Here is a 70727-nt window from a genome sequence, read left to right on the forward strand (position 1 = left end):
AGCCTAACCACACAACATAGATTAGTGGTCATGGATATGTGTCTTATTACACTAAATTGTAAGAAATAGGAGATTATTTGCCCTAGGAATAGGTGGTGGAGCTTAAAAGGAAAAAACTTTAAATCATTTATAATAATTTGGAAACATAAGGAAGGTGGAACTTTGATAGAGACACTAATATGATGTGGAACAAGATGACTGCTTGTTTTAAGAAGGTTGTTAAAGACATCATAGGAGAAACAAAAGGAAAACGGGGGATGATGAGGTTCAAATAGCCATTAAGGCTAAGAAAGCTACTTTTAAGACATGGCAAGTGACTAAGGATGTAAAAGATTTAAACAGGTATAAATTTGCCAAAAATGAAGCTAAGAAGATTGTGGGAAAAGCAAGGACGAAGAATTATGAGAATCTTTATAACAATTTGAGCACAAAGGAAGAGAAAAGAGCTATCTATAAGATAGCTAAAATGAGGGAAAGGAAGAGTAGAGATTTCAACATGTTAGAATTATTAAAAGTGAATATGATAAAGTACTAATAAAGGATAAGGAAATTTAGGAGAGACGGAAAATTTATTTCTACAACCAACTAAGTGAAGAAAATTCAAGTAATAGTGTCCTGGAAGACTGTATTACCCATTAAGACATCACATGTCGTACATATATATATGAAAAATTAGGTTGCCTAAAGTAAAAGAAGCTTTAAAGATGATGAAAATAGGCAAGACACCAGGTCTAGATTGGGTCCAATACAAGTGCAAAAGAGCTTAGGAATTTGTAGTTTATCTTGGCATAACCAAGATGTTTAATAAGATTGTGAGCACAAGGAAAATGCCAGATGAATGGAGACGCATTGTGGTTCTGATTTATAAAAATAAAAGTGATATTCAGAACTGCAATAACTATAGAGGCATAAAACTGATGAATCGTACTATATAAATATGGGAGAGAGTAATTGAAACTTACCTGATACAAGAATCTATTATTACGGAGATCCAATTGGTTTTATGCTTGGAATATCCACGACAGAAGCTATTTACTTAGGCGACTCATGGAAGCATTAAGAGAATGCAAGAAGGATCTCTATATGGTCTTTATTGACCTAGAAAAAGCTTATGAGCTAATTTGGCAAGTACAAGAGAAGTGTTTCGGGTAAATATGTGGACATAGTTAAGATATGTATACTGGTGTGGTGACTAGTGTAAGATCTATGGGGATCAAGGTAGTGAATTCCCAATTATAATAGGATTACATCAAGAATCAGCTTTAAGCCGTTATTTGTTTGCGCTTATTGTAGATGATTTAACCAAAGACATTCAAGATCAAGTCCCTCGATGTATGCTTTTTGCTAATGATATTGTTTTAATGGATGAAACAAAAGCAAGGATTAACGCCAAGTTAGAATTATGGAGATCAACTTCGGAATCAAAAGGTTTTAAAATAAGTAAAATGAAAACAGATTAGTATGCAACTTTAGTTACACTAGGATAGATAATGAGGTGGTGAAAATTGATAAAAATGAGATTCCGCAAAGTGATTATTTTATATATCTGGCTGGGCTCAATCGTAAATAAAGAAGGAGAAACAGGGGATGATGTTACATTGTGAATTAAAATAGGATGGATGAAGTGGAGAGGTGCATCAAGTGTTCTGTGATTGACATTTTCCTTTAAAAATTGAAAGAAAATTTTTAGTCAGCAAGCATAGAACAGAGACTTCTCTTCATTACCACATTAATTCAGCCACAAGTAGAACAACCTCCCATCATCCCAAACTACGTAAATTCACCCCCAATACAAAATATCCCCAAACGAAAGGAAACGAAAAGAGGAAAGAGAGATTTCTACATTCGGTCACTCCAAAAATAGTTGTTCTTCTCTGTCCCAAAATTGGGGTCCCTAGTCTCTACCCGACCCGTATCAAAAGTATGGAAGGGTATATCAGCATATCTACAACTAAAACAAACGAAAACACCAAAAAAGAGAAAGCAACTCAAATATAATCTTACCAGTAACAATGGCAGTGAGACCAGTTCCATCTATTCCTTTTGTAACTTCCTCTGCTGTTGAACAAGCAGAAAACCCAGACGGTCCCTTTCTACTAAACAACCACATTATCTCTTCTTCCCTATCAGAAACGATTTAAGAAACCCAGAAGGCAATAATCTTAATCCCCCCCCTCCCCCCTCTTAAGATCAACAAAGCAACACGAAAGCCTTCATTGTATTAAGGCCTGCCATTTAATGGCCATCCGAAAGTATGATTCAGCACACTCAGATAAGCCAAGAATCATACCCAATGTGGACTCGGGCTTCACAGAGGACCCACACAGATATCTATTTTGCAAGTATGTGGATGGTACATGGGAATTTGGGATGGTTTCGCCGTTTCGGTTCGTGGATGGTAATTGGGAATTTGTGGCTGTGCCCAATGGGGAGGGTGGGAGAGGGAGGGATGGGAAGGGGATAATTTCAATACGGGGTGGGTGGGATAGAGAGGATTCGGCTTCTCTGCAGCGTGGCACGGTGTGCAGCGCACATCCAACGGCTGGCGCATCTGCAACCCAACAGGGACTCAATCCCTTTTATCCTTTTTTATGGGAAAATGTATTCTATTTCATCAAAGACTAGTGATCTGAAACAATACACATCATTAAGAAGCATAAATGAGTAAGGACTTTGAAGGGGGGCTGAAAGCAGCCCCATAAAATCCCTAATGTTGCGCATAAAATCCTTAATGTTGCGCATCAGATCATGGGGCATCAGGCAGACAAGGGTGTTGCATCGGAGGAAATCATGTACATGTTGCCATTAGTTCATGCCCTGCAACAATTGTTTTTTTCTCTTTTTGACTCTCTCTCTCTCTCCTCCCTAATCGTTTAAATCTTTCTTTATGCGAATCATGAGCAGTTTGGCTCGCCTTCAGCTGTGGCGTGAGCTTGAGGATTCAACCCAACAAAACAAGGGGGTTTCGGTCATTTCAAAGGTAGGACCCAAGTGAGTACCCTGTTTTTGCTGGACTGCACCCTCCAGCTCCCGCCATGGTTGGAGGAGAGCTAGATCCAATGATGTGGCATTCCTTGTTGTGTGTCCATTGGCTTAACATGGGAGATGCCAATAAACATCGAGGGCATGTAGATTCTCTCTTTTTATGAAAATAAGATTTATTAATAATTGAATAGCACAAAGCTTATGAGACACATGGCTCATGCAACCTAAGAGCCAAAACCTCATACCCTGTTTTTTTACCTCTTCCCCGCTTTCCCCTTTACCTCTATAACAATACCTATCTCAGTGGTCTAGACGCCCTTGTTAACAAAATACATGCCTCTATTTCCTGTTAAAACTCAACCACTGAAATGGGTGTAAGAAAATAGGATTTTGTGACAAAAAGTGGTGTAATGAAGCATATTTGGGAGAATTTTTTGCAATTTTTTAGCTGAATTTTGAGGCTTCAAGCCACTAAAGGCGTACCCAGTGCACGAGGCTCCCGCCACTGCGGGGTCTAAGGAGGGTCATAATATATACAGCCTTACCCTTGCTTTCGCCACTGCTTTCAAACCACTTTTGTTATATAATAGATTAAAAAGCTTTAACTGTGAATCACATGGTCTCACCTGCATGTGGTAAGTTGTGAATAGTTAATATTCACTATGCATGATAAATGTTAGGATACATTCACTATGCATGATAAATGTTTGGATAAAACACCATCAAAAAAATAAACTCTACTAATAAATAAAAATTAAAAAGGACTTAGTTTCCTACACAACCCACATAAAAGGCCTGATCGTAATATCTTGCATTGGGAGATTAGGTGGGCTACAATTCTTTGTACAGTCGAACCTAACGCCCTAATTATAGTGTTGGGATTTAATGTTTTGTATTATGCACTGATGCATATAGTTGTTATTGGGCTTGTATATGTTTTGGTCGACTTTTTGATTCATTAAATGCTTATAGGTAAATTTGTAATTGTATGAGCCTTAGTTTTTTCTTAGGATTCCCTATATATTGTCTCTATGAGAAACACCGTAAACACAAGCAGCGAGATTACATAGAGAGGTGGAAAAGTGGTGTAGACTGATACTTGGTGAAAAATTCTCTGATTTTCTCGATTGAATGTAAGAATTCCTTTTGAACTATATTAAATTTATGGTATTGTGTGTGCTCAGTTTGTTTGCTTTCTTCCTCATGTTTGCATATTCGGTCCCAACAAGTGGTATTAAAGCAGAGTTCGGTAAAATCATTACAAATAACACGTGGAGATTTAGGGAATTGATGGTGCACAAAGAGAACGAATTGAGAAGACGATTGTTTTTTAAGAAACAGTTATATAAACTTTGATTGCCAGAGGGAACGAAATTCAAAGTGCACTTAGACGAGTTTAAGAGGATGTTGACGGAATTGTCAGCTCCAGATGTTAAGATTGAAGAGGAGGATAAAACATTTCTCTTTTTGGATTCGCTAGCTCCTTCATTTAACCACATTGTTGTTCAGAGAGAATACCCTCAAACTTAACGAGATTATTGTTGCTTTGTTGATGAATGAGATACGATGGAAAAATATTGATGAGGGAAGTCAGATGAGGTTTTGTGTATGATATCATGTTTATTTTACATTTTGTATAATAATTATTGCCTTATAGGGTATGTGATTCTAAACCCTAGCTTTGATTTTCATGTATTTTATTTATTTATTTTATTGGCATCTTGTATTTATATTAGGTTTTGCTCAAGCAATAGCAACACCGGTGTACCAAGGATGACCAGGATATCTAACTACTTGGGCCATAACATGACTCATTGACTTGTACCTAATTGATGGTTTGACTAGTTCTTATTGGAACCGTCATAGAGTCAATAGTTTGTTTTGTGTATCTAGACCTTAATCAAGGTGGTGACTCCCTATTTGTTCCCTCTCTCTTCCCAAAGAGGTGAGGTGGAGAACACAACATTAAATCTTTTCTTGCATCATTGCAGGGTAGGACGTGAGGTTCACTGTTCTCATAGGGACCTTGGAGTGTTTCTGTTCACAAAATTTCAGCCCGATCTAACCTACTACATGTCTGACATAGGTGCCAATTGAGGACGGAGTTCCTTATTGTCAGTGTAGGAAAATCAGGTCCTATTGATCAATCAAGAGACCAAATTTTATTCCAAGTATATCAAATGAAGTCTGCTATAATTGAACTTTACATCAGTAAAGTCTCCTTTTCATCTTTATTCAGATTATGAGTTGGTCTAAGATCAGCTCTTTCTTTTAGAACGAAGAATGTAATCCAGTCTAATACCTTTGATGCAACCAAATAAATTGATTGCAAATTTGCATTCAAACAATGCACGCATATATCTTCTTCTTCTGGTTGGAAAATGTAACACATGAAGCATGGATTCACAAGAAAGGTCAGATTTGGCAGTCTCTCTTGATGTCTCAATTTTGTTGGAATCATTCCATTTATAGCCTTCCAAAGGAAAGGTTTGAATTTCGACCAAGTGAGCTTCCATATCACAGTCCATAAGGTCATATGGTTCTGATCAGTTTCTTGTGTTCAGAGGTATCTTGTTGTGTTTGTCTTTGATATGATGAAATTGCATAAGAAAGAGGTTGATATTCCAGTAATCTAGATGCACCCTATCACCAATGAACCTCAAAGATTGGGCGCTGGCTTTGCCAAGTTCAACCTGAACAGCCAAAGATGTAGACTAAATACATGGATTTCCCTCTGCTTTATGATTCATTTTTTCTAAAAAAGATGCCTCTTGGAAAAATTCATTATTAGTCTAACAATTTTGAAAGACTCATCTAAGTATTTCTGATGTTTTAAACTTTATTTTCTATTTTCCCTACTACCAAATCTAATGTCAACTTATTATGCATTATCATGGGAATTCAAAAGTCCATCAGATTGTTCAAATAGAGTAGAACCCCTGTAGGAAGATTAATTAAAATCACCTATCAATAAAGCAAAATCTGGCCTGCCAAGGTAGAGTAGGTAAGTGTTAGGTTGGGAAGAGCAAAATGCTTTTGCCAAACCATAGCCTGCCATTGTTTCCTCCCGCAGATTCAAGTCGATGGTATTTGTGTGCAAACCTGCTCAATTGCTTGTGGTCACCCACTTCTGCCAGAGAGCTACCATGGTGACCCTGCTACCAAGCACTTAAAAGCTTGTGTTGTGTTAATGACAACTACCTCACAACTCTATCATGCATTCGAGTGCTGAAAGCAAACAGTAAGTTAGGGAAGCACTCATAATTCTCTTCCAACTTCTAATAAATTTTCAAAGTGGGGATTATTCCAAAGAGAACAAAGAAGATTCTCCATATAACAAAGTAGAGCTTAAACAAACCCATGTGTTCAATACTCTCATAACAATGAAAGACAGGAAAGAACAGCTTTTCAATTTTACAAAGTACTTACAAACCTTCTAATTTGAAGTGCCATCCACATTTACCCTAAAGTATATGATCTTCTTTAATTTAACCAAAGGTAGAGAAAATATCAACAAGATATAGGTCTATCAATTTGTTAAAGTCATGCTGAAATTCCATAATTTCTTTGCCAACTCCATGTCTATAGCATGTGAGGACGGTTCGGCTAGGTTACTGTCTACAAAGTACTTGCCACCCACCCCCTTGACTTGTGGATGTAATGCCACGTAGCAGATGGGTGCTGCCCCCTACAAACCAGCCCATTGAAATTTTGAAATTAATAAAAAACTAATGAAGCTAGAAGGCCATATGATGATAGAGAATCAAAAGAGCAGCATAGATATATCTAGATGAACAAAATGGCATCACAATGGTTGCATGTGTTGACAAATGCTAGATATATGGAAGTAGTGTTAAATAGGTTCAATTCAGATAACAACATGTACCTGCTTAATATTCTTAACTAAATATTTGATGGTCAAATTTACAATGCCTGTGCAAAACAAACAGAAGAGCAAAAACATCAGTGGACAGAAGTCTTGACCAAGCTGGCATTGATTTAATGAAATGAGAAAAAATGAACCTATGAATTATGTGAAGTTTCAAGGGAAAAATATATCCTGGAAAAATCAACCTTTTAGTTATAGAAATATTTTCTATTTCTCTGTCATTTGGTCCTCTCTTTCTTCATTGGAAGTACGGAGGAAGTATCTTTAGGCAATGGGAGGTTGAGGAAAAAAAATCCAGCTATATCATGGGGGGTTGGTGTCCTCCATAAGAGGCAATGGTACGTTGATCAAGATACAACCATATTTTAAAAAACAACATCCAAAATTTTCAATCGGAAGTTGATTTCCAAATTTTTATATTAAATAAAAGAATTCATTTCATTCCTACACAATTTCCTCTTTCTTTTGAGACAATGTAAATATTTTTTGTTGAAACACATGGAGCCTAAGGATTACCACTACTTAAAACCACAGTGAAGCTGAGATATTAGTGTTTCATAAACAAGAAAATCTTTTCCCTTCAATGATATAACATTATAAAGTCCAAGAAAGAATTACCCATATAAAAGCATATATATCAATAAGGTTCTATCCTGAAAATATATCAATAATGGACAAACACAGGATTGAAACAAAAGATATAACTCCTCTGAAACAAACCAGTGATCTACCATTCAAAAAGCCATGGTAACGAAGAATATTGGTTGCAATGGCGCCTGGATGAACTGAATTTGCAGTTATAGCAACCCCCTCTTCCTGTTTTTTTTTTTTTTTTTTAAGGAAGACAATGATAAGAATCAGTCCAGATTGTGTCTGACATAATAAAATGCTAATACAAAACAAAAGGGGTAACATTCTAAGTAGTACATATCATACAGAATTAGATTAAATGATGACAATGAGGTGGCTTGTTATCCACTTTCTGATATTGACAACAATCACACCATCATGGACTGCCATTCTGTATGCAGATACTACCTTTTTATGAACTTTCATGATGATTTCTTATGTTTCAACATTTAATGAGCATTTTTTCTGGTCCTAACATCTATACTTCAAATACTCAAGGTAGTGAGATACGTACAATTGTAAATGTCAGTAATATAGGCGGCACAAATCACAGTACCAAATTTTTAGGTTTATAGTTCATCATATGGATTTAAAACCAAAAACAAAAACAAAAAACAAAAAACTGAATTATGTTCTGTTTACACAAATATGTACTAAGTGAAGCTAAACCAAATTGAGAAGTTAACCCATAACAAGATTTTAAAGGAAAAGGAAAAAACTATAAAAGTACTCAAGAGACCTAATTGTTATAAAACTCTTTGCTATAATATATAGTAATTCATCATGATAAGTTCAGTATGTTTCTATTAGAAGCAGATGCCATTTTTACAAAGGAGACATGTTGCTGTAGACCTATGGACGGGCCACGGTGAACTGCAAAACAGTTTTCCTTCGTTGTCTGTTGAAATTAGCACTATATATATATATATGAGATCATCCATACAATATGATTTGTTCCAATTAATTTCCTACGCATTGCCCATCTGAAATTGTCTTTGAATCCTCTTGAGATGAGACATTGAGACGAGTTATAAAGAGCCCACCCATTCGAATGGACCAGTAGCCTCTAACTTAAGAACTGCCTTTTATCTGTAAACAAGAAGAGAACTGGACATCCAAAATTTTGGATTTGTTTGGTCTCAACTTTGAGTAAAACAAACATGAAAAATATTATCATAAATTCTTTTAAAAAATCTATTTAACTAATATCATTAACCATGTGCCTAGAAATCATGAATTGACTGGATACCTTTAGACGCCTATTAAGTTCAGTAGCATGCAATATGTTTGCAAGTTTTGATTGGCCATATGCAAGTATACTGTTATACCTGCAAATCAGTAAGTATAATGACAATCTGAAAGAAAAAATAAACTTCTCTAATTGATAATCCTCGCTGAAACGAACACTTTATATCATAGAACAAAAAGTACAGCAAGCAAACAGGCAAATCAAATGTCGATATTCCCAACATTGTCCTCCATAAAAGGAGTAATGCCACAAAGAATTATTACCCTGATTTGTCATTGATTCTATCAAAACGAATTCCTCCACTATAAGGAACCAAATGAGCATTTGATGAAACATTAACAATCCTTCCCTCAATCTTACTTTCATGTACTGTACTCTTCATAGTTTCCAACAAAAGATTTGTCAAAAGAAAATGACCTGCAAGACAATTACAAAATCATTTTATATTCCTTTCAACTCTATGATGAAAGTATCTGGAGAAACAGTGGCATTAGAAGAGCCTGTTCTAAATAATTCCAGATAACACAAAATCAGCTAATATAAAGTTAAAACTTTTATTACAGAACTATATTCCATTGGAAGCATATAGGAGCTCATTTTGCTGGAAATGCCTTTGCACCATGACATTTGCAGGAAAACTACCATAAAGATCTAGTATTGCTAGATTCCTTGAATGAGACAAGTATGCAAATCATAATGGAAACTTCATTGTGTTATAACTATACAAATTCATCCTAGATACCCAAAGGGGTCATTTGCAAACCAAAGTTTGACCTGGTATTGGGACAGCATGAATGGAGTTGTCAAGTATACAAAAATATCTTGTGCTGGAATTGTGCAAGTTCAATACAACGTACCTACGTGGTTCGTTGCAAACTGCAGTTCTATATTATCCTGGGAAAGCATGAATGGAGTTGCCATAACCCCTGCATTGTTACTTCAAACAAAGAAAATAAAAAATTACACTCCAGTTGAGTCAGTGAACTTAAGCAAGCCAACGACATGCTCCACAAAGAGAGACAAACAAAAAAATCCTTATGAGAGTACATATACCAGCCAAAATAGCCAATCATAACTTAAATAAAAGAAGTTGACAGGGAAACAACATAATGCCAGCTATTTTGCAACTTATTACACAAGTATGTTCAGTGGAAGACTCATGGAAGTGAAATCTGATGCAAATTTCCTAATTGATGCCATTGAGCAGAGATCTAACTCCATGACATCCACTTTAGCAGTAGGGAGATCCTCAACGAATGTTCCTTTGACATTATTCCCGGAGGCAGTATTCCTAACTGCCATAATAACATGTACTCCACGCAACGCAAGAACACGTGCAGTCTCAGCTCCAATACCACTTGACGCTCCTGTTATTACAACCAATATTAGCTTCTAACTGTGAAAAAAATACTACGTATCAAATGCATAATTAAGTCATGAAGTATAAATATAGAATTATCTAGAAAGTTCTTATAAATATCAGAGGAAATAATAATATTGGTCACCTCCTCCTGTGACGATACCACTGCTACCAGTTGATTTTTAGTATTCATCATAAGTGGAAGAGTTTTCATCTGGTGTCAGTTATCAATCCCAAACACAAAGTGAAAACTAAAAAACTAAAAACAAGAAGATGCAACCCAGATAAACCTGTCAACGATTAGAACTTATAACCTTTTATCCAAAAGAAACAAGGCAACACCTTTATGAATCAAAGAATAAGCTTCACCTACAATTTGAAACTGCCTGATCCATACTACAATTATTCTCAGACTCCTTGGGTGGTTGCTCCATCCATCCAGGAAATTCTTCAATAACATATCAGTAAGTCTATCATGCAACACAAAAATTGTTGCTAAAGGGAGCACTTTGATCGAATAGAACCTTTTTCTGCTGGGAATGGTCTGAAGGGGCCAAACTAAAATTACCCTACCTTAAAGATAAGGATGTTCCAGCCCTCCAACTAATTATTCAAAGCATCCAACTATTTGGGGTTGCTCCTATATGTAAATAAGGATTCTTCAACAGAAAAGAAGAAATATAAACAGGGCTCTGATAAATAAATAAAAATATATAAATTCAATCAAACTTGATTAGAAATATTAGAGCATATAATACCACATTGTTAAGGAAAGGACAATTTCTCATAAAGAATATCAAAAACCAATAAAGTACCAAAAAGATTCTTATATAGTTCTTCACTTCTTCCTACATATTAAATTTTAAATTCTTGTAAATTCACCTGCTAAACTATTGGAGAGCACAACAGGCATTCTAAAAAGGTATCCTTATCACCATTATTTGTAGTAGGATATGCTCCAATATTAGGTTGGCAGTGGGCATTTAAAAAGAATGGGCCAACCTTACTAGGGGGTATGGAGCAGGCTTGAGAGGTAAAGGGACGAGGCAGGTTTACATATCTTAACCTATGACATGCTAGGGTTGGAGTTGGGTTCTGTAGATACCAACAACGTTTTAAACTCATGATGCTTCTTTCACTGTTTTCAAACAGAATGCAATGGTGAAACAGGATCCCAGTGCTAATCCCATTTAGTTGGGAAAAGGCTTAGTTGGGTTGAGTTTCCACATGAGATTTTTCTAGATTTTCTAAAAAGGCTGTGTTTGATTGTCCAGGAGGGGAAGCAAAGTGAATGAGTTTATTATTATTTATTCTTTTTGTTGGGTTTGGGTGGCGGGGGGCATTGTTGGGAGACGTGAAGTGAAGGAGGATCACTTTACTTTTCCCTGGCTTGTTTAGATGGTCATAGAAAGTGAAGGAAAGTAGGATCCATGTGTCTCATGCCCATTAGTTTATCTAATTTCCCTAAGGAACTGTGAAGAGATTCCGTAACAGTCAAAGAAGGGGAAGAGGAGGGCAAGAACAGCATGGGTTTCAAAAAATCCCTCCCCTGGCCTTCCAAACATGCTTTTCCCAACTGTCTCTGGGGAATTTTTTACAACTTTTCTTGTACTGCAGCCTCCTTTCCCTCACAACCTGTCCATCCAAACACAGTTAAAGTGAACTAGTTAGAATTCTTTTGGAATTGTGGAATTCAACGATAATTAGAAAGCCTAGGTTCTTGACAACATTATCTCTTTTCTTCCTTGCCTGGTCTTAGTTTGAATTCTGAAAATCCATATCACACAACTTTTACAAGATATTGAACCCCAATTCAGAACTACAGATGTAACAGTAAAACATCGATGTAGAATTTATTCATCATTTCCCTTCAGTAAGTCAGTAACACTATTCCATAATAGTTCATCATGTGAAAGAAGGAGAAATACTTCGTTTACAAAAATCATTAACAACTATTTCTTGTTGCTATCCTCAAGCCACATGAATAGAAGTGTCCAGCAGAGATCGATAACCAGTAACCCACCCTAAAATTAATTAGTAGGTATAAATCATGAAACCCAGAATTCCCTTCATCATCACATTAATTCAACCATAACTGGAACAACTCCCCGTCAAATAAAACCAAACAAAAATGGGAAAGAATAAAAATCAAATCAAACCCTGTTCGAAGGGAATAAAAAGGAAACACAAGAAAGAGACTTTGCCTCCCATCGCTCAAAAGGCAGTTGTTTTCGCCATGCTTAAGACAAACAAACCCAACAACCATAGAATGGAATCCCCAACAAAACCATCGAATACGAAAGTAATCAATGCCAAAAGCGAAGTAAGAACATGAGGGGAAGGAAGAGGAGCAGCCAAGATTTTCAACAAACCAACAAGCGATTCAAAAGCCATTTAATCAACAGTTTAAGTATTACCCAGATGAACAAATTGAACTGAAAATCAAATTAGAACAGAAGAAACTAAGAAAACAGAGCAAGAAATGAAAACCCAAATCAAATCTTACCAGTAACAATGGCAGTGAGACCAGTTCCATCTATTCCTTGGGTAACCTCATCTGCTGTTGAAGTAGCTGAGAACCCAGAGGGTCCTTTCCTGCTAAACAGCCACATCGATTCTTGCCTACAGAGTGAAGTTCAGAAAACCAAAGAAGGCAATAGTAGCATTGCACTACTACTAGTGACTACAATTGTGTCGGACCTCTCGGTTATCAAATCCTTCACTCCAAAGAGTCAAACACAAAAGGGTCGGATTTGCTGAGAAAAATTGGCAACCATGATGTAATTCCACGCAAGCAATGACATTTGGTTTTTCTCTTTTATTTGGGGAGAAGTTGCGGTTGAGAAGTTGATTTCGGCGTGAAGGACGAAAATGCCCCTCTTTGATCAATTAATAAAGACTTCTCAAAAACTTACTTTTTTTGTCTGAAATGCTTGTGAGGTGTTTAAATGAAAGAGAGAGGGGTCTCTATTTATGAATTTTTATGGTATGCGGTTCCGTAGTGCCTCTCACAAGAGGAGTGTGGACCCCACCCGGGCAGAGTGTTCGATCAAGGAACCCATAAACTCCAAGGAGGTTGGAGACTTGGAGGCACCCAGGTCTCTACTTTGAGTCTTGGGGGGATCTCTCTCTCTCTCTCTCTCTCTCTCTCTCTCTCTCTCTCTCTCTCTCTCTCTCTCTGTGATAATGTAGAAAAATGAATCACCATATGAGAGATTATAAGATCAATGTAGTTGTACTATAATCCGTGTATAGGAGAGTGTACTAACTTCCTAAACTTGGTTTCTGTAAAACAACAACAAAAAATGAAAATGTGGGTTGAATTGTGCCAAATGGGCCACTTAGGGACACCAAGAGTTGCGGTCAACCGATAAAACAACGGTGAAAGTGATATGGTAATACAGAAAGATCATCAATCCGGCCCAATGCATAAGTGTGAAAAGAAACCTCGGACCCCCTGAAACCAAGGGAGGAGAGAGATACTTTTCTTCAAGGAATCCTACCCTTGTAGTTCCCATATAAGCATATAAGCAAGTTCCAACTCTTTCCTATTTCCAATGTGGGACTATAGAGTAATTTCTTATTTTTCTATGTGAAGGCCAACCGGAGAAGTCTTGGGTTCAAATCTTTGAGGCAATCAAACTAAAACAAAAGGGAATTCTTGAAACTTTAATACAATAACCCCATAAGTTTCAAAATACAAAAAAAAAACAAAAACAAAAACAAAAAAACAAAATGTAGTACACATAAGATATAATAGGAGATGTCGTTGTAGATGTCTTTTGGATTTGAATCTACAGTAGGTTTGATGGGCTACGGTAGAGAGTATAAGTAAAATCATGCTTCTTGAATCTTTCCTCATCAATATAGTCGACTAGCCCACCAACCACATCCTATCAATCGTCCCTTGCGATATCCTTTTTAATGATGTTTTCACCAACCTTATCCCCATCTCAGACTCGTGGATGTTTAGAAAGTTCACCCTTTAAACTTTCACTGAAAGTAGCCTTACCTCCTACATTCACAAAGGTTAGCCCACAGTGTGCACCATAATTAACACACCCCACATTTCATGAGATGCGACTGTTATTAAGAGTCTATTGCTCATTCTCATTTAAATATGGTGAGTACTTTACCATCTGACCAAAATGAGCAAAACCAAAGTATTACTAAACAAATCATCCTGTAACATTGTTTTAACCCTTTGAACTTGATTACATGGATCTCCTCTTAACTGGTAGTAGCATAAAGACTCTCGCGTATTCAATTCAATGCATACATTGTATGTGCGGTCACACTTGTATCTTGAAATCATCCTTCCTAAGAACACATAATGTGACGACCATATGAATAGGATGTCTAGTGTATCCCTAGTCGAGAGCTATTTTAGGTGAAAACCTAACAACAATCAGTGCTTGTTAATAATCATGCATATTAAATAAAATTCGGATTTTATGGACATGTTTCCAACATTTACGAGAGTAACAACTACTCAAATAAGTCTACAGTATTAAGAATTGTTGGAAATACTCCAAAATATAGACAGAGGGGATGCAAAACTAATCTGAACCATAGACAAACCACAATTGACATTGGCAAGCATAAGCATTGTACACAACATCATGAACCTAAAAATATAAGAACCTTAAGGAAATGATGAGGTTGAGTCGTGCCACCAGTAATTCTTCTTAAGACCAAGGATCAAAAACTCGGGTTTCGACCAGGTTTCGACCTGGCTGAAACTGAGATTTGGTCGAAATCAACCGAAACCAGGTTGAAACCTGGTACTTTTTCCCATTCATGGGGAAACCTTGGTTGGAGGGTTTCTGTCGAAACTACCGAGTTAGAGGGGTTTCGATCGAAACCAAGTCAAGTGAGGTATTATATAGACCTGGTTCAAGGTGGTTCAACCATGTTTCGACCGAAAAATGGTCAAAATTTTTGCAACTATCGATACCGAGTCGAAACTATGTAGTTTTTAAAATACCCCTCCATCTCGTCTCAGAAACCTACAAAACTGAAATATCTCGATGGTTTCAATAGGTTTCAATCGAGTTTTCTTTCCATGCTTAAGACTATAGACGAACCCTATGGTGCCGAACCAAGTTCTTACGAATCAACATTCAAGATAAAACAATCTCGTAGGCCCTTCCAATAGTCTTTACACTCACTTACTGAGCCACGTTAGGACACTTCAAAGTTGTGATCAATCGGACACAAAAAATGAATAGAAAAAGGCCAAGAGAAAATAGATATTGGGATTGCCTCCAAAATTGATAGTGAAATGGACTTAACATCATCTTTATATATATAGGAGAAGATAAGACACCACCAAAAATTGTCTCCAAAAGACATACCCAACCATCATTTTTCCACTAGACATGTTTCTTGACCATTCAAATGTCTTCAGAGAGTCACATATATTGGTCACTTAAGTGCGTATTTGAAAAGACAAAACCCTTAAACAAACATTTTACAAATAAAACCAATTCCAACCCTCAGTTTTAAATCATTTAAAAATTCCAACAGCACTGTTTGGCAGTCTACCAAGACGTGGAAAGAAAAGAGAAATATGATGGCCGAGTCTTCCATTGGTTGTCTTTAGGTGCATTTGTTTTTAGTGGATTGATTTTCTCATGTCCATGTTTATAGGACTTGTTGAGCTCAATTCTCAAAAGTACAAATGATGTGTCATGAACTTCTCCTTAAATGCTCATCTTAAGGGACTTCTTTCCAACAAAGATCCACAAAGTTACCAGAGAACCCGTCTCTGGAGTTGGACGATACAAATTGTTGATGAATCCGCTCTCTGAGAATGAAGGCTTTTTATCCTATATAATAGATAACTTGTTTAAGTAAGAAAAACTGGGAGAACCCTGAAACCCAAATCAAGAATGATCCACCATTATACTATTCTCTCCGATTTGGGTGCACTCATATCACTGGCAGGTCCAACAATCATCTTTGAAGAAGACGACCATTGGCTACACAAAGAACACAAAGAACAGCAAAAGAGAAAATGGAGTCTCCTATAATTTCATGGAAATTATCAGTAGTGCAAACAATGCTTTCAAGTGGACTACAAGATCTGAAGCCTTTACTGGCAGATTCCTAACCTGTTTAGAGCTGAAGCTTTACCTGTCAGATGAGCATAAGGGTCCTCTATTAGATGTTTCAGATTTGCTGCTATCACAACCCATGATGCATTCAAGCTGTCAATTAATAGGTCTTTTAGAATCCAAAATTTGAAGTTATACTCTTTATATTTTCTTCTTGGTTTACAAGAAACTCCAAGACTTCCTTCACCAAGAAATTTATCTTCGTAGCTCTTAATCTCTCCCACATCACTTGTTAAAAAGAAAATTCTCCCAGATGTTTGTGCATATGCGTTCTTACAGAACCACGCATGCATGGATATTTGGTAGTAAAAGAATGGCAGGACGAGACTAAATTATCAATCAAGTGAGGAACAAATCAGCATCAGCACAGGCCTCCACTGATAAATTATAGCAGGAACTAGGAAGGCATCATAGAAAATCAGATCACTCAGGCCTCAACTCAGAAACAAATGGATAGGAGGCAAAACTGGCTTCTTTCCATTTTCCTTTATTTCATCCCATGCAAAATTGGATAAGATATCCTACATACATAGTCAAAACCATCGTGAGATCCTCCAACCCACCCCATTTTAAATATATATAAGGGGGGAAAATTCCTCGATAATGACCAATTATACTACTATACAGAATACATATATAAAAAAGAACAGAAGCAGATCTGATGATTAAATCTTCTTAATTGTTGTAGGATCATCTTCTGAATCCATTCTCAATCTTCCTTGACTTCCGACATTGTCCAAACCACAACAAGTTTCTGCCCTTTCGTGACCGAACTGGGGTTCCTACCTTAACCTATTTAGACGCACAGCCAAGTCAGTCACATTCTATTTGACACCCCAACAAAAGTCAACTTCATAGTGGAACGAGAAGAAATAACCCAAATAGCCTACCTTTTCTTTGTTGATATGTTTGGAGGTTTTCCAGCAAAGAAGCCCATTGCAACCACCAGGTCCTGAGCCTGATTCATATCCCCTACAAAGACACACCATAAATGAGTACCAAGTAACAGACAAGGTCTGAATCTCAAGCTAAGTTAGTCGCATATTCATCAAAATCTTCAGATTCGGATTACAATAGGAACAAATCTAATCAGAATGCTAAATTTCAACTTGTGCACAGGCAACACAAGGTAGAAATTCCACTTTCACAGTGATACCAATTCCCCTGGTTGGATTTTGACCCACTGTTAAGTTGAATCCTTGCAGCAGCATTGCCTAACAAATAAATCCTTCACATTACACATTTGAACTTAATAATCCAACATAGGAAGAAATTAGTGCTTATATGCTACCTAAACAAATAAATCCTTGTCATTACAAATCCCAACATATAAAACAAGCTACTAATTTTGTAACCAGAACAGCTAGCTCCGTTAATTTATGTTAGGTGAACCACACGATTCATAGAAAGGGGGAAAAGGTTTAAAAAAAAATCTTCTATGCAATCAGATTTAAAAGGGAGAATCTAAAATGTGATTTACAGTCATGGTTCATCAAATAGTGCTCATTTGGACAGTTTAGACTTTAGATCATTATAAAGCTCTACCAATCATTACGTAGAGAGGTGAGGGCCCATTACTCAAACGGAGTTTCCTTCCATGATATATCTTATCCTTCAACCAAATCACATTTTTAGGTTTTAAGCTTCAACCCAACATATTCCAGGTCAACACTTAGAGCAAAGCTAAACCCAATAAATTCTCTGGGTTTGATTATCACAGTTTTTGTCCAATTTTAATGGGAGAAAATGGAAGCAATAATATGTCATGTACACTCGGAAAATTAAATACTCACAGGTTCTCTTGGTTGAAATTGCCCGGGAAGCTGCTATCATGTAAAAGGCTCGGAGACATGGCGGAGTGATCAATTCTTCTGCCATTCGGGTTTTTCAGGTTGCTCCTGTTATCATTTATCTTCGAAGCTTTGATTTCATGATTCAGTTCATCATCTCCACGCTGGGAGGATAAGCTCAACATCATGGATGTCATCTGATTCTGACGATAAACACTATCTTGTGGAAGGACTTGATTCCTCTCAGGTTTCAACCGACTTACTGACCCAGGAGTGCCCTTCTCTTCAGCCTGTAACCATGCAGTCTCTAATAGCTGCTCATCACTGATGGGTTGTATTCTTGGCATTGGAATTTCCTGCTTCTCTAAGATACAGTTTCCAGCACCCTCATTATTGGCAAAGGCAGGTAAGCCACTAGTGGCCAGGAAGCTTCTATCTGTTAATGACTCTGAGAGATCACATCGATCTAATTTCCCACCTTGCTGAGTATCTTTAGAACTGTTAAAGGTTTCCCTGCGTACCTTTTGTAGTTCCTGGTATGGATCCAGATCAGCATGACCATTTATTAAGTTACCACAATCAGATTTGCTTTCCCTTTCTGATGTTTCCACATGCTTTGGGCGGGTCAAAGAATCTGTCAACTGGAATGGCTGCAGTCTTTCAACAGAATTTTCCCAATCTTGAAGGAGTCCTATTCTAACCTCAACATTATGTCTCAGAACAACTCTTACTGAATTTGTGATACTTCCCAGGAATCTCTCAGCTCTGGATTTGATATCCCCGTCAACAAATGCTATGGAAACAATCAAAACACCTGCAACATATGTTAAGACTTTGGCTCACACAAGCAACTTTTGTAGAGACTTTCGAAAAACTCTAACTCAGAAAACCCCTCTTTGGTTTCTAATAATACAGAAAGCTGAACTGATTGAAAAATCACAGATGCCATACAAGTCACCTTTTAACAATTTTTAAGTCAGAAAACTTCTTAGACCTTTAGACAAAGTGACTAAAGCAAGAAACAGAGTTGGCTGAACCCAGTTGCGGTTGCATATTGATCAAAATAACTATGTAACTTTGCACTAGGGTTAGAACAGAATACAACACTGACTTTTAGAATGATCATTGGAAGAAACAACAGTGAACATGGTAGGACATAGACATCATATAGCACATGCACTTGAAAATGAGTATGTTGTTGAGAGTTATGTACATACTCATACAGCTTGCTCCATATGAAAGACTTAATGATAAATCACTTTGAAGCTTAAAGTTGGAAACATGCTCGATCCTTCTGAAAGGCTTTTTGGAGTGGGCAGATAAAATGAATATGTTAATCTTCTTAGGCTTTTGGAGGAAATGTAATCTGAGGGAGGTATCAGGCATGACTTGAGAATTTGAAAGAAAAGAAACAAGTGATTTGTCCATTATAAAGTCAAACAAATCTAATGACAACTAGTGAGAATTCATCAGTCTTCCCAAACTGTTACATTATACATCCAACGATTAGGAAAATGTTAACCACCTATCGGTATGTTGTAGGATGGCACAGGATGTAAGGTTCTACATCTTTAATATCTTTAGGGTGTGTTGGGTTCGCAATAGGTATCTATTATTTGGTTGTGGTTTCATTTGTGGGTTTGTTGGGGTACAGGAAGGGAAGAAAGAAAAGAGTTTTTGAAGAGGAGTGCTGGCTCCCATCAAGATTATGTAGGGATGCAATCTTTATTTCAGTGGATTGGGAAAGGGTTCTTAAGGAGATTAACTCTCCGTGGTCTTCTTTTGATGGCATCTTTGTCCATCTTCTGCAAACATGATGGTAACCTGTGATTAATTTGTTTATGGTGTGAATTGGAGTAGTATAGAGTATCAAATAACCACAAAAGTGTTTGCAAAAGAATGCTTAGTTTGGTTGCATCTCTGCAACACAATTAAACACGAGTGAATATTTCCTCCATGACATGTCAAAGGAAGCTTGCAGACAGCCCTAATATGTATCATGTGGCAGCTTAGTTGGTAAGCAAATCTTGTGGGCATATTGGCATGCATCAGCCCAAACACATAATGGGACACGGCTATATATGGCTTAAAAAATTGGTGGAAAAAAAAAAAACTCAGCACTGGATAGATTTGTTTAATAGCTAAAAGGACAGAAGAAAATGCATTACATGGTAGCAGATTTAGCTGAAACGGGGCAAGAAACTTCACTGGTGGCCAATCGAGAGGACAACCAACCCATCCATGGATCATATTCGGCAGATTAGCCTTCACATGGCCTAAATTGGTTGACCTTACAGGCAAGAGCATGGGTATACACATTACTAAATATGGTAATGTCAGCCCAAATGCATTTTGCCACATGGCTATATATATCTTTAAGAAACTATGAAAAGTATGGAAAAATTGATTCATTGGCTGAGTTGAAGTTCAATAAATGGTTGAGATGGAGGAGCATACAGTTGAGAGAGAACATCACAGCTAAGACAGATAGATGCAAATGCTGATAATGATGTATTCACTGTGATATGACTCCATTTTCCAAAACCCAGTGAATGGACACAGATTCTATTATCCAGTCTAAAAACATACCTCCGACTTTACTTTTCTCATCTAAGCTATAATTTATCTCGTAGTGTTTATATCAATCAAATTTAATGAGACATCTAATATATAAAATGCTGTTTGCTGCAGGGTTTGTTAGAATGTCCCTTTTATATATTTTTGCCGACAGAAAAAAAAAAAGAAATACGACTGATAGTACAGTTTAAAAGAGAAATTGTTCCTGAAAAGAACCCATGCAAAACCTATCAAGAGAGAATGAAGAAGAATCCATGCAGTATTCTGGAAGAATTGATGAAATGAAGAAAACTACTTGCCCTTAAATTTCTTCTTTTTTCCAATTTCACTAACTGAAGCAAGCATAGTTATAGGCTAATAGAAAGCATATATTTAGTATGCCCTAGCTCAGGATTGGGATTTACCTTCAACTTCAGAGATTGCTACAAGCTTTCCATGAACTCTTAGCAACTGCTTCAATTTCTTCGAAGGGCATTTATCAATACACCTCACCCAAATAGCATCCAACTTGTCCGGGCTTAAGCACCTGAAGACCCTACTCCCAGCTGCGGTCTCTTCATTAGAAGTGCCTGATGCACACGCTTCCATAAATCGGCTGTGCATGGCCCTAGATTCTAAACTAGAATGATCCGCCAATAGCTCCTCATGTGAACTAGAACATTCATTAACTGCTCGAGGAATTGAAGCAGAAGAAGAAGTTGACTTCCACGCCAAACGCAAAGCATCAGGCTGCTTCTTGTGGGTGGAAGCTTCACCAGAAGGGCCTGATGGATCTTCCCCTGTTGTTTTGGAGCTCTGCCTCCTGCTACTGCTTGAATGTGAAGGATCTGAAGAAGCAGCAGAACCAAGTTGTAGAAGAGCAGCTGTGAACCATGTTGAGCGTTCACTTGAAAGCCTTAGTTGCTTCTCAGCTTCAGAGAGAAGCTTCAAAGCTTGTTTTAATCGCTCCAATTCTGCTTCAGTCACTGGAGAGCGAATGGCAGGCACACAAACACCCGCAGCCAAAATCAAATAATCAACCAAAAAAGATGGATGGGTGAATTAAAGAAAAACAAGAATCATCATTATTGAGAAAGAATGTTAACACATAATTATCCCAATGTTTAAAAACCTGTCAAGTCAACTCATTACTCAGCTGAGTCAACTCGGATACATGGCATTTCAAGATGAATCAACTACCGGGATCGAGTTAAATCAGTACCCTGCCGGCGTGTTGACTTGTGGGTCAATATGCAACCCATTCGATTCTTAGAAAATATCTTGTATTGCCTTCATTGATAATAGCTAAAAATGTTGTTCTTATTTTTTATTTCAAATCCCCGCGTGGTACAAAGATTTTAAAGCGTGGGATAGAGAAATTCATGTTAAATGCACTTGTAACGGTGTGCAATTATCAGAAAGAGAATTTCCAAAAAAACTGGTTAATAGAAAAAATTCAGGTAAAGATTCTCTTTCCTTTCTGTTTGAAACCTTGGATAGATCTAAGCTACGATCACACCATAGAGATCCAATGAAAAAGAAAGGGGAAAACAAAAAAAAGCTAATTTTTGTTTTTAAACAGAACTTGCTTTTGGTTCTCACTGAAAACAACCATCTTTTTATAAACTTATTTTAAAAGAACTTCAAAAAACTTCAAAAAGTGAAAAAGAAATTTTTTAGTTCTAAAAGTTTTAAAAGAAAAAATAAATAAAAGATGGATTACTAAAATAGTTCTATTTATAAAAAGAATAATGAAAGATGATATACATCTTCATTTCATTTTAAGTATTATCATAGTAGTCAAGGCATCCAGGTGCGTTAGTCGTCTTGTAGGTGTCACCTTGCGTCTAGACCCCCTCCAACGCCTTGGGCCTCCTAGACACCATGACAATTATGAGCATTATACAAGGCCAGATTCTCAAACGTCTCTTTATATTTCTCTAATATATGGTTAGAATTTCAACTAAACCAGTGCAATTTGTGGTCTAATTCCAAAATTAAAAGTCTAATGGTTAAACAAGTTTGACTTACCTAATAGTCCCAAACTACTACCAAAGAAAATATTTAGCTATCCAAGTTGTCAACCACTCAATCTAAATGTAAGGGCCAGAAGAGCATGTTGTACACAAAGGAGCAGCAGACCCAAAGGGAAGGGTAGAGGGGAGGAAAGAAGAGGAAGTGGATGAATTCAACAACTTCAACCACGAAGAATCAATATTATAAAGCCCCTTTTCAACTACATTTTTAATTAATTGGAGAAAAAAAAAAGGTGTGTACATTTGCCCCTCCCAGACCCTGCAGTAGTGGGAGCCTCGTGCACTGGGAGTCTGGGACGCTCTTTTTTCTATTTTAGATTCAAGTGATATTACAAGTTCTTATGGTAAAATTAAGTATTCAGAATATCATATTTATATGCTTGATATTTTTCATATTAAACATGTTTTTGTATATGCTTATGATTTATCAACTATATTTATAATTTATTATTTTAATGATTCATCGAATCAACTTACGAGTTATCAAGGTAACTCCACTTTATGCAACTTAGAGTCACGTCCAAGATTTGAGTTTTATAAAGCTCCCTTTCCCCCACCCATGGTACTAAATCTCGTTTCGTTTCGGTGTTTCGGTCTGACCGAAATTTCCTAGATACCGAAATTTCGTCGAAATCTCGGTCGAAATATGGTATTTTTTCTGTGGGTGTAAAATGCCAAAAATGTCCAAGATTTCCGAAATTTCCGAGACGAAATTTCCTAAATATTTGAAATATTGCATTTTTTCATTTCGGACTTGCGTTTCGTTTCGGACAGGTCGAGATACTCGAAATATTCGATATCTCGACCGAAATTTCGCGAGTTTTAGTACTATGCCCCCACCCACCCACCCCCCAAAAAATTTGTTTAGACATTAGATGTAAAGCTTGAAGTGCCTGCAAGCCTACTAGGTGCAAGAGTTCAGGAAACCTGCTTCAAATCTCCACTCCAGACTGAAAACCTTATCCATGCATACCCTGCCCTTTCCCTTTTATTTTATTTTCTTCCCCCACCCGCCCACCCCCACCAAAAAAAAATTAGGACTTCATTATTTTTCTCTCAAATAGGCTAAAAACTTACCTGTGGTTCATGAAATGCTCAGATCCTCTTTGAGTATATATAAACCATAGACACTTGATAAATAATTTAGCCTTGATAACAGGAATGATAAATTAGAATTGATAATAGGCATGAGCCAGATCACCTACGGTTGCCTGGATCTTGATTACAATAAGCCACTATTTAAGCTTTTAAGCAGCACCCAATCACATGTCACAGAGATGTAAAGCTCAAATTAGTAAACACAATCTGGTGGCCATCTAAAATAAAAGAAATTTCTCAAAGATGGGGTTTTACTTGCATTGAGACATTGAGAGAGATAAAGTGAATAATGAATTCAAAAACAAATTTTTCTATCATTTGAGATGTGCGTAGTTCTTAGCAAAATGAATGCTAGGCATTGGCACTACCTGTGCTGGTAATTTAATTTCAAGTTTCTTTTAAGAAGATTAAGAAAAGAATGTATTCCCTTATGTTGATAATGTTTAGAGAATAGAAATGTGAGAGGTTTTGGGAGGGAAAAAAGCATTTGCCATTAATACTTTCTAATAAAAATTGACCTATATCAAGTGTTCGAGTAGAGGTAAAATTGTCTAAAGACAAACAAACCTTTTAACGCGCTAGTTAAATCACCATCTAATCCAAATCTTAACACAATGCTATATCAATCCCTTCAGCTGTTATTGGTACAACTGTCCAATTACCCCCAGGCAATCACATGTCCCTTACAAAGTAATGTCAAGAACTGTGCAATTAAGAGGACAAAGGAAGAAATGAAGTACAGGCCTTCAATCTCTAGGGGAGAAAAGAAGGAAACATACTGATGATTCAACAGCCATCATGCTGCTGGTAGTGTCCATTAGTTGGTTTAAGTCTTAATCATGATTGACTCATCTTTGGAGTAGATTAGAGCCAGTATCATTGTCACACCCCCAGGGCATTTAATTGGACCAATAGCAAAGGGATGAAAATAAAATGATCATGCTGGCTCAGTTTTGATCTGATTAATTGGCCCAAAGAGATACGATACCCAAAGTGAAAGAAAGAAGAAGAGAATGGACTATGGAGAGTATAGAAGAAATGGATGAGGGGAAAGAATTTCTAGGTATGGCTGATCTGATTGTGAGATCTAAACCAACCATAGCTAATGATGAACTTTAAGAAAAGAAATGCTATAGGTTTTGCAAGAAAACATTTTCAATTGATCATACACAGTGAGAACAATTAACCCCTTATGTGCAGTCCAAACAGAGTACAATCCTCCAAAGGCAGAAATAAAATCTCTTACCCAAACTCTACTTAAAATCCCATCTAATCCTGACTAAACCTGTTGATCTGTTCTTGGCACAACCATCCTACTAAATTAATTTGACAAGTTTGGTGTTAGTAAGATTTAGTTTTACACCGGATTGGCAGATTTCTCCACAGTAATAAACTAATGTAAAGCAACAAGAACAAATAAGTGCAGGAAAGAAACCGGACTGCATACACTTTTAATAATCACCATTCAAATGCATAAAATAAACTAAATACAAGACATGTGAGTTGTACTTACAACTCCGCCCACTGAAGTATGAACCACTGCTTTTTGAATCAACTAAGTGGTATGTTCCGGCAATAATATCCATAATAAGGCCAGCTAATTGAGACATCAAGGCCACTGGATCAACCCCAGAATCCATCAATTCCCTGGCTCTCTTTACTGTTTCTGCCGTGTCCGATGACATGGCCAGCTCCAAAAGATCAAGCAATTTCTCATCTGAAACAACACCCACCTATGGAGGAGAAAGTAAAAAATTATGTGAGCTTTGATAGTTTGATTAGTTCACAAATAATGATGGAGAAAGCTAGCTGATAGAGCATAATTGATTGATAATCAAATTAATCATAAGATGTTGTAATGAAACACACTGGACCAAACGGGAACCAAATAATGTAACTAAATAATCTGAATATAATGCGGCATTCTGCTGTCCTTCTCGAGTTTTTTCTACAAGTTGACCATTGAAGAGGGCAAGTCAAGCAAAATTAGAAAAGATCAGGTTTTCCAACTAATGTCCAATGTGAACATTGATTGGTCGAACAGATTAGACAAAGCGTTGTGTTAAAAAAAAAGAACTAACAAAGTGAAGCAAATAATACTGGGATTCAAAGGGTGCATGAGGAGAACACTTACAAGTTCATTTACAAGAGACGTATTAATTCTTTTTCCTAGCAAACTCAATTGGTCTAACATAGTTTCAGCATCTCGAAGTGAACCCTCTGCATTCAAAGCAATCAGCTCCAGTGCATCTGATTCAACGTCCAAATTCTCATCTGCAGAAAGCTTTTTTAATCTGGTTACTATATCAGCCTCTTTAATTTTGTTGAAGATGTATTTCTGGCACCGTGATAGTACAGTACGAGGAATGCTATCCAGATCTGCAGTAATGAATATGAAGACAACACGCAGTGGAGGTTCTTCAAGAAACTTCATAAACGCTGACCATGTCTTGGAAGGTAACAAATGGCATTCATCAAGCACACAGACCTTGAAACGTGATGCAGGGTTTTTGCACAGATCTTTCAACCAGGACCGGACTTTATCTATTTCTTTCCTATTTGTAGCATTAACTTCCCTGAGATCTCTGCTCTTGCAAGAGATGATATCAGTGCATTCCCTACAGAACCCACATGGCTTAGGATCTTCCCGACAATTCAAGGCAGCAGCAAATATCCTGGCTGTTGATGTTTTTCCAGTCCCATGGGGCCCTTGGAAAAGATAGAAAGGAGCAATCCTTCCCCTTGAAATGGCATTAATAAGAGATCGAACCACAATATTCTGCCCAATTATTTCATCAAAGGACCTTGGCCTATATTTCTGGCTCAAGCTTCTAATATGATCAGGCGTCCCTTCTTCAGCTCCTCCTGTTAAAGCTACTAGTTCTAACCCCTCTTGACTTCTGCAGCTTGATGACCATCTCCGTCCATCCAACCGGCTCAATGCCTCCAAGTCAAGCTCGCCAAAATTGGTAGAAAGTTCATCATCACTCTGTCCAGTTTCAATGGATGAACCAGCTGAGCATCCTCTACCATCACCACTGTTGGTCAACAGTGCCAAACCTTCAGATGGTCTTGAAACAAGTTTGTGCTTGCTAGACCTAGATGTTCGATGCCTATGATACAGTGTCTGGCTTCCACAGAGGATGCTACTTCCTTTTCTCCTTAATGTATCAGAAAGTGAAGGAGAGTAACAACCTCCACACCCCCTATGCTTTGGTGCCCTCTTTGACCAATAGCAAGGAATTCCACATCCTTGGCGTCTCGGCAGATCGAACTGATCCAATTCATCTCCATTGAAGGAAGCTGTAGTGCCATCCCAAGACCCAACGGTACTTGGGTTTCGTTTCCCATCTCTTTTGTAAGAACTGGTTGATGCTGGGGTATAGGAATACGAAGAATCATCCCTTCGGATGCTTTTCAAAAGCTTGGATGAATGAGACCAGTTCCCACATCTGGGAAGCCATGGAGAAGCTGATCTTGGAGTATATCCTAATTTCTGAGTTAAAATCTGTAAGTCCTCAGAGTTGCAGTATTCCGTGTCATCTGATTGCTCAACCGAGTTAAGTGTTTCACCAATTGAGATAGTTGGAATATCCAGTCGTCTCGAATTTTTGGAGTTTCTGCTGATAGGTTGCCGTGAGGAAGTACAATTTTTCTTCAACCTCCTAACAGTTCTTCTAGCTGGTATCACTGTGCTTGCCTCTTTGGCTCGGAAGACCATGATAGGGTCCCCGAGAAATGTATCACTCATAGAATCCTCCTTTTGTGTATCACTCAAGCTATCTTCAGGACTTCTATGAACTGATCCTCCTTGCCCAAACTTATCCTCACCTAACTTTGCCCCACTATCACTTGATCTTCCAGATTGATGCCTCCAATTGTAGAGAAAGACCTTTTTCTGATTGTTTACACCTCTAATGGCCAAGTGAGTCCCATTTTCAGAGTAGCCGCTGATGTGATTTGATCCTATGCCGTTTCCTGTGGTTCCATCTAAATAGTTCCAACTGGAAGTTGCAGCCACTGATCTCGAACTCAAAGGAGACCTCCATGAAGAACTAGTTTCAGGGTCACGTAACAACCGAGCAGCCTTACGAAGCACATTAAGGTCCTTTTTCCAATGAAGCTCACTTGGATCAATACGGATATCTGACATTTTTTCCCCTGGTTTAGAAGATCCAGTCACAAAGCTCTATTCACAAGGAAAGCTTACTGAAATGTAACATTGACTTGACACCCCCATTCAAATAGATAATTCCATATACACTCTAACAACCATAGAAAATCCTTTGAGCTATATTAGAATTTCTTTTTCTTCAACCCTGAAATGAAACTCCAAATTCCACAAATCAGTAAAGCCTTAAAAGTGAATATATTTCTGAAATATTCTTCATATATATAAAGAATGACTTTTCAAATTATCCGACAGACACAATTCTATACTGGTTGGAAAAGCGTATCTCCAAAGTCCGTCCTATATTATGCAATTGGAAAGATATAAATACCATCTCCGGGTTGACCAGAAAAATAATGTATTCGTGTTTTTCTAGTCATGAATCCAGAACATGAATAAGCCTGATAATCTCTTGGCTTGAATGGGAACAATTTATTTCAGTTTTTCTGCTCATGTTTCAAATTTTGTGTACATCCCCCCTTCATTAAAATCAAATCTCCCCACCTGACAAACAGTATCAAAATTTGTTAATTGTCGATTTCTTTGCACTGAAAACAACAACCACGAGAGATTTCTATAAACAAAGCAAAGTAACCATTCTGGCACTCAGTAAAGACAATGATTTTTAGACATTTAATGCCCTTAAAAGTTAAAACTGACCAGCATTTGTGGTTTCTATAATATGGAAGATCCAACTAGAATCTCATAATGTAGAGACATGCATACGTACGTAAACAAGCATAAATCACCCATTTCCGTTCAGAACCATTACAAAGAGAAAATGGACAAAGTGCAATATAAATGACTAAGTCAGACCAGATCTTGCAATGGGAACAACATTTCCAACTGCGTAGTTCAGAAAAATGTAAAATTGTAGTAATGGTCTGAAGAATTGCTACAACAATTTAATTTTAGCATGTGGTTAGTTTTAAGATGTCCATGTTTGGCACTCATAAATCATAATCATGTAGGATGGAGAAACACTTCATTCGTGTCAGGAACAAAGAAATCACATAAGCAGAAGCACAAGTGCACACAGAAATGCCTATTCAAACCCATTGAATTCTGCATGGTCTTGAGGTGGAGGAAAGGCACTTCTTACTAATCTAGAAACTATATGGTCACCCTTAATTCCATAAGTTCCGGTGTTGGTAATTTGTCAGAGTGTCTATTGCTTGAATTTTGCAATGATAAGAACCTTCGAATACAGAGAATCCATTTTGGACAACCTATTGACATCTCTATTTTCTAGGAGAGGGAAGCTTTGGGGTGTCAATAGGAAAGGTTGCAAGCTTTTCTCCTTTCTAATTGGATTTTTGGCTACACGGAAGGAAAAGAAAATCAACATTTTCTTTTCAATCAAAGAATAATAAAGTTTCAGTGACTTGGATGAATGACTATATGAGCAGATAAGCAGCCTAAGAACTTCTCTTTTCTTATTTAGAAAATAAAATAACTCACCTTGTGAATATCAAGCCAAGGTAAAGAATGACCAAACATTTTGAAGATTCAAATCGGCATGGGATAGCCACATCTGCAGCATTTTGCCTCAAGAAAATTAGGTAAGGTTAATTTCATTGTTAATTAATAAAAATTCGCACCTCTTTGGTACTCCACTCAAAACTGAATCACTATTCGTTGATTAAGATTCTAGTGAAACTAATCCAATTTGCTCTAAGACATTGCTAATCATGTTTACCTTATCAATTTCAATTAAGAAGAGGAAAGAAAATAGAAGGTCAACCGTTTAATAGATAGTGATTCACTCTAGAGTGAAGCCCATGAAAACAACAGCAAGAGCCTGGATTTTAAAACTACATTGGAAGAACGCTAAAGAGTGCAACAACCATGGGTTCCAATCAATATGCATTAGAAAACTGAAAACATGACAAGAGCTTCGAGGGAGAACATATTACCAACCCCACCGTTACAACTACAATATCTAAGAGGCGAAAGGACCGAGAAACAAGACCAGCCAAATGGAGAGATGGATCCCTGGAGTATTGGAACTTTTCCATATAAATGAATTTATAAAGTAGATCGTACTTATTCAAAAATAAAAAAACAGTTGGCACATGAAATTATTGGGGGGTACCCCAGGGGACGGGAGGAAACGAAAATGACGATCTTTAATCCATTTTGGGTTGGGCAACAATGCATCAAATTAATCAAAATCTTCATGAAGTTAGCCAACAACAAATAGTAGAACATTTTATAGCTCCAAATGAACATTGAGATTAACGGTTAAAGCATTTGCAAGAGAGTAGAGTTGAGTTGAGATTAGCTATTAAAGACCCAAATGCAAGAGAGTTTACGTTACCGTTTAAAATCCTCAAACTGAGTTTAGACCTTCTGAGCTTCATATATTCCATGCATTACCCCCATCTCCAGATAACATCCTGAGAGAGCAAAGATGATAAATACTGAAAAATGAAGTAGGCCAAACTATGCCCAAAACTTTGAAAGTGAAAAGGAGTGCTCTAAGACCACAGATTACCAAATCCTGAGAAAAAAAAAGGTTGCAATTATGTAGCAGGATGTCCATTCACAAACATAATATGCAAATGTCCACTACTCCCACCAATAATGAATGCATTTAAGAAATTTTATGTTTCATGAAAGGAAATAGAATGTTCACCTGCTAATGCTACTGTTAACATATTGCAGCCATTAGAAGAATAAGAAGAAAAAGAAATGGTAATGGAAGCAGATGAGGTGAACGTATTTACAGTGTGAGCAGTATCCCGCAGAATCTGGTGCGGGTAACGACTACTAAGGACTGAGGAGATCTACAGATCTGACTAATTTTATAACAGAGAACCGAAATTTCTAGGGTTTTAGTTGGCGCTTCTTGCATTACAATAAAATCAAAACTTCCTCCAAACGCGCCGAGATTCCCTACAGTTTTATTATGTTCAGATCTTTACTTTCAATTGCCCTTTGCTGTCTAACGCGTAAATAAAGTTTTTTTCCTTTTTCGTCAATAAAAATTCAATCACGTTAGAATTTGGGGAATATTTTATGCATTAATAATTAGTAGATCTCAAAAAAATTCTCAGAATCAGTCTCATTAAAACTATTCCTTGAGACGCTCTCAAACAGTGGAAACACTCTTTTATGGAACTTTAGCTTTAGTTAATCGTGATTCGTGACCAATTTTTGATTCAGTAATGATTCCCTCTTAGAATCGTTTTCTTCTTTTAGGAATGAATTAATTGATCTTTTTCATATAAACCCAATTTTTTTGAATTTTTATTTTGAGCCCTCCAAAAAAGCGTTTCCATTAATCCATGTTTGGACTTTGTATGTGAATCCATTTGATCATGATTTCCTATAATAGATAAATTTTAAGATGCCAAGTGTCATCATGTGGGTTTGAGGCATATCATTCCTAAGGCTGTGTTTTGTATGCATTTCTGGAATGCATTCTATGTCGATTTCATATTCTTAGACGATAAAAATAATTATTTTTTATCATCCAAGAATGCAAAATAGACTAGAATGCACTCCAAAAATACATACAAAACGCTACCTAGATACTTTTTCTTTTTGGTAACCCATTCATAATATATATTGGATTAAGTTTTTCTTCACCTAATGGTTTTAATAATTGTGCAAACCACGCCCAATAAATTTATGAAAATAGCAAAAGAACTCAATACAATTATATAAAAACATTATCAGGTGTAATTAATTAGGACAGTAATTCTTAAATGATCCACTTAGGGAGCCTGTCCTAAATGGATAAAAATCCTCTACAATACCGGCGGGCCGGCAGTGCACATCTGACGGTACAACAGAGGCCATGTGTGCCACATGGCCTCTGTTCTGCCGTCGGATGTGCACTGCCACCCCGCTGGGATTGTAGAGGATCCTGGTCCTACGTTAATGGCCCCAAAAAAATCTATCACATGGTAGATAATATGGTGTCTAAATTATGTAGATTACATCAAAATTTCAGTCCAATCAAAGTATGACACGTGATAAAATATAGCTTCACCAAATTTAATAATATGAGAGAATACAAATTAGTGGTTGAAGTATTATAAACTTGCATGAACATACATGAAGATGTATACCAAAGCACGGAAGGGTATTTGATTGAATTAAGTTTTAAAATTTATTATGTAACTAATCCAAGCCATGCCCTCTCTATCCAATGGTATGAATTATTGCATCATCCATACACATGGTTCAAAATGGTGGATTGTTTAGGGAACCCTTCCAAACATGGCCATTTAAAGGTAATTTTTAAATTAATAAAGACAATTGAGTTTTGATCAACCAACTATTGGATTAGTTGTACAACTTCTGCATTAACCATTATAAATTACATGAATCATCTGACTAAGATGCCACTAGAAATTTTATAGTGGTTGATATTTCGATAGACCCACTACCCAATAGTGGTTAAATTTGACCAAATAATCCTTTTATATGACTTAAAACGGTAGATCATGGAAACAAGCTTTACCTTCAAGAGGCAATGCAATGGACATTTTTGGTATAAGTAATGAAAATGTTCCTATTTTATATGGCCTTTATGGTTTAGATTAAGGGGTGTCAATCGGTTGATTTGGTTGGATTGAACGGGTTTCGAGTTAATAATGAGCTAAATCAAAGCTAAACCATTAAGCCAAAGTTCAGTTTCAGTCCAATTAATTAAGTCTTTTATCGAGGGGCTTATCGGCCTGTTATGGGGATGTCTCAATTGGTTCAATCGGTCTACTCTCATTTTTGACAGCCCTAGCAACCTGCCTTTAATATCCCATTTGGGCTGTTTCAATTGGACCAGTACACGATTAGGGATACGAAAGATATACTATCCAACTACTTTATATTACTTTTCCATGTTTTTTTTTTTAATTTTTCTAATTGTAAAGTATGCCGGAGTTTTTCCATTTTTATCTAAGTAAAGCGATACTTTTTTAAATGTATACTATGATATTAAAGGGGTAATCTAGGTATTCTAAAGTATTAAAGGAGTAAGAGGTTTAAATTTGCTTACCTAGGGAATAAAAATAAATAAATTCTTGTATTGGAGTTTGAATAATTATATGACAAATTTAGGAGAATTAGAATTTTGTCCTTGTAAAATCCAACGCTTTTATTATTATTTAAAAAAAAAAAATTAAAGATCAGTAGTAGCATAAGGAGTATATTTGACGTGCCAATCTAATCACAGTACTTTAAACACCTTCAAGGCATGGGGAGTAAAAGGGTGAATTTTGGCATTTATGACCATACAAGGATACTGCATTTCATTTGGTTTATCAAAAGAAATGGAAACATGAAATAATTGACAGGGAGGGAAATTTGACATGGCACCATTCAAAAAGATAATGCAGTTCATTTGATTTAGGGGGAGGTTTTCCTTTGGTGTACGCGGTGAATAGTCAGCCACCATCCTAGGGTTATTAATGTCTAATCTCTCCTATATAGGACAAAGTCAATTATGCCCCCCACCCTTTGCATGATTCCATCTCAACACCATCTGCACCATCGGTCAAGGGAGAATCCCTTGCCCATGGTCCATGGGTGTGGGAAAACTCGATCCTTTGATTATATGAAAGAGAAGAAAGTGTGAGAATTGGGTTGGGAGGGCCTAACAATGCATGACTAAGAGATAGGAAAAATAGTTTTTTAGTCTAAATTGAACCGTAAAGGATAAAAATGTAACATAAAAAATAATGGTCGTCCTATTATTATTAAATTTTTGTAGTACCTATTGTCCACATCATCAAAGCTTAATAAGTTTCAACCAAATACAAATGTGGAGAGACAAGACTTAAAAAATGAACTGAAAATTTAATTCAACATTTGAAGGCGAAGGATAAAGGTCCTAAAATGGTGAGTCATATGGTGAAGATGATTTTAAAAACATAATATATCCCATGATCAGACATAGAGGGGTTAAATGATGGATTTGGCTCCTGTCTTGTAGTGGCGGGAGCTGGAGCGTCCAGCCCAACAAAACCCCCCAAAAACAGGGGGTGGGGTGGTCATTTCACATGTGGGGCCCAAGTGGGACCCACCTGTGAAATGACCACCCTACCCTTGTTTTTGATGTGGTTTTGCTGGGCTGGACGCTCCAGCTCCCGCCACTGCAGGACAGGAGCCTTTTCGGTGAAATGACCACCCCACCTCTCATGAAAGATAGAAATCTCATCCCCATAATATATTACACACTCTTATTAATCTGTGCATAGAAGTCATGTTCCTCATAGAGAATGCTGACTCATAAATTTAATTCCACAGCCTTCAAATGCTTAGAAGGTTTTTTTTCTTTTTTTCTTTTTTTTTTTGGGGGTGGGGGGTGGGGTGGGGGAGTGAATCACTCATAAGGACCTAGCAGCCTAGGGGCAAGAAATGCCCCGTATATGGCCCCTATTGATAAGCATCAGATTATTAGCTTATTATCTTTAATAGCACATCATTTGAAATCACATGGGTGACTGATCAATGTCAAATTAACTATACCATACTCCTTAGAGTAGCCATGTGTCAAATCCTAGATCCAATTTATTCCATTTGGTTTACAAGGTTTAACATAGATGGTGATCATAATAATAAGAGGGAAAGAAAATGCTACTTGGTCGCGTGGGGCATGTGGCCCTTGTGTTCAAACACAAGGTCGTGCAAACTGACCACTATGTTTTCATGGAAAGGTCTATATATGTCTGACTGCATACGCAATTAGGTAACATTATTTCTCTCATAATAATAATAGGGTGAATGTTCTGTATTTGGGAGAGCATCTGGGTGTAGACTACGCCCTGACAGATGAAACGGAACAAAGGTGGGATTTAAGTCATTGGGAGAGGGTGGGCTGATTATTTCGCCCATCCCATAAATGTAGAGAACTTTATCCCATAATTAATTAATTAACTAACCATCTCTTATTATTTATTTATTATTATTATTTTATTTTTTTATTAGAAAATCATTTCTCTCTCATATAACACACAAAAAAAGGAGGACAAATTAACTGTTGCTTATGGAAATTGGTGCCATGTCGTGTTATTGAAAGCATGTGCCGAAGCTTTGCCTGCCTTGTGACTTGTGAGCCAACAACGTCGACCACTCTCCCTCTACGTATGATACAAATATTCTCTGTTAAATTATTAAAAATAAAAATCACTTGGAGATAATTTATTCAACCACAATTGATTTGGTAATCCCAATGTCTTCTTTGAATGGATTTTTAAATGGGTAAAAGTCTTTGTTTTGACAGAGAAGAAGCAACAGAGATTCTTTTCTTTCACATGCAATTGTTCCTTTGGAAGATTTGGAAAATGAGAAATTTTAGATGTTTTAGAGTCATGTAGAGGAAGCTCTCTCTTTGATCTCTGGTTCATCTCTTACTCAGAGCATTACTACACCATCTCCTTCTTTCTTTGTTGATCCTTTGGAGACCTCTTGTTTATGATTTTTTTCTTTTAATTATTTATGTTGATACTGATGTTTTTGTCGGATCGAAAACAATGGAGTTGGGGTGCATTATTCTACATGAAAGGGTATGCATACAGATGAAAGGATATATTGAATTTTAGTCTAAAATTTGACATGTGATCAATTCGCATAGTTTCCTAACATCTAATAATCAGGATTTCCAAATCACCTTTCCAAAGATTTGGATACTTAAATAGAAGAGAAATATAATAATAAGCTAAACATTGCTATAACTTTCCATCAGACCCGAAAGTATATTTTGAGCCTTGTAACGTTCTTTGGAGCCATGTCCAAAGAACTTTTATCACCAGCGGTTCCCCTACTTGGTACGGTTCCCTAATACCTCTAATAAAAAGGGGTGGACTCCATCCGGGCAGTGTGTTCGCTCAGGAGATAGAATGATCATTTCAACCCCTTATGAGAGGAACTGCACAACCATACCGATCAGTGAACCTCAGGGGATAAAGACCCCATGTCCTAAGCCACACTACAACCAAATAAAGTGAGTCTAGAGTTTTGTGTAGAGACAGACCCTAAGATCTCCTGCTCAATGTCAAGTTTCAGCGTAAGTAATATTTTGGCCAAATGGCAAAATAACATTATTGAAAAATTCAGGACGATAGAGAAGGTGCACAAACTCCTAAGAGGGTTTAAGGTTTAAAATTTTGCTTGTAACCAAACCAGATCATTTAGAATCATTTCCTAGACATTTAATGGTTATATTTGTCATGTAATCCTTCCATGCAACACAACTAGATGTGTCTTCCTTCTTGTCCATTGAGAACTTGCAGAAAGAACCACTAGAAGAAGATAAGGCATCATCATCATGAGGAGTGAGTGCCAAATTTAACATGGGTGAAATGGGTGATAATGCAACTGAGGATACTGTGTCAGTACTCCATTAAATTTACCATTGACATGCAGCCATAGAGTCTCCCCCATGGAAACGGATCGTGATCTTCTATGGTGCCCTGCCCGTAGCGGCCTGTGGGGCCCAGACAGAGCATCGCGTGCAATGTCCACCTTACCCCTGCCCGAGCGCCTTGCCCGAGCAGGGGTAAGGCGGACATTGCACGCAGCGCTTTGTCTGAGCCACACAGGCCGCTATGGGCAGGGCACCGTAGAAGATCTGTATTGCACGGAAACTTATTGCCAGGGATAATAGCTACAAGCAACAACAAACACTGGGCAATACATGGGTCAGTAAGCAAACAAGATAATTAAGGAAATCTTTTATAAGGCAGCAACAAACTAACTATTCATTATGGAAAAGCAAGGGGCACAAGGGATATACACATCTATAACATAAGAATGGTAAAGGATGTCAAGATAGTTCAGGGACAATACCACAAGAGATGGAAATAAAAAGGAATCATGCACCAAAGCTTGTTAAGTAACATAATAAGCGCAAAGCAAGTGATAGTTTACTAAGATGTTCTGGTATCATAGGGATCTGAGAGAAAGTTCAGTACGAAGTAAAAATCTCTGAAAGGAAAAGGGGAATCACCCCAATAATGCAAGTTATAGAAAATTATGTCTGAAAAATCAACTTTCTACTCTAGATCAAAAACTGAGTGCTTTTACTTGCAGATGTGAAGCATGGTCTCTCTCAAAAAGCCGAGAATGCTTTAGCTCAGATCCAGTTAATTTCAATAAACTTGATACTTGTATCTGAGCAATTTGAGGCCTGAAAACAACATACTTTTCCCTTTCACATTTTGGATGGATAAGAAGGATTTTTATTGCAAAAAAAAGAAGACTACCAGAGAGGGCATATTATACAACAGCAGCAGATTGAATATAATATATATATATATATATATAACAGCAGCAGCGAAAAAAGATTATAAAATACAAGAAGCAGCAGAGGCCTACAACAAAAGTAACAGATGTATCGGTTAATCTACGCAGCTCATTTTGTTCTAATTTACAACTGAAAGAATAGACCAAAACAACACAGAAATATAAAGAAAAAATATCTATTGAACGCTGTTTTCTCCATTTCTCAAATCACTAAGGCAGTCCATCAAGATCACCTGTTCCAATTGCATGAATCTACGATACATAATGACATAGGAGTCTAAAGTACATTTCCTTAAAAATAACACCTACAGATTACATTTAAAAAAAGGGGAAAGAGGGCGGGGGTTGGGGGGTTGGGGAGGGAAAGCAATGAGGATATATCTGATACATGAACTGGATTAGCTGAAACACTGCTCAATCAGATTAACAGGTAACACAGTTGTTCACTTGTATGCAAATTCTCTATAAATTTTGACCCAGAAACATGACATCATCTCCAAAACAAGACGAATTGGAGATGTGCCAAATGAAGTTCATACGAATGCGAACTTGGGTCAGCGGTAAGTCAGTGATGGACCATCAAAGGAGTATCGAGATGAGACTGATGCAGATGCAAGGTCTCTGCCCCCCAGATGGTGATGTTTCTCATTATAATCCGACAAACCATTAAAGGCATATCGTGAATATGATCCTCCCACATCATCAGCAAGACTTCTTGAGAAATCAGTAGAGCCCCTTTCTTGATAATCAGATTTAGTGGGAAAAGTGTCTCTCCTTGCCTCTCCCCTAGGAACCAAAGGATATGCATCTGAGGATGTAGAACCATAATGATGAGGATAATATGGATCTTTTGCATAGGTGTCGACTCTGGAAGCATTATAGGCTACAGCAGCATGAGGGATAAATGAAGGTAATTTTTGCCCAAGACCATAAGCTCGATAATCTTTCTCACTCAGAAAAAGGGGATCACGATGAACTTGGCCTGCTTCTCTAGAGGCTGTTTCTCTATGCTGAGGATCCACATGCCTCGGAAGCTTCTCCCTTTCATGATCCTTCTGGTACAGGTCTACTTTTGGAACATTACGATTCATAGAAGCAGTCGGGCTCAAGGTATGCCATTCTCTTGAAAGACCATAAGTTCGATATTCTTTCTCCGTCATAAACCGTGGATTAGTAGCTACCTCCCTGTGGGTCAAAACAGGTTCTCTAGAAAGCTGCTCACTTTCATTATTAGATGGCAATAAGTACCTCTTGCTGCCATCAAGGAAGTAACGATCAGTAGAGAATGTTTCCCTGCTTGCATGGTGCTTAGGTTCACTTCTACCCTCAGAAACTTTCCCTGCTGGTAAAGTTGGCATTGGTGGGGCTCGAAGTTGTGGCTGTAGAGGAGGCTGAATACAATGTGCAGTTGCCTGGACATGAGGTGAAGTCTGAAACAGACTGTTAAGTTTCTGCACCTGTGAGGGCACAATTGTCATTGTCAAAAATATATTATGCGCAAACATTAAATTCTGATATCATAGAAGAATAGTGTCTCACTTGCAGGACAGTAAGCTGAGTCTTGAACTTGTTCGTCTTTTCATCATAATTATCCTTGATTGCTCCCTTAAAAACACTCTCAGGTAGTGGGAAACAATCCTTGTGAACCTTGAACCGGACCTGAAGAAAACCAAGGGTTAACTGTTTATTATGATTATCCATAAACTGAAAACAGAGAGACACATGCATGTGGAAGTAATATTAATGAAAGTAACCTGAACAGGGAAGGCCCCACCAAAAGCAGCAGGCTCCAGCTTCATACCACCAGCAGAAGATGCCTTGTAGATCCCATACATAAGCTTGAGATCAAAATCATAGAGGAAGAGCTTTAGACCAGGTTTTATTCCCATAACAAGCTCTTTCTGGCCCAATGAGACTCCCATGATCCCATACTGGAAACAATCTGGTTTGGTCTTTCCATTGCACATGAAAATCAACCCACCCAGCTCTTCCTTGTCCTTACGATCCCCAAGGCTATTTTCATTGATGATACTCTTCCCTTTGTTCATTTCCTGTGGATTTTTCTTGTTGTCATCTTTCGTTTGATTGATAACATTCTTTTCTTTTATACTCTTCTGTGTGTCGTTCATTTCCTGTGGATTTTTCTTCTTGTCATCTTTCGTTTGATTGATAACATTCTTTTCTTTTATACTCTTCTGTGTGTTCTCATGATTTGGTTTCCCCTGTATCTGTGCAGCAGTAGAACCTTTTGTCCTTGAAGAGTTCTGATCTGAAGATTTTTTCACAATTTTACGTTTAGGCTTCAATGTCTTTGGGCTTGAAGAGTTCTGATCTGAAGATTTTTTCACAATTTTACGTTTAGGCTTCAATAACTTTGGGTCTCCTGTTTTGGATTCTAATGGTCTTGAGGATGCTTCAGCAGCAGGCCCAACTTTCTTCTTGTTTCCCTTGAGGGTCATGATCTACCCCTGCCAATGAAAGGCATCAAAACACATGCATAATTATGAAATAAGCAAGCTTGTGGCTGATGCTTATTTGTTTGGTCTTTTCCCATCTCATTTTCCATTAAAAGAAAGAAACCAGCAAGGCAATTCACAAATTATACACATGCATGTGGGTGTTTGAGTATACATGCAAAAAGGTCTGCTAGACTGGTAGTTGAGCAGCACTTGATGGGCAGCTATTAATGCCACATGAAGGGCTGATATGGTCTTCTAGAGAGTAGGATGGATAGGACAACCCTTTGGCTTGCTCATATTCAAATTTCATGGCCCCCCATCTATTACATTTTTCACCTTGTATTACTAGCCATAAACAATATTTTCTGCCTATTCAACTTTTTGTAGCTTTTATTCAGGCACCAGCTGGAATGTTTAGGGCCACAACACTTGGAACATGAGGGTAATGTGGGCAATATGAGTGCAAAATATTGTGCCAACTCAACAGCCATGTGTCAGATATGGGCATCCATAATTCCATTCAGAAAAACTCCAAGGGGAAAAAAAGAAGGAATTATCTCTCATTTAGACAGACCAACCCTTCATGGCTTCACTAGTTCTCAAACAAATTAACAAATTAAACCTTTCTTCTGGCAGATGGTGAGCATTTCAGCCAAGGGCCAACAGATCCTAGTAGAATAGGTCAAATAATACAAGACATCAGCAAAACTTCTTCCATTTTTTAGGGGCTGGATGCCCAGAAGAAAGAACACTATCTTTCTTATCCCATTCTAGGAAACTAGTCTTTCAATAATGACAATCTCTTACAAAGCCAATGATCATCACAGTCCCAAAAGTCCTTTCTTGAGACAAGATCATAACCTGTGTCCAAAATTATTGATGAACACAGCAAAGAATACAACGTACCTACATATAGGCCCTGTCTGGTTGCAAGTATAGGGAAGGGAATGGAAGTGAAATATTTGGTAATCATACTTTTCAGATGTAATATTTATTTTAACTTTTCAAATCAAGGGACTTGATTGCAAAGTAAAATTTAATAACCATATTTGGAATACTTTGGAGTTAGTAACACAATCATGTGAGATAATGATGACAAAAGTTTCCACTTTAGTATTGATTTAATTTCACTTTCCTTCCCTTCATTCCCTTGCAACCAAATGGAGGCATAGTTAGAAAGAGCCAAAACAAAGTGCAGTTATTGTTATAGAGTAAAGAGTACTATCAACCCAAGGCAAAAAAACAGTTCCATTGAGTTAGGGAGGACAACTGCATGGCTCTTTTCCTCCCTCCCCATGCACCCTAAAATAACTTTGTTTTACTGTCAGTGGCTCGGGCTACAGATTTTTCCTTTCCTTATAAATACTAGAATCATGATTGAAACCAGAGCGCTTTTTAACTTGGTCAAAACTTGAACTGGATTCATTTAAGTGAAATGATTCAGTCCTTTAGAACTTGGTGATGCGAAAGCATCCAAGCTCTCAACGATGTCAAGCATGATACGGATTATTTCCATCAGCTATTTCTGGGGCAACATTCGGAACATCAAAACTTGTCTGCATAGTTGTCAAGGCTCCTAGGCAATCCAAGGTGGTGGAGGGGCGCCTAGGCTCCCTAAGCATGTATTATGTATATTTTGTGTATATATAATTATATATATTATACTAGTATCAACATAGAAATTATATCAATGCAATATGATATAATTATGCTAACAATGATGAATATGAGAAAATCAACATATAATAAACAAATCATAGGATATGATATAAGCATATTCATCAAAATAAACAAAGCAATAAATATAAATCAACATGAACCGTCAAAAAACTCATGCAATATAAGCACCTATAACCTATATACTCAAGAATGGTATATGATGCAGTAACTGTTTATCTAAAAAGACACAAAACTGCATCATAATCCTGTACACAAAACAATAATAAGGGTTAGACGCGTAATTTATTTCATATAATATAAAAAAAATTAAAATTAAAAAAAAAAAAAAAAACAAACAAATTATAAAACATGGCACCCGCCGAAGACCTTTATGGAGAAGATCAAGAGCATTGTTGATTGGCCCATACCGAAGACCTTTACTGAAGTCTGTAGCTTTAACGGACTTGCTTCTTTTTACCGGCGATTTATTCAGAATTTCAGCGCAATCATGGCGCCCATTACCGAATGCACTAAGCAAAGTAAAGGAAAGTTTGAGTGGACAGCTGCTGCCACTAAAGCCTACAATCTTATCAAGATGAAGATGAGCTCCGGTGTTAAGGCTGGCAGATTTTGACCGCATATTTGAAGTTGCCACTGATGTTTCACATGTGGGTTTAGGAGGTGTTTTGATGCAAGGAAGGCACCCTATTGCCTTCTACAGTGAGAAGCTCAACAATGCAAAGAAGAAGTACTCTACATATGACTTGGAGTTGTACGCAGTTGTTCAAGTGTTGAAACACTGGAGGCACTACCCTATTGGAAAGGAATTTATATTATACACTGACCATTAAGCACTGTTGCACTAAAGCATCTACATTCCCAAAAGTCAATCAGCAACCGTCATGCCAAGTGGGTTGCCTACTTACAGGAGTTCATGTTCGCTTTGAAATATAAGTTAGGAAAGGAAAACACAATGGCTGAAGCATTGAGTAGGAAAGTATTGACTTTGAATACTTTTTCAGCACATGCACTTAGCATAGAGCAGATTCGTGAAGAATATGCAAGTGACAAGGACTTTAGTGTCCTATATGCTGAATTACAGCCGGGTGGGCAGCACCCTAAGTATGCTCTACACAATGGGTACTTGTTCTTGGGGATGAGATTGTACATACCTGCTTCCTCTCTACGCCATCACATCATCAGGGAGTCACATGGAGGAGGCCTAGGAGGACATTTTGGGAAGGACAACACCATCTTACAAGTGGCTGACCGTTACTATTGGCCCCACATTGCCAAGGACGTGGAGCATGTCATCAAGAGGTGCCGAGTTTGTCAGTTGGCCAAGGGAGATAAACAAAATTCAGGCCTTTATTCACCGTTGCTGGTTCCTCATGCACCTTGGATGGATGTTAGCATGGACTTTGTTTTGGGGCTGCCATCTACACGAGAAAGGTATGACTCTATCATGGTTGTGGTTGACCGATTTACAAAGATGGCTCACTTTATTCCATGTAGCAAAACATTGGATGCTTATCGCATGGCCAACCTATTCTTTAAAGAAATAGTGCACATACATGGGCTGCCAAGCACTATTGTCTCTGACAGGGATGTAATATTCATGAGTTACCTTTGGAAGACCCTATGGCTGAAGACTAACACTCAGCTGTTGTTCTCTACTGCTTTCCATCCCCAAACTGACGGGCAGACCGAAGTTTTGAATAGAAGCTTGGGTAATTTATTGTGATGCTTGGTCCGAGATTATGAGAAGACATGGCCATCAATTCTGGACATTGCTGAATTTGCTTATAACAGTTCTGTGAACAGAACAACAGGGCGCACTCCTTTAGAAATTCTACTAGGAATTCAGCCAAGGCGATCCATTGATCTTATTCCACTGACCCCTCAGGCTAGGGTAAGTGTTGGGGCTGATGAGTTTTTGCGCCATATCACTGAAGTGCATGCTGATGTTACAAGAAAAATTGCACTCAGCAATGGGGTTTACAAGCCTAATGCTGATCGTCATCGCCGGTATATAAAATTCAAGCCTGGAGATATGGTCATGGTCAGAGTTAACCCAAAGAGACACCAGCCAGGTGTCAACAGCAAGCTTCACCCAAAGAAAATGGGTCCAAACAAGGTGCTGAAACATATTGGACCCAATCCTTATGTCCTAGAGTTGCCTGCTGATATGGGCATAAGCAACGTCTTCAATGTGGCTGATTTATATCTTTATATGGGGCATCACTCCGATGATGGTGACTCCGAACACATGCTAAAGTTGCCCCAACTCAAGCCGCCCACTGAAGACATCATTGAAGAGGTACTCAACAACATGCACAAGACCACTCGTCGTGGTAGCGGCTACCATGTTTTCCTTGTCAAGTGGAGAGGTCGTCCCCGCCAAGACAACACATGGATTCATGCCAATGACTTCAAGAAGCTCAACCCAACGTTATATGATCGTTATATGGCCTTCATCCATTTGTCAGAGACGAATGTTTTCAAGCCAGGGAGAGCTGATGCAAAGCTACAGCCCTACATCCGCAAGAGAAAGAAGAATAAGCTGCTGTCCAAGTGATATAGTCAGTAGTGTTAGGTGGATCCATAGTTTTTTTTTTTCTTAAAGCGTTTTTTTATGTTTTAAATTGAACCGGTCCAACCTGGCTCAATCTTTGGTCCAGTTTAAGTGACTTAAGTCACCTTTTCTTTAATGATGTAAATTTCTTTTTTTTTTGGGTCCACACCACACTCCTACGATTTAGAGAGGAGTGTGGATTAGATAGGTCGGCCAGGGGTATTTTAGACTCCTAGACTGAATATGTTTTAGGCTGTTAAGCCCTATTTAAGTTAATGAAATTGTGGAGCTTCCTCGTCTCCCCTTTTATGAAATTAAATCTGTTATTAGCAATTTGCTGCTTCTCTCCTTGTGAGTTTGCTTTGTGTTTGATCAAAGCAAGGTGGGATTGGTCCAATCGACACCTTGTGGTGCGAAGCCCGGGTGATTCGAACAAGCTCTCTCTCAATCATTCTACTGCAAGGTTCGATTCTTCTTCAAGTTACTGCTGCTGCTTACATTCCTCTGCATCTTCAAGTAAGTCCAAGGTCACCCCACCCCAATCCTCTACTTCTAAACCCTCTACAACCCAGCCCTAACCTTCCCCTTTATTTTTCTTAAATTTTCCTAAACCTAATTCACTCACATCCCAATTCCACCATCAAAATTTATCCAAATTTTAACCACAGTACCCTCACAGCCGCCCTACCACTCGACCTTAACTTCAGCTCCATCCCCTCATCCAAACCCTAATTCCCCTCATCCCTATTAATTACCCAAAACCCTAAAATCTTACCCAGCCACATCCAGCCATCACTATGCCCCCAAACCTTGGTCGAGTGACTTTCCCAACCCCTGGAGAACTCTACCTTAACCCCCTGCCCTAAATCCATCTCTAAACCCTAGATCCCCTCACTCTCATCTTTTCAAAAACCCAAAACCCTAATTTGCTGCAACTTGAATTAATACATTTCCACTCATTATTTTAACACTAGACCTTCACTGTTAGCTTCCCCTACCCCTGCCTATCAAAACCAACCATCCACATCTTAACCTAACCCTAACCCTAACCCTAACCCTAATTTGGACTAAAATCCCAATTTCTGCCCAAGCGGACTGCCTGTTCATAGCAGATCCTGTTGCTTGGCTCCTAGCTGGTCTCCTTGCCACCTAGGACTACATTAAACAATCGATTCAATACTTTAAACAATAAATCGCATCATCAAACCCTATTGAACCCAGCAAGATTTTGCCTCAATCATCCACTGGCAATTGAGATATCAATGCTGAAATCATGAACTGGCGACAAAACACGGGCAGTAGTGATTACGGGTTTCAATCTGCTAACAGGGGATAGTATTGAAAATGAAATTCCAGGAGCTGGGTCGCCTGAATGAATTGAAGTTAAGCCCCAGGTTTGGAGCGGAGATGAACAAACAACGAGGGATCGACCTACCTCTGCTGGACTGCAACTATCACCAAACCCAGAGCAGGGAGATTCGGAGCAGCTACCAGAAAAGGAAGAAGGTTAGAAGAGTAGCTATCGACGGAAAACAGAAAGAGAATAGACTAAGAATCCAGGGACAGAGAGAGAGAGAGCCAAGGGGGAGGGGGGAGAGCACATGCTCACCAATTCTTGGCAACAACCAACGAATTCAATTTTTATTCACTCAAATCTGCTTCCATTCGTTGGGTTACATCTCTATTTATAAAACCCAGAAAATAAAGACTCCTAATTGCTTACTAAAACAGAAAATTAAATTCCTAAATCAACTCTACTATTAATTAACCTATTAAAACTAAAGTATGGAAAGGACTCTACGACTAAGTAGTCTATTTAAAATAACAGATTACAAGATTTAATCCCACCTAATAAAAAACTCTAAGAAATTAAATATCCTACTGGACCTATAAACCCATGGACCCGGTTCATCTTTACATGGATACCCAAATGGGTTTGGGTCGGTCCAAGACAGTGCACCTGCATCAACTCCCTCGATGTTAGAAAAAACTCGTCCACGAGTTTTAAAATGTCGAAGGATCAACATCGGATGATTTGCATCGTCGAAAAAACCATAATCATCTCGCACAAAATCTACGAACCGAAGCTCTTTGTCAAAGTAACCGTCGGGAAGCATAAAATCAATCGGCTCATGGAAGAGATCCATCATCATGATCTTCGACAAACGGTCTCTCTTGGAAAGGAATTTGTTTTGGGAACTGCACGCCTTCAATTGGATCATCCTCGACTCGATTGGCAACGATCAGTGCGGCCACCTTGTCCTTGCTCAATGTTGGTTCATCATCCTGCTTGATTTCTTCCTTAGACAACCCATGAATACGATATTTACGGGACGTGTAAGGAGACATAATACTACATAAATTCTCCTCACAGTAAATCCTTCCTCTGTGGTCTTCCAACCATCGTCTACCCGCCTTGATGATGTGCTTTGAAGGAAATGCTTGACACCAAGCACCATCATAAAAACTAAGAGGAAGATGAAAGGCAATGAGGTACACGCCATCACCTCTATCAAGGAACTCGTCAGTTTCAGCATACTAATCCACCACCGCTTGGGATACGATGCATTCCTTTATTTCATCATCGATATATAGCATAGCCACGCTTCTGTTAGGTAGTTGAACATGAATCGAATGAGGTAAGAAGGCATTTTGCCAAAGGTAGGATATTCGGCTCTGATACCAATTAATGCAGATCCGGGGTTCAAAAGACCCAAATCAGATTGCTTGTAGGCCCAATCGAATAATTGATAACTTGATCTAAGAGGCAGTGGAACAATTCTGATTAACCAGAATTTTCAACCGTTGTTTAGAGAAGTGGTTGAAGGGTAGGACACAAAGGTTTTTACATTTTTTATACGGGGACAGACTTGGAAACAATAATAAGGGATGGACTGGCTTTGAATTAACAGGAGACACAAGGGTATTTTGGAAAAGAGAGGTTATGGTGACATTTTACAACCCATCATCACCATGGTCTTCTTCAACCTTGCGACAGAGAGAGGAAATCTAACTAAAAAAAAATCACTTCGAAAGGGAAATCTCTCCCTAATGAAATCCAATCGATTCAATACTTTAAACAATAAATCGCATCATCAAACCCTATTGAACCCAGCAAGATTTTGCCTCAATCATCCACTGGCAATTGAGATATCAATGCTGAAATCACGAACTGGTGGTAAAACACAAGCAGCAGTGATTACGGGTTTCAATCTGCTAACAGGGGATAGTATTGGAAATGAAATTCCAGGAGCTGGGTCGCCTGAATGAATCGAAGTTAAGCCCCAGGTTTGGAGAGGAGATGAACAAACAAAGAGGGATCGACCTACCTCCGCTGGACTGCAACTATCACCAAACCCAGAACAGGGAGATTCGGAGCAAATACCAGAAAAGGAAGAAGGTTAGAAGAGTAGCTATCAATGGAAAACAAAAGGAGAATAGATCAGAATCCAGGGACAGAGAGAGAGAGGGGGGGGGGGGGGGAGGAGCACATGCTCACCAATTCTTGGCAACAACCAACGAATTCAATTTTCATTCACTCAAATCTACTTCCATTCGTTGGGTTACATCTCTATTTATAAAACCCAGAAAATAAAGACTCCTAATTGCTTACAAATCAACAAAAAGCATACACCAAGGAACCTCATCTTGAATGTCTGTAATTAAATCATCCATGATAAGCGCAAACAAATAAGGGGTTAAAGCTGATCCTTGATGTAACCCACTTGTAATTGGAAATTCACTACCTTTTTTTTTGGATGAATAAATATGTTATGTTACCCCCAAAAGGGGGCAGGAAGAAAAGGGGGAAGGAGAATATACAAAGGGAGAGGGGGGGGGGAGACAAGAGGGCCAGCCCAGCCTACGCAGAGGAGTGGGGCCTCAAAAGAGACAAATCAAGACCCCAGGAGACAACAATATGCCTGTTCCTTGAGGAGTCCAAAATACGGCAAAGGCGGCCGCAGTTGATTTTAGAAGAGGCGTCAAAGGAGATGGCCTTCCAAATCAGATCAAAAGATCGGGAGTTGGAAGTCCATCTCCTAAGGTTCCGCTCCATCCAAATATGATAGATAGCAACACAGAAGACCAGCTTACCTATAGTGTCACAGAAAGAGTTTCCTGAGAAAGCTTTGTCCAACCAACGCCATTCCCGATCAAAGTCCAAAGGTCTTCTACTTTTGGGCCAAATGAAGGAAAGGGCTTTTTTCCAGATGGTGGAGGAAAAGGCGCAGGCAAAAAAAAGGTGGGCTATGTCCTCATGACCACTCCAACAGAGGGCGCAAGAAGGGGAACCAGGGATGTTACGGTGCAACAAGAAGGCTTGGGTAGGAAGGCAAAGTCTAAGGGATCTCCAGGCAATAAAGCTATGGAGAGGGATGTGGCCCTTGAACCAGGTTAATTCCAGGGGACAGTGGGGCTGGGTTCTCGAACAAAATTCCAGGCTGATCTGGAGGAGAAGGAGCCACTGGGGGGGAAGGAAGCCAAATGATCTTATCTACAAGGGTGGGAGAAGGGGAGGGGGAATGGGGGGGGGAGGGACTGCCAGAACAAGGATATGGTAGAGGGGTTAAGGGAAGGAGGGGGAACCTAGGACCCAGAGGCAATGAGGCTGGAAAGGGGAGAAGCTTTAGGGAGACCTGAAGAATAGATTGCCCTGGAACCAAGGTGGTTATAGAGAATTCCAAGCGGGTGCCAAGGATCAAGCCAGAGAGAGATGGTGGAGCCATCAGCAATGGAGGCAGAGGTGCCACGGAGGGCAAGAGGCCTGAGGAGGAGGATTTTGCGCCAAATCCAAGAACAATCCGAGGGAATCTTGACAGTCCAAATAGAATCAGATTTGAGAAGATGGGAATAGACCCAATTGACCCAAATGGAATCCGGGCAGGAAGAGATTTTCCAAATCAGCTTGAGGATACCCGCAGTGTTGGAGTCACAGATGCTACGGATACCCAGACCTCTTTCGGATTTGGGGAGGCATATGGACTTCCAGCTAGAGGGATGGAGGAATTTGTAGGAATCGGACCCTTTCCAGAGAAAAGCGCAAAAGAGTCGCTCCATAGCCTTGATTGTGGCTTTGGGGATTTCGAAAATGCCAGTCCAATAGATGTAAGAGGCTTGGAGGACAGACTTGACACATTTCAATCTTGCCGCCCCCCTCCCAACAGTTTTTACACTTGTCACAGCACCATCATACATATCTTTAATTATGTCCACATATTTACTAGAAACACTTCTCCTCTAGTACTTGACAAATTAACACTTTAGGGACTCTGTCATAAGCTTGTTTAAGTTGATAAAGACCAAATGGAGATCCTTCTTACTATCTCTAAATCTTTCCATGAGTCTCTTAAGTAAGTAAATAGCTTCTATCGTGGATCTTCCCGGTATAAAATCAAATTGGTTCTCCGTGATAGTAGTTTCTTGCCTTAAGTGGGCTTCAATAACTCTCTCCCATAATTTCATAGTATAGCTCATTAGTTTTATGCCTCTATTAATTATTATAGCTCTGAATATCACCTTTATTTTTGTAAATCGGAACCAAGATGCTTCTCCTCCATTCATCTGGCATTTTTCTTGTGCTCATAATCTTATTAAACTTGGTTCGCCAAGATAAACCACAGATTCCTAAGCTCTTCCACACTTTTGTTAGGACCTCCATCAGGACCTTGTGCTTTGCCTACTTTCATTCTATTTAAAATTTATTTGACTTCAGACACCTAATTTATCGTACAGATTTACGACATTTGGTGTCTTGATGGGTAATGCAGTCTTCCGGAATACTATTATTCGAAGTGTCTTTATTTAGTAGGCGGCAAAAATAACCTTTCGGGAAAATTTCACAGACACCCCCTATAAGTATACAATATATCACACACTCCAAACTTTGGAAAAATGTCACAGACACCCCCTACTTTATGATTTTATTTCAACTTAGTCCACTCCGTTAGGTCTGTGCAATTAAGTTACGGTTAAATCTTTTATAATGGCGAAATTACCCTTATAAAAGGATGAACTTACCATAATACCCTTAAGGGTAAAACCCCAAATTAACCCAAAAACAAACACCAAACCGTTTTTGCTAGGCACACCACTCTCTCTTCCAACGTTTTCGCTGGGCTGAAGGAGGAAGACGCAAGAACAGGGAACTTCTCCACACAATCCACTGGCGCCAGTTCACAAGCAGTATGGTGACTGAAGAAGTATAGTGTCTTCAAATTCTACGAGGGAAAGTTTTCTTCTGTCTTGAAGCTTTTTTTTTTCACTCCCAAGATGGATACTCAACGGGCGCCAATTCACATGCAGAGTCACGAAGAAGACCCACAGAACATAGGTCTTCATACTGGTGAGAAACCACCATGTTTAAAAGGTTAGTAATTGTAGATATGTTTGTAGAGTACTTGTTCATCAATTCTTTCTTAATCCGTTAACGGTTATTCACGAAGAAGACGGACATGATAAGTCGATTTTAAAGAAGGTGGAGGCCAAGGCAAAGAAGTTTAAGGACGCCATCGGTAATAAGATGCACGGCCATCATGGCCACGATCATGAACACGACGAGGAAGAGGAGGAAGATGGAGAAGAAATGGAACAAGATCTGGAAGTTCATGGAGCACCGAGTATGTACTCTTCTACCCCTATATTTAAGGCAATACCCCTCTATATCCTCTGATTCGCACTGATTGAGAAGAAATACACGGTAATACTAGCTTTCAGAGTATGAGTCATCGGCGGCTCGGGGCATCCTGGCACCACATGAAGATAAGTCAGGGCAATCGAGGGATGGTTTGGGGCCGCCCTTAGAGAAAGATCCACAGGCACCAAACGACCAACTTGAGCCATCTGATCCTGGAAATTATCAAACCAAAGTAACTGATCCTACTGGCCTAGGTAATATGGTGGAATATTCTCAGTCAATCTAACGATATATCTCTGCTAATAATGTGAAATTCAGGTGGGAAAGAAGCAAGGGTTACCCCATTGATCAGTTCGTTCGAAAAGATGGAAGTTTCAGAGGAACCAGGTGAAAATAAACCGTGGTCATCGTCCACTGGAAGCCACGATCAATTCTCCCCAGATTTACCTCCCACTGAAACCAAAACTATCGGAGATAATACTCAAGCAGTCCCGAAGAGTTTCAACGAGAACAAACCAAACAATCAGTCGTAGGCCACTAAAGTCCAGGAACAACTAGGGGTGTCAATGGGTCGGGTTGGGCCAGGCCTGCCCTAAACCCTAACCCAACCCTAGGGGCCTTAACCTAAACCCTAACCCAACCCAACCCTGGCAGGGCCAAGAAACCCTCAACCCAATCCCGACCTTGCCAGGGTTTTTCCTATCCCGACCCGACCCTAATTGACCCTGATAGGGTCGGGTTGGCCCTGATACCATCATCATCATTGCCATAATTAATCTACTTCAACAGGAATGGAGGAAGCTGCCATGCTAACCTAAAATGTTCTAGGACCATACATAATCTACTTCAACAGGAATGAATAACAAGAGGAGATATCCACTCTAACTAAGCATAAGCAGAATCTCAATATATCTAGCAGTGACAGCAGCAATGGTTCAAAACAAAGCTTCTTTGGTAAGTATTTGGATATATGGCATAGATTGTAACTTAATAGCATTACAGTGCTAAAAGCACATTCAGTAGCCCCATTGATGTAGTCCCTTCACACAAAATTCCAACCATATCTGATGAGAGCAGCTGATTAGGGAGAAGCATATGAATATGGCAACACATCATTGAAGAGGGAAAAGAAATTAAGAAACACAAAATGAGAACACATTTTTTCCATTGATCTTCTCCATAAAGAATAGATATCTAACACTAATGTGTACAAATATGAATATGAACTAATTAATAAGGTCAAGCACACCACATAACAATGCAGGATGTGAAAATACCGTAAATGGTAAACCATAATTATGGCAATGATGATGATGGTATTTGATATTTTGTCCTCAAAACTCTTCCACTTTAATGGCCCCACGATTCGGTGCACAACAATAGACAAAGGAAATATAGAAAACAAAATAAATCAATGGAGCTTCAACGATCTGACTTCCAGTTCCGACTTCCGCACAAGAAATTCAATTTGAAGATGAAACCCTAGAAACCTTGGAAGGGTAACAATTGATTGTGGAAAATCTGAAGCAGAGAAGAAAAGAGTGATTGGTTCAGATTCCGAACCTTTTGCAAATATCCATTCTTCAGGGAAGGAGACTGAGGGAAGGAGGAAGACAGTTAACGGCGCCCTTACTCCCTTATAGTGATTAGGATGAAAAAACTGAGAAGGGTGAAAGGGATTTAGGGTTTAGTCGTATGTGCCCTTAGGGCTTTTTATGTCTTTTGCTTTTTAATTTTTTTCATTAGGCTATATATATATATATACTTATAATTAATACAGGGTCGGGTTGGGCCGGGCCGGGTCGGGTTGGGCCGGGCCGGGTTGGGCCGGGCTAAGCCCGGGATCTAAACCCTGACCAGACCCGACCCTACCCTACCAGGGCCAGACTATAACTAAACCCTAACCCGCCCTCAGGGTTGAAAAATCAGGGACTGGTCCGGGCCAGGCTCAAGGCGGGTTCGGGTCAGCCGGGCTTTATTGACACCCCCAGGAACAACCAAACCAGATCAGGTATATCTACGGGGAAACAATTCATAGCTAATGATTGAATTAGAATAGATACTTTTTTGTTTCCTACTTATCAATCTCTAACTATGATATTATGTAACAGGGCAGAAGGTAGAGAAGCGAATAAATCAGCTACATTGGATGAACATGACCGTAAGGTCACTGCGACGGTGAGGGAGAAGTTAGCCCCTGTGTACGAGAAAGTTGCAGGAGCTAGAAGTGTGGTAGTGTCAAAGGTGCAGGGAACAGGGACAGGGAAGGAGAGAGAAGGAGAGGGTGTTGGAGGAGCTGGTAAAGGGGTTTCAGTGAAGAAATACGTAGCGGAGAAGTTAAGGCCAAGTGAGGAAGATAAAGCGCTCTCTAAGGTAATACCGGATGCATTGCATAAGCGAAAGGGGAAGGAGTAGTAGGTGAAGGGGAAGGTAACGGAGTCGCCGGAGGTGGATAGGCGATTGGGATCCGATCAAAAGGATGATGTGCCCAACGGTAAGAATAGGGAAGATGATGGAATAAGAGTTTTTATTGAAATTACTAAGGGGTAAAATGGACATTTCAACCAGCTGTGCTAACTGTGCTTAACGTCAGGGAGAAGGTTGATATTGTTCCAAAGTTTGAGGTGTTAATGATATATTGTATACTGACAGGGGGTGTCCGTGAAATTTTCCCTAACCTTTCCCATCTCTTCTTAAATTCCCCATCCCTTATCAGTACTTTACCATCTCAATTCTCAACTTTTAATTCATCTAACATGGTCAAGATCTCTACTATTCCTTTCCCTTACTTTAGCTATCTTATAGATAACTTTTTCCCTTTCCTTTGTGCTCAAATTGTTATAATGATCTTCATATTTCTTCGCCCTTGCTTTTCCCACCATCTTCGTAGCTTCATTTCTAACAAATTTATACCTTTGTAGATCCTCTACATCCCTATTCCTTTGCCATGTCTAAAAACTAACTTTCTTAGTCTTAATGGTTGTTTGAACCTCATCATCCCACCACCAAGTCTCTCTAGAAGAATGCGACATCTTTAGCAACCTTCTTAGTCATCTCATTCCACATCGTATTGGTGAAACCCTAAAAGTCCCACCTTCCTTGTTTGACTACTTCATCAGTAAGTGATTTCAAATTATCTCCTTCTAAATTCCACCGCCTTATCCTAGGGCAAATAAGCTCACTTTTCTTACAGTTCTATGTAACGAGGCACATATCCATGACCACTAACTATGTTGTATGGTTAGTAGTCTATTTATTTATTTGGATTTATCTTTTAATCTTTCGTTTTATTTTGAATATGATATAGGCAATGATAGAGTTTCATTATATTTCAGTTTTAAAGTTAGAATAGGAATGCTTTGATTTCTTTTATTTATACGATGTAATCGTGCAATTAGAACTCAGCTTTGAATAATGGAATAGTTAACTATTTGTGAGTGCCTGTGTGGCCAAAGTGATTGTGTGGCCTCCTCCCCCCCCCCCCTTCCCCTCTTCTTATGCGATTTTCCCTCTCCCCAGCAACTCTGATATTTCCTTCTTCCCTTCAGCCTCCTATCAATTTGGTATCAGAACCAAACGATCCATATTCTCCCATCCTATTGCTGATCATCCAATACCAGCAAAATAAATAAACAAATAAATAAACCACTGTGCATCACCCTCCATCTCCCACCCCTCTCCTTCGACCCCAACGAAAAACCCCAACCCACAGCAACCCCACCATTCCCTTTCCCTTTCCCTTCTTCCTCACTGTAACAGCGACACAAAAAAACCATCCCCTGCATTACACCCTCCCTTCGATTCCCACACACATACACACACACCAAAAAAAAAAAAAAACATCGTTCTTTTTCCAGCAATTTCGTGACCCACCCCTTGTTTTAGGGTTGCACCATAACAAAAATAAAAAAAAGGGCGAGAAGAGAATAGAGAGAGAGCCAGCGAACCAAAAAAAAAAAAACCTAGTTTGAAGCTTCCCACCGTGAGTCGTCCTCCTCATTCGAAGTCGCGAAGTCGACTTTGTAATGTAGTCCTAGGTAGGAGTAATCCCACTAGGAGCCAGGGTAATGGGGTCACACACAAGGGCTGGCCGATTGGGTTAGGGTTTACTAATTTAGGGCAAAACTAGGGTTAGGGTTGGATATTGAGAAAGGGGTTTATAGGGTATTAATGGGCAGCTCTAGGGGATTAATATGGAATAAAGAAGTTAGGGTTTGGATGAGTTTCGAAATTCTGCAATATTGGGCAGAATTGATTTTAGGGTTTTGGGTTTCATGGGAGATGAGGAGGATTAGGGTTTGAGTGGTTTGATTAGACTGAAAGTAGGATCGAGTATAAGGGGGGAGTGTGGGGGATGTATGCTGGAAGTTTAGTTTGAAACTAATGGTCAGATTTGAAGTTATGGAAGAATCCTAGTTAGGGTAGGAATGAGAAGAAGAAGGTTTAAACAAAGTTCAGATTCAAACTTACTGGATTTGAAAAGATCTTCAATGGCAGCAGCTTTGAAGATGAACAATGGTGTCTCCCGATCTTCACGATGGAAGGAGATAAGTAGCAGCCCTCCCAATCTTTACGATGCAAGGAGTCAATTGGAGATCCACCAATCCCTTCCACCTTGATATTACTCACAAGGCACACTCACGATGGAGTAAAGGCAGCAACAAAGGCAGCAAGCATAAAGCTGAGTTTTTATTAATCAAAATTCGTATTCAATGCTGGCCTCCCTTACAAACTTATATAAAAGACTCAAAAATAGACTTAGGCACTAAAAAAACCTATTAGCTAGCTTAAACTGACTAGGAAACTGAAATAGACTCAAAATAGAGTCCTAATCCAGCCCAACTAAACAACTAAACGAAAAAGTAATAAAATCACTTAAATTGAACCATTGGTTGAACCGGTTTAATTTAAAACACCAAATAAAAAGCTAAGTATGGAAATAAAACTAAGTATGGGACCTAATCCCGTATGCAACCTATTTACCCATATTTTAGGCCTATAAAAGTGGCCTATTACATTAGAAACCCATGGGATCAAAGGCCCAACATGTATGTAATCCAACCCTAGACTTATTCCTAATAAAAGATGCCCAGTTTAGCGATAAATCTGCACCATTTTGTTTCCCCCCCCCCCCCCAATCACTCCATCCTCGCAGCAGCGTCATGGAATCAAACTCCACCACTGCGAGTTCTCCGCTAGTTGTCTATGAGTAGAAGACAACCCAAAAGTCGAAGAATCCTCCTATCCTATGATAAGTACCCTTTACCCCCCCCCCCCCCTTCGTGTATATTGTTTTAATCAACAACTTTTTATTTTTTTATTTATTTTACCGATTTTACCCCTCCCTATCCTTCTTATTCTGCTTTATCTTTTTTTTTTAGTTCCAAGTTGGTCCCTCCCTCCTTCCTTACATCTTAGTTACCTTGTGTTTTTATTTTTTCCAACTTTATCCCTTTTTTCCCCTTATTCTAATATATCCTATTTTACCCTTATTTTCAGAATAACCCCTTCCCCCATTCTTAATAAAATTCTGTTCCAAGAGTACACCTCCCCCTTATACGTGTTATTCCATTGAATTTGTTTTCTTTGCTTTCCATTATTTACAATTGTGCCATTCTCTCCCAAATTTCAATTATGTACTGTTTTGCCACTAACTCCATGATTTGAGTATCCTCTTATTTGTGTGGACCCATACTGATTCCAAATACAGCCCTGGCCATGGATTCCTTTGTGTTCAAATTTAGAGTGCGTTTTCCCACCGGAAAAGTTGCTATATTGTTTATTGATGAAGGCAAAGCTACAATTTCGTCTCACGATCTGTTGTGGATATGTTATCGAAGACCGACCAGATCTTTATTGAGTCTTAAGGATTATGTATTCGTTGAATTCTCTGTTTCTCAGTATTTTGACGGTGCATACTGTGAATTGTTTGCTTCTCCTCAGCGCATTAATAAATTGGCTCGAGAACGGTTAGAAGAATGACAAGGCACCATTGATTGTGACAAAAACTTGTGCACCCCACATCATTTTTACAAGCGTTAGACGTTCATTCTTCATGGGTTAATTGATGACGTTTGTTCCAAGTCAACAGAAGCAATACCAGTAATGCAGCTTCAACCAAAACAGCAAATAGTGGCAGCGGAAGACAAGAAGATCGTGGAACAGGTACCGACAAAAGCCAGTTGTGAAAACCATTCCCCATCATGAATTCATCCTTCCCCATGATTTTCCAGACTTTGATGCAACCCCAAAGCTTCATATTTTGGATTTTCTTCAAGTTGCAGACAAGGAGCTGGTAGCCCCCACTCGTGAGCTATTAATGCTTTTGTTCTATAAAACTCGAGGTTGAGTTTTTCTCAACACTGGGGGCATTGATGCAGGTAAACTAACTTGGACCGACCCAAACCCATTTGGTTATCCAGATAAAGATTAGCTGGGTCCAGTTTGAATCTTGGATGTAGTAGGATATTAGTAGTCTATTTATTTATTTGGATTTATCTTTTAGTGTTTTGTTTTATTTTGAATATGATATAGGCAATGATAGAGTTTCATTATGTTTCAGTTTTAGAGTTAAGATAGGAGTGCTTTGATTTCTTTTATTTATAACATGTAACTGTGCAATTAGAACTCAGATTTGAAGAATGGAATAGTGAAGTTTTTGTGAATGCCTGAGTGGCCAAAGTGATTGTGCGATCTTCTCCCCCCAACCCCTTCATATACGGTTTTCCCTCTACCCGACAATTTTGATATTCCCTTTTTCCCTCTGATCTCCCACCATGTAGTAACGGATGGGAACTATTGGGTTAAGACCAAACTGCAAGGTAAGGGTATCAATTCGGTACGAAATCGGGTATTTGGTTCTCATCTGGTTCGATTCCAAGCAGTGTCAATGAGATCCAAATCCGGACCAAGTCTCGGATCGGTTCTAGAATTGAATACTCTACTCAATCCTGTTTGGTTCGGATCTGGTTACAATTCGGTTCTTATCTGGTTACTATATCAAAAAAAAAACTCATGGAGAGAGAGATCATTACTTCTATACCTTCAATACACAGCGTTGCAGCCTTTGCTTGCCTTGGAACAATGCAGAAAGACCAATGGAGGAGAAGAGACGGAGAACTGGAAGGATGATCTCACAAGCTCTACCTTCGGCCATTACTATGTTTGTTCAGGACTCGTGAGTACAAAAGACGCTTAAAGACATATTAACTCCAACTTGCATGGAGGTTGAAATTGCAAGGTTGTTGAAGATGAAGAATTGACTATGAAGTCGTCGCAACACTGCTATAAACAGAGAAGATCAAGTGGTAAAGAGAAAGAGGTGATGAATTGAAGAGTTACAGAAGTTGTGATCATGAAGAAATCCGTATATAGTAAGACGTAAGGACTAAGGAGTAAGTGAGTCTAAGGCTTTAAGGCACTAAGGGTTAACCGTCAATTTAGAGTCTTAAACCATTAAAAGTCTAAACCTAATAAACTATTAGGGTTTGAAGTTAACTTTTAAAGCGGGTATTCGGTTCGGATTCGGTTAGATTCGTCGGTTTAGTGGGTAGATCCAGATCCGAACCGAACCAAATTATAAAGACATTTTCAGATCCAGGACTTAACCATATTAAATTCTGTCCAGATCAGTTCAGGTTATTCAGTCAGGATCCGGATTCGGTATTTGATTCACGGTAACTCATTGACACCCTTACTGCAAGGTGGGTAATTTACACAGCAGCATTTGAAGTCATCAGAGATGGAGCAGAGAGGGAAAAAATGTAGATAGTAACGGAGGGGTACTGTTTTGGGTCGTTATATAATACCGATACTTATTTTGGGTAATTTGGTTAAACTAAAGATTGGGTGGGTAATTTGGTAAACCATAACCCATTTTTGAGTAATCTTTTAATTTCCCAAAAATAAACAACTATTTTGATCTATTAACATTACTCTACATCTGTTTGTGAGGAGATTACTGTTGTAGATTCTGGTTAGCCAATCTTTGATTCGCACAATTTTTATAGACTTCATTGTAGTGTGGGTTGTGTTCAATTTGCACATATGGTGATTTTAATAATCTTCCTTTTCCCTTTCAGAAAGCAATCCCAAACACCTATTATGATCCGTAACCCTTCCATACAGAATTGCTTGACTACCCGAGGAGAAACACTGAAGGATAGGTTTTGGTACATACTTTAGTTTAAATAATACCAAGATACATTCGAATTCTGACCTCTTCAATTCCCTTCTCTCCCCCGAAAATATTACCTAGTTAGTTAGGCTCCCCTGTCCCAAACGTTCATCAAGCTTAAGTCAATATAACGAAATCCCATCAAGGCATCGACAACTGCAGCTAACCTGGTAAGATTCTCCAGACCCAGATTATAACAGCACTGGAATAATTCTATCATTAAACAGCTCCTTGCATCCAGAGGCTTTCAGGTAACAACAGCCCATTGAAACTGGGAACAAGAAGCTGATGATGACTAACCATGATTAGCCCGCCCTCGTAGCCTCAAAAGCAATCAAGCATATTTAGTTCCAAATAGCGACAGGATTCACGAGTACAAAGTCCAAATAGCGGGGTCAATCACAAATTCAGAAAGCACTACAACCAAGATGAGAGATATATCCTGCTATAAAAATGGTAATGGGTCCGTCGAAGTAAAATAAAGAGAGACAGCCATGTCATCAGGATAGTTATCCGAATTTATGGCAATATGGAAGCAAGTTAATGCAACCAAGTACGAGGTCATTTCATGTCTATCATGGTCACGGATAATGGAGTCAAGATAATTTTTTTATTTTTTATTTTTTTTCAGATTTTGTAACCACGTACAGAAGAAGCAGGGCAACAGCATCTACAAAAGAAATTTTCTATTTTCCTGCTACAGATAAGAGTCCAGGTATTCGATCAGAAGAGAGAACAAACAAAAAATAAAAGCTTACCTGATTCAACACTTCTAAGATATAATGAGAAATATCAACCAATCAATTCGGAAACCAACTTCTTCTTCTACTTCTTGCTCTCTTCCTGCTCCACTTTAGTCGTCTTCTTTTGTCTCAGACATGGAATATTATTCTTCCCCACTGTAGTCTGCAAGAATGGGGAAGGGGTGAGATAAGCCCCGCAGGGTTTATAACTTTTTTTCCAATTTGAAAAACTTCGAAGAACGAAGATCTAGGGTTCGGAATTGTGAAAATGTGAAAACGGAGGGAGAGAAAGGTGAGGAGTGGTTTTAAGTGCTAAGTTAGGCCGGTCCCGAATCCGGAGGGCCGGCTTACCTTAAAGCCGTCATTTGATCGATTAGGGTTTGGCCCCAACTTGACAAGTTGCTCGTTTATAGGTCCAGGGTGTCAAAACCTAGCGCGAATCAAATCGAATCGATACTTATTGGATCGACTTTGTGCTAGGGTCTGAACAAAAACATAACTGAACAAAACCCGAATCGGACCGAAACCAAAATCAACCCAATAACAATTTGGCAATATAAACCGATAATAACCCGAAATCAAACCGAATTTATTGGATTCTGGAACCTCCTCTCATTGGGTTTGTTGATATCGCAAATAAACGGGCAATGCAAGCTAAGTGATGATGGTCATGACTCATGAGTCATGACTATGGTTTCACTATATAGACTTCAATCAGATCAGGTGAATCGCCCTCTTCTGTATCCAAACCCTAATAGACAAAAATAATTAAGCATCGTCCTAATCAAATTGAGCGTAATTTGGTAATTTGTAATTGATTGGACACAAATACTAGCCTTATTGAGAGTATATCAAAGAGAGAGAAATAATGTAATTGATTTGACACAAATCTGGATCCAATAGTATTTTGGTAATTTATTTGCAATGCTTTCAAAACTAATATTGTTTTTTAATATTTATTTCATTAAACTTATGAGTAAATTTATACATGCCCATATAGTCTACTATGTGATATCGTATTGTTGGATGGATTGATGCATAATTATCTATTTAAATTGAAAGATTTTGGTTACGTCTATTTGACAACATATATATTGGTAAATACTACATCAGGGATGTAATGTTGAGTTCATACATGACATATTAGGTGGAATCCCAATAGGATCCTACTCCTACTTGATTGGATCAACCCATTAACGTAGCATATATATTATATTGGTCATATTCCTTATGATAGTAACCTTTGGATTGGGATCTTGACGAGATATGATAACTCCCTTCAATATTAGGTATATGATGAAAGAGAATCTTTTCTCTAACCATTTGGTTGTACCTAGTGCACGATGCTCCTATTACTGTAGGGCACGAGAAAGGGACATATGTACACAACCTTACCCTCACTTTTTGTAGAAAGACTGTTTCATTGAACACTCTTTTCCTCTGCACATTTGAATTTTGTATTCACATTACACTTAAATCATGCCATAATGGGATTTGTATGGTATGGTTTATGGATTGATTAGTGATCGGAGGATCCAATGTGGAAAGTCATATCACCATTTTCTCCAATAGACTGTTTTTTATGGTCGATTAAAGACCAAGGAAATCAACCCAAAAACTCCTAATATATCTCCATTGATTTTGACTCTCTCCCTCTGCAGTGTCTTTCTCCCTCCTCTTCAATAGTCAGTGTGTGAGAAAGTGATTAGGGTTTATGGAACATTAGACTATGAGAGAGAGGATTGTGGTGGCGACCAATGTTGACAGGAACAAAAGTTACTGTGGTAGGAAGAACCGTCTATAGAAGGGCTAAGATTGTGTGGAGGTTTTGCTTGTGAATCTAAATGTACCCAATCTTCCACCTCTGTTTGATTAATCCTTGAATGATCAACCCTACCAATCAGACGATCATCGTCTATTTCCCAACATACAGATCCCAATCAATTTTGACTGAATCCTAGACAATACAAATATGAATCAATGGAGACCAGTCTCATATCCAATTTCGAGTTTTGTAACCTTGGTGATAAAGCCTAGAGCATGTGAGATTACAACTTCCACTCTGACACTCTATGATACACATTGCAAGTAGTACACTCTCTGTCACATTCTCTCGCCACAGTGACACTCTATGACACACTCTCTCTTAGTTGACCTCATGTACCCCTTGTTTATGAATTGTGAGACACTCCATCCCATACGCCCCTTCAACCAGTGTTCAGATCCCTTACCAGTAAGGAAAAAGTCCCCCACGACATGAGTATACTATCACCCTCTCACATTTTTTTGGGGTACTCCTTCTCTTACCATGACCATGTAGATCCATATAAATAATACCATTCATTACACTACCATTGATATGGCTTCAGAGATTTCCCCATACTGTTGGCATGGGGAATCCTTTCCATTCCATAATGTGAGACACTCATATGGGACTTTTAGTACTAAACTTGTTGCTAAATCTTTGACTTGTTTAACTTATAGCCACAATACTTATTTGTCCACCTGGTGGAATTTCTTTTGGAAACTTAAGTTACATCCCAAAATGAAATCTTTTTTCTGGCGTGTGTTAAATGCAGGGCTATCAATCAAGGCAACTCTATCCAAATGACTTTCGATTGACCCCTACTGTGCTCTTTGTGGAAATTGTGTAGAATCATATTGGCACATATTCTTTTCATGTGACTGGGTCAAACATATTTGGGTGGCTGGTCCGTTGGGATTGAGAAGTGAGTATTTGTCTCATTCATCTTTGGAAAATTTCTGCCTCTCCTTTCTATTTAAGTTTAAGCTGGATAAACAATCTTTAACATGTTTTTTTGAGGTATTTATTATTACTTGCTACTTTATATGGTCGGCTCGAAACAAAGTTGTTTATGGACCAGAGAAGCTGGATCCAATATGGATTGTGAAAAAAATTGAAAGTTGGATACCAGATTTGAGGCTATCCCCCTCCCTCCCCCTCATTCTCTTCCCATGAAGTATATCCTCCAACTGAGGAGGTTGTCACATTGATTACTATTTCTCATTTGCCTATCTTCAATTTTCCTTTTTTAATCTGTGCAGGATACCAGATATCTGGAGTAGTTACAGCTGGATGGTCTTACATTTTTTTGCTAAATGGCAAATTTATTTTGTTTGCTGCAGGATCACTCAAAACTTTGCGTCTTTTTGAGCCAAAGTTGTTTAGTATTCACATTGGGCTCGAGCATGCTCAACGTTTAGGGTTGAAGGTGAAAGAAGTGTGGTGCTCGAATCAGCAAATCTCTGATTTTCTTTCTTATCCAACTACAAAGCCTTGGCCTTGGCCGCTCTTACACTATTTTTTGGATATTACCTCTATAGGGCAGGATTTGAGTTTTTGCAATTTGGGAGATCCTTTCTGTTCACTAGTGATGTCTAACTTAGCTAAAAAGGTCCAAGAAACAAATAATACTTATGATTACTTCTAAATTAAAATCATAAATCTTATGGTTTGAAACTCCACCAAGGCGGGTATCATTCACCAACGTGGCCTCATGGCTACACATCAATTCCTTTTTTTTGTTTTTGGGACTCACCGTGATAGACCCACTTTCACTGTTCACCGTGAATTGTCGGAAGAGTAAGAGAAAGGTGGAAAACAAAAAAACATGCACGTGCAGGAAAGTTTCATGCCCTGGAATATATTCGACGCTGCAGAGAAATGCAAGATAATGCCCGAGAGGGGCAAAAACCCTCCTCCCTGTCTGCGTTTGTGGCTTTCTCTCTCCCGAGCCCACACCACAACAGGGAGAGGAAGAGAGGAGTAGAAGAATTGAAGGTAGGTTTTACAGTTAGCCAATTATCTTTCCCTCTCCATTCTAATTTGTTGGGAATTTGGGACACCTTCTTTGACTCCAATGCCGCGTCATCGTCTCTGTCGACAAAACCGAAGTTTTTTTCTCCCAAATAAATCCCTTTCTCTCCTTTCAAAACGAAGGATTTCATTTTAGTTTCTCTGCTCATGCTTGCTTGCTTTTTGCTTATTCTCCATTTTCCTCTGCTTGTACTAAGTTAATGGCTCCGATCAAGATCAAGCAATCTCCCACTTCTGCCGCTCAAACCTTAGCGAGCTCCCAAGATGCTCGGCTTCTGGTCCGAGAGACTCTTCGTATAAACGCCAATCTTGCTTCTGCTCCCTCTTCTACATCTGCATCTTCTCCTTCTTCTTCCTTGGTTGCTGCCGAGAGCTGTGGCCTTAGGGCAGACTCGAGCTTTGCGCTTCTTGAGGAGGACTTTAAAGATTCGAGGTTGAAAATCATATGCAGGGAGGAGATTGATGGCAGGCGGTGTCAGTATGTGGCCGAGAAGGATGGTTCCGGACGTTTCAAGAAGGGCTCCATTCGCAGTGTTAGTTTGCAGACTCCTCAGGCTCCTATTGATGTGAGAAACTCCTCCCCATTTCTCACTTGACTTCTTAATTCTATCCATATTCCCTTTTCCTTTTTTCCCTTTTTGGGTTTCTGGTGATGTTAATGCTAAAAATTCTTCCTATTTTCCCCCTCCCATAATCGTGATTCGTGCCCCCCCCCCCCCCTTCCCCGCGAATGACAATCCATTTGACTATTGTTGTTCATTATTCTGTTTCTTGACTCTGAAGTGATTTATCGTATCAGTATCCATAAAGTCTGACTCAGCCAAATGAATTTGAGTTTTAAGCTTCAGAGTAAAACTAGATGTTTGACTTAACCTAGTTTTCTCTAGTCAAATTAGGTTTGTCTTGTTCTTTGAATTGTGGCTGAACCAAATGAACCAGCTAGTTCAGAGTCCATCCTTGATTTTTGAACACTCAAACAATGCATAAAGGAACATAATTAGAGCATCACACACTTGTGCGGATTATCAAATTTTCAATTCAATGTAATTTACTCCTGTATACTATTTTATATGTACTACGCGACAATTATGGTATCAACTATATTAGATACTGTTTTATTCATTGGATATCATACAAGTTACATAATTTGCTGCACTAATTTGTCACATTGAGGTTGTTTATGAAGAATCAGTGTTATCCTATTAGAACGGTTTGTTAAATTTTTAGTGTGTAACTGTGTGCAACTATATTGATCATAGACCATTTCTCATTTCAAGGGAAAAAGAACAAAAATGAAATGCCTTTGGTAGTTTGGTGGGCTTTTCCCCCTGGGATGTGCTTATGCCTATGCCTTTTGCTAAAGTACAATTGCTTCTTCTTGCTGATCAAAAGGGAATACTTTATTTGACACTTCTTGATGCCAGCACTGAATGAGATGCTTTCAATTGCTTGGACGGTTGTTCAAGATGGGCTGCCAGTTAGTTAACACTTTAGACAATTTCTGCTGTTTGCCATTCCCCAAAATCCACCCTGACATGCCTTATGCTTGTGATTTTCAAGGTTATCAACCTTCTAGGATTAGTTTCTCTCCGCTTAACCTTTTATATATGACATTCTGTTTGATACGAGAAAAAAGACAAACCATTATATTTAATAGGGAGTGCTTTGCTTCTTTTATGCTCTCCTGATTTCGTACGCATGATAAATTTTTTTCCCTTTCATTTCTGTTGGTACTATTGATAGAATGAAGGTTTTAGGGTGTAGTTTCCATGGGATATGGAGGAAGGACCATGCTGTTTTTTTTTCCTGCCGAACGAAAAACTTGCATTACTGACTTTTGTACCTTGGTACAGGAGCTGATGTCATTCATAAGATCTTATGTAGCTCCTGAAGGTTTCCCTGATAGTGTGACACCTTCATATGTTCCATACATGACATGGAGAGCTTTGAAGGTACTTTTTTACTTGGTAGAAGAACTAGAATGTGGAATATGGCTTGTCACGGATTAGTCAATGTTTACAAATTATTTTATTTTGAAGCATAGAATGCCTAATTTCTGTGATTAGAGCCTTTCACTGCTTTGATGTTTGCCTGTGCTATATCAGTGATTGTTGAGTGCTCTCTGCAGCACTTTTTTGGTGGAGCAATGGGTGTTTTCACAACACAGACACTTTTGAATTCAGTTGGGATGTCCAGAAATAGAGCCACTCCAGGGGCTGTTGCTATTAACTGGATTCTCAAGGTAAACCCCACGTACACACTCATCATGGTCTGGAAGTACTTCCATATAATTGTTCTTACATTTGCTGTTGCGTTCCATAGTCTAAAATAGAATCTAGAAGATCAGAGAGGTAGGGACCATGCTCTGAACCAGGATCAGATTGAAGGATTTGAAGAATAGGCAAAAATCCAGGTTTTAATGCAGTTCTATTGAAATATCTCAGTATTTGCCAACCACTACCCAGGGGCTGTATTTATGAGTAAATACTTCTTAGATTTCAGAAATTAGTACCAACAGCTGCCTAGTATGGTGCGCTTCATGCCCATGCTCACCTGGAGGTCTCGAGTTTGAGTCTCCTGGCTGGTACCTTCCCCCCCTAAAAAAAAATAAAAACCAGAAATTAGTAAGGAGATCTGACCTTGAACTAGAAGACTTCCCAATGATTAACTCAACTGGACAGAGGCTTTAACATCAGTGTCACCCAGCCCTGGTGACTATTTTCAAATCAGAAATTATTAGTTTATCGGAACTCCAGTTGCTGTGATAGTTCTCCAACTGAATAGTTCGAGAAACAGAACAGTGGTTTGAATGTGTAATGTATGGAAGATTAACCTCTGGTTTGAGACCGGAAATCAAGAAATCAATAGATAATATCAGATTTTATCAACAGAACCGTTAACGACCAAGTTTAAATGGAAACTAAGCGAAACGAAAGAAGATAGGTTCTGAAATAGATGGGGTAAAATGCAGGGTATTCACCCAGGTGATGAAGAAGAATATAGATGAATTAGGGAATAAATAAAAGAACTGAGAGAAGAAGATTATCAGATTAGGAGTTTGGAGAGAGCACACCTGATAGAAAGACTCAGATTAGCCAAGGGGAAAGAAAAAGAACCAGTCACACGACCAGCACCTCAGCACCATATGAAACTCAAAAAACTTCTATTCTTTGTATTGTAAATGATTGGCTTTATCTATTTGGTAAAAAAAACTCAGACCTGGATTCCTTTCACAATCTTAAACTGACTCAAAGACTAACAAAACTAGAACTCCTTAAAAACACCCCCAATAAATTAAATATCCTTGGACTGGGCTTCCAAATTGGGTCATGTTTGTCCAGCCAGACTAGTGCATCTACATCATTTGCTCCCCAAGAAGGGGATTTGGATGCTCTCTATAAAATGTTGTGAAAACAGTTTAGGTTGGCCTTTTCTTATGGATGAGTTTATTGGTACTCTGCTATGTATTGACTCTATTGGATAACTTTTAGTCTCATTGATAACATGAAATCTGACAGGTTTTGTGAGTGGAGACAATGTTGGATAATTGAGAGGATGTAAGATTTACGATAAAAATTGAAAAGTTTCTAGGTTTGTCTTGCAGAAATAATCAGGGTTTTTGAGGGAAGGCGACCCCTTTTACATTTTTAGAGCTGAAGACAGGAACGTTATGAAGAGTTTCGAGGTGTCTAAGATGGGGGGGTTTAAGGGTGAGAATCTCCACATGATAGTAAAACTTTGGAGGAATCTATTGTTTGAAAATGAGTCTACAATTAGGCAAGATGTATGAAATAAGCTTGGGGTGAACAGGAGTTCTTCTTAGCTGATATCTTTGGATGTGAGGTAGATGGGTGGCCTCCCAAGCCTCCCAGTGGGAACTTATCCAGATCAATGGAGTTCTAGGATAAGGTTGTGGAGAAATTTGGGAAAAAATTTGGTGACTGGGAAAAATTGAACTAAGTCTTTGTAAGAGGCTTTCTTTTTTGTTTTAAGCTTTGGCCCCAGGTAAACAAAGAGGCTTAGTTACTTTGATAAGATCTGCATTCTGAGCATGCTTGTTTACTTTATGTTGCTCTCATGGCTCCTATGAACATATTTGAAAGGATTGAGTTGGTGCAAGGAATTTTTTATTGATGATTGGCGACACCAAGAAAGATAGCATATCGGTTGAAGTAGGATGTGTTTCAATGGATAGGACCTGAGTCAGTTGACGGTTTACTTGTCACTTGTCAGGACTATTATGTAAATCTACTTATCTGTGAAAGGGTTATAGTTGTCAAGGAGTCGCCAAGGGGTCCAAACACCTTGGTCACCTAGGCGGGTGCCTTGGACGCCTTGATTTTGGACCCTCTCCAACGCCTTGGGCCGCCTAGACACCGTGATAACTATGGGTTTACGTATGTAACTTATGTCAGCGTGGCAAGTTGGATGTAATGTAGAAGGGGTTCAATTAAGAATCACTCTACAGTAGGATCGATGATAGGTTGCAGCAGAACATCAAATTAGAAACAAAATCAGAATTAGTAACTTGGTAAATAAGAACCAAACCAGCCATTGGAAAGGGATCAAACTCAGGTCCATTGGTGCTTGTATGGAGTAGAAGCTCTGCTGAAATTCTCACTTGATTCTGATGATTGAATTGGAAGATATGGCAGCAACACCAAAATAGATGGTTAGGGGTTATCTCACAAACCAGCACTTTGTTTGGGGCTCCAATGAGGATCGAGTGGAGGCCTTGTGGAGTAGGTGACCTGCAGCAAGTTTGGTATAATTTTCATGGACAGAAGTGAAGTTATGAAGGGGGAATGAAAATAAAAGGTTTGTGAATATGGAGGATTCTAGCCAATGGAATGGAGTAGAAGTGGGGTTCGAATGGAGGGGTTGATGGTGTGGTTCTATGTTCAAAACCCAACAGATTTCGATGGATGAAGGTGGAGATATGTAGCCTTGAAGTTGCAGCAGGAACTCAAGTCCAGGAGCAGCAGCAGTTTTCACTCGAATGGAGGAGGCAGTAGCGGCACAACCTTGGATTGTGGAGTTGTTTTGCAGCCTTCAATTGAGTCTTCACAGGTTAGCAGCAACACAACAGCGGATCAATTGCAATGGAGGAGAAGATAAAAGAGAGGGGGGGGGGTGGTTAGGGAAATGGCTCTCTCAGCCTGTGTCTCTCACCCACAGCTATCCCAGCTTTTGAACAGGGGTTTTACTCCCATAATCGAGTGCAAGAATGCCTCAAAATTTCATTCATTAATTCTGTCTAATTATTACAATAAGGGGCTGCCTATTTAATGAAGTAGGCTAGCTTACAACATTAGAAATAAAAAAAAAAAATAGCAACTTGACAAACTTAGCAACTAATGGAAATTAGAAACTTAATGAAAATAGAAAGTACTAAAGGCTTTATAACTCAGCCTTCTAAACATACAAAGATAACCAAATTAGAAACTACCTAATATAAACTGAAAATAGAAACTAAACTATGGCAGCAGTAGGGTAATCTTTCTCAGCTTGATGGGCCCACAAGATCTTCTAAAAAGCATGCTCACACAAGGCAAATATGGGCTGCGGCACAAGCCTCAAATTGTAATTTTGAAGCTCAATGCCAATGAGGGAAATACCTCATTGGCTTCCAAGTTTGATGTCCTGCACCCTAGAAGGGGAAGTTATAAAACTTCAGATTTGATTTAAATATTCTTATTTGGCTACAACTGCTCAAGGTTTAGAATTTTGGATTTCAGTTGAAATTCAACCAAAATCTGTGGTATATTTCAGTTGTAAATTTCAATTGGCCATTTTGATGATCAAATGGCCATATTTTGGCACACAACTTCGGGGAAACCCTAATTAAGCATCTCTAAACATATTTGAACATTTAGATTGTAGAAACACACACCAAAATGGTAGTTTGGCTTCATATCCTAGGTTTCTAGTGTATGCCGTATCATGTTGTGTACTTTCTCTAATATAACCTATCTACACATTATTTCGTTCTAGAACATGTAAAAATCAATTAAAACATGCATTATGAAAAACATAATATTGGAAAGCATTTCATAATTATCGATAACATTACATGTTGCATGTTACATATTACATAAACACTTTTTCAAGTACAAGTTACTTGATACATGACTACATGTTACATATTGGACCCCTCTCTCTGCCCATCCTAGTGCCAAATAGAGTTCTGGGGAGGAGCAAGACCACTAGCAGATTGTTGGTGCCGACGCAATTGTTCCTTCGACTGTAACTCAAATGATGGCCATGTCATACTTTGCTGGAAGAAATGCTCCAAGTCCTCCATAGCATATTCCTATAAGTGTCATCATCAATATATTGGAGGTAAGATCACCGTATCGTGAAGATCCATTGCGGGAGCCACCATGGGGAGCCACTGTAGTTGGATGGTGGAGCTGACATGAATTGTTGGGGGGCCGGTTATGAGAAGGTGTTGTCCACAAAGGATGACCCACTACATGGCTGACCCTCATAGCCAGTGGGTAAATGAAGAAGAGCTATACTGCCCTTAACCACCATAGCCACCGTACTCGGAAGTCAGAACCGGTGCTCTATGCGGCAAAGGATGGTGCATGCCACTGTCCATATTCATTAGCTTCCTCCAGACTCATGCCTCCGAGAGTGCCATACAAGCTTGTAATGTCTATCTTCATGCTATCATCCTCCTCATCTGGTGTGAATCGGCTCGAGTAACATGTATGTGCAGGGACATGTGCTGTATGATTCCATTATGGTTATTGTTGATCGTTTCTCTAAAATGGCTCACTTTTGCCATATCGCAAGACCTTTAATGCCTATCAAATTGCCAAGCTGTTTTTCAAGAAAGTGGTGCGAATTCATGGGCTGCAAAGTAGCATTGTATTTGATTGTGATGTTAAGTTTATGAGCTATTTTTGGAAGACGTTGTGGATCTGAACAAACACGAAGCTTCAATTTTCAACCGCCTTCTACCTACAAACTGACAATTAGACAGAAGTGGTGAATCAGAGTTTGGGGAATTTGTTGAGGTGTTTAGTCAGAGACTATGAGAATTCGTGGCCAGCCATACTCGACATTGCTGAGTTTGCTTTCAATAGCTCAGTGAATTGGACGATAGGTTGTACTCCTTTTGAGATTTTACTTGGAGTTCAGCCATGACGACCTATTGACCTCGTTCCACTACCACCACAAGCTCGCATTAGCATTGAGGAATTTGTTGAGGTGTTTAGTCAGAGACTATGAGAATATGTTTCCAGCCATACTCGACATCGCTGAGTTTGCTTTCAATAGCTTAGTGAATTGGACGATAGGTCGTACTCCTTTTGAGATTTTACTTGGAGTTCAGCCACGACGACCTATTGACCTTGTTCCACTACCTCCACAAGCCCGCATTAGCATTGAGGTTGATGAGTTTTTGCGCCATATCATGGTGGTACATGCTGATTTTCAACGACAAATCAGTCTTAGCAACGATGTCTACAAGGCTACAACTGATCATCATCAACTAT

General features: G+C 38.8%; 5 protein-coding genes across 8 annotated transcripts in view; 1 reads left to right on the forward strand and 4 right to left on the reverse strand.

Moving 5' to 3' along the window:
• Positions 1-2186, reverse strand: part of LOC122669893 (short-chain dehydrogenase TIC 32, chloroplastic-like) — an 18854-nt gene extending 16668 nt beyond the window's left edge. The window contains exon 1 of one of the 2 annotated variants that reach the window (XM_043866781.1): positions 2005-2186. In XM_043866781.1, coding sequence (XP_043722716.1) covers positions 2005-2110 — 106 coding nt within the window. In that variant the 5' untranslated portion in view covers positions 2111-2186. The remainder of the gene's footprint in view (positions 1-2004) is intronic. The other variant, XM_043866782.1, reaches the window with a different exon arrangement.
• A 4075-nt stretch (positions 2187-6261) lies between these two features.
• On the reverse strand, positions 6262-12815 carry LOC122669892 (short-chain dehydrogenase TIC 32, chloroplastic-like). 2 transcript variants are annotated; one of them, XM_043866779.1, is made up of 8 exons: positions 12620-12815; positions 9889-10120; positions 9611-9690; positions 9017-9170; positions 8754-8859; positions 7606-7690; positions 6872-6918; positions 6262-6673 (listed from the first exon to the last, which is right to left on the reverse strand). In XM_043866779.1, the coding sequence occupies exons 1-8, from the start codon at positions 12723-12725 to the stop codon at positions 6515-6517; spliced, it is 969 nt and encodes a 322-aa protein (XP_043722714.1). In that variant the 5' UTR covers positions 12726-12815; the 3' UTR covers positions 6262-6514. The 2 variants fall into 2 exon arrangements, with proteins under 2 accessions (XP_043722714.1, XP_043722715.1); XM_043866780.1 differs by having other exon boundaries at positions 8754-8832; positions 12620-12813.
• Positions 12816-16674: 3859 nt separating this feature from the next.
• On the reverse strand, positions 16675-27993 carry LOC122669891 (protein STICHEL). 2 transcript variants are annotated; one of them, XM_043866778.1, is made up of 7 exons: positions 25847-27993; positions 25226-25445; positions 21004-21564; positions 18462-18836; positions 18026-18431; positions 17123-17204; positions 16675-17024 (listed from the first exon to the last, which is right to left on the reverse strand). In XM_043866778.1, the coding sequence occupies exons 1-7, from the start codon at positions 27863-27865 to the stop codon at positions 16923-16925; spliced, it is 3765 nt and encodes a 1254-aa protein (XP_043722713.1). In that variant the 5' UTR covers positions 27866-27993; the 3' UTR covers positions 16675-16922. The 2 variants fall into 2 exon arrangements, with proteins under 2 accessions (XP_043722713.1, XP_043722712.1); XM_043866777.1 differs by having other exon boundaries at positions 18026-18836; positions 25847-27991.
• Positions 27994-37474: 9481 nt separating this feature from the next.
• LOC122668340 lies at positions 37475-39597 on the reverse strand. Its single transcript, XM_043864925.1, has 3 exons — positions 38893-39597; positions 38678-38797; positions 37475-38595 (listed from the first exon to the last, which is right to left on the reverse strand). The coding sequence occupies exons 1-3, from the start codon at positions 39595-39597 to the stop codon at positions 37693-37695; spliced, it is 1728 nt and encodes a 575-aa protein (XP_043720860.1). The 3' UTR covers positions 37475-37692.
• Positions 39598-63337: 23740 nt separating this feature from the next.
• Positions 63338-70727, forward strand: part of LOC122669366 (protein root UVB sensitive 6) — a 12060-nt gene continuing 4670 nt past the window's right edge. Inside the window, exons 1-3 of the mRNA XM_043866119.1 lie at positions 63338-63788; positions 65076-65174; positions 65351-65464. Of these exons, the coding sequence (XP_043722054.1) occupies positions 63423-63788; positions 65076-65174; positions 65351-65464 (579 nt within the window). The 5' untranslated portion in view covers positions 63338-63422. The remainder of the gene's footprint in view (positions 63789-65075; positions 65175-65350; positions 65465-70727) is intronic.

This window comes from Telopea speciosissima, chromosome 7 (genome assembly GCF_018873765.1).
Source record: "Telopea speciosissima isolate NSW1024214 ecotype Mountain lineage chromosome 7, Tspe_v1, whole genome shotgun sequence".
Lineage (NCBI taxonomy): Eukaryota > Viridiplantae > Streptophyta > Magnoliopsida > Proteales > Proteaceae > Telopea > Telopea speciosissima.

Excerpts from the sequence above, each read along its gene's own strand:
- LOC122669892 (XM_043866779.1), bottom strand. The coding sequence starts at position 12,725 with ATGTGGCTGTTTAGCAGGAAAGGACCCTCTGGGTTCTCAGCTACTTCA. Across the intron at positions 9,691-9,888 it reads CTTCCACTGAACATACTTGT|TAACAATGCAGGGGTTATGG; the intron begins GTAATAAGTTGC and ends CTTTGTTTGAAG. Across the intron at positions 7,691-8,753 it reads AACTTAATAGGCGTCTAAAG|GAAGAGGGGGTTGCTATAAC; the intron begins GTATCCAGTCAA and ends AAAAAAAAACAG.
- LOC122669891 (XM_043866777.1), bottom strand. The coding sequence starts at position 27,865 with ATGTCAGATATCCGTATTGATCCAAGTGAGCTTCATTGGAAAAAGGAC. Across the intron at positions 17,205-18,025 it reads AATTTCAACCAAGAGAACCT|GGGATATGAATCAGGCTCAG; the intron begins GTGAGTATTTAA and ends GTGTCTTTGTAG. Across the intron at positions 17,025-17,122 it reads AACATATCAACAAAGAAAAG|GTTAAGGTAGGAACCCCAGT; the intron begins GTAGGCTATTTG and ends GCGTCTAAATAG.
- LOC122668340 (XM_043864925.1), bottom strand. The coding sequence starts at position 39,597 with ATGACCCTCAAGGGAAACAAGAAGAAAGTTGGGCCTGCTGCTGAAGCA. Across the intron at positions 38,798-38,892 it reads GTGGGGCCTTCCCTGTTCAG|GTCCGGTTCAAGGTTCACAA; the intron begins GTTACTTTCATT and ends GGTTTTCTTCAG. Across the intron at positions 38,596-38,677 it reads CTCAGCTTACTGTCCTGCAA|GTGCAGAAACTTAACAGTCT; the intron begins GTGAGACACTAT and ends GTGCCCTCACAG.